This window comes from Hevea brasiliensis, unplaced genomic scaffold (assembly GCF_030052815.1).
Source record: "Hevea brasiliensis isolate MT/VB/25A 57/8 unplaced genomic scaffold, ASM3005281v1 Scaf114, whole genome shotgun sequence".
Lineage (NCBI taxonomy): Eukaryota > Viridiplantae > Streptophyta > Magnoliopsida > Malpighiales > Euphorbiaceae > Hevea > Hevea brasiliensis.
Window position 1 is genome coordinate 69,370 of NW_026614602.1, and position 72,089 is coordinate 141,458.

Below are 72,089 nucleotides of genomic sequence, written 5' to 3' on the forward strand. Positions count from 1 at the left end.
CATAAATAAATTTTTAATTTAATATTTAGTTATTATTTTGATTAATAATTATTATTAGCAATTTATTTTTATATTAATTTTGCAGTACTTATTTTTCATTAATAAATTATTATTTTAATAATTTTTAGAATAATTTTTCATTAAGAAATTATTATTTTTGTAAATTTTAAAATAATTTATTTATGAGAATTTTTATTTATTATTAATTTTTTTTAATTAGCAATCAACAATCGATTACAAATAGCAACTAATTTATAAGGCAGTTGCAAATTGCTACACTAAAGGCAATAATTTTTTTTACAATCGATTATGCATTGATTACTATTAGCAATTAATAATTTTAATAAAATATTTTATTTTTTAAAATTTGAATATTTTAACAATTAATTAAGTTTCGATTACTTTTTACAAATGATTTATCAATCGGTTGCTAATTTTTTTTTAGTGAAAATTATATATATATATATAATCTATCATAATTTTAATTAATATGATATTTATAAATTATTACTTATATACATTTGAACATAGAAAGTTTGACTCTCGTCATTGGTTAATTTTATTTATTTTTAAATTCTAGCTATAGTGAAAATCGTAAAATTAAGGCAAGCAACTTTTAGGATTGTGAGCTAAAACCATGCCATTAGAAGCTCAATCAAAATTTTAAGAAAAAAAAATGAAGAGAATAAGGGTCATATATAATTAAAATACAATTATGTATTTGCATTTTGATATTTTTATAATTTCCTTTAAATAATTATTTGAGTTAGTTAAGAACTAATACTATTTAAAAGCAATTTATATATCTATATTTAAATCAATAAGAATTATTGGAATACTAACCCAATGCCCCTTTTCCTCCATGACTCCACCACTCCACTCTTAAACACCAATTTTTTTAGGTTTTATTTTTAAATTTGTTTAAAATCTTTTAAGTTTAACAGTATTCAAGGAATTTACTTACACTTTTTTTTTTTTTTACTTTTTCGTCAAAAAATTATTTATCCTTTTTACATAAAAATATCAATCCACTCTTTAACCCATCGAATTTGAGAGATTAAATTAAAATAATTCCATTATTTTTTTCATAAAATTTCAATCCATCGTCAATTGATTTGATTTAAGAGATTAAGAATAAGTGATATGTTAATTTGTTTTTTCTTTAATTATTTCAACAAAAGATAAATATACTGTGTATAATTCAAACTCTAACACATTAATTTTAGTATTTTTTTGTCCTGAAATCATCCTACAAATATGCATTTTTTTTATTGTTTTAAACCATTATTTATACTTTTATTTTTTAATTTTAGTTATTTTATATTTAATAAAAATATTATTTAAATATTTTAATAACAAAATTTAAATAATATAAAAGAGATAATCAATTTTCGCATAAAACACATTTTATCAATTCTTTCAGAAAATGACATTCAAGTAATAAAAAAAATTAAAAATGAAAATATATATAAATTCCAACAAAATTAAAAATAAAAACATTATTTCATTTTTATTGTGCACTGCTTTTGCTGACTTTGTTATGACTTTGTGCACAATTTATTTACATATAGTGCACTCATAATCTTTTATCATTTTTCTAAATTAAAAAAGTATTAAGACATGATAATAAATACTTATTTTTTTATGTACCAAGAAAATGTATATATGCTTACCCTTTAAATATGGAAAACAATATAATAGATACATATTACAATTAATAATTATATAAATATTATATTGAGACTTATATAAATATGTTTTACTAATAATTTATATATGATTTTAGTGATGTGAAAAAAAATCAATAATATACATTTGCTTGTATATATAATCAAATATGAGATGGATTAAAATTAGAAAAATAATATTCATATCGAGTTTGAATTTTATGTTTTGAAAATATAAATAAATTAATAATTATAATTTTATAATAATAATATTTATAAATTTTAAAATATTATATTTGAAATAATTAAATTTTAAATATTTTATAAGATCTTTGAATTTTCTAAAATATAAATGATCAATAAAAATCTTTTATTTAAGTTATTAATTAATATATATAAATTAAATAGATTTAAATAACATTTGAATAATCTATATGACATATAAAAGTGAAAAGGGGAACATTAGGATAGATAAAAATACTCTTCATTATTTATATTAATTACAAAATACCACTAAAAACCTTTTTGGCGACAGACATGTTCGCCGCTAATAATACTGTTTTGCGACAATTTGTCACTAATCCATACTTATATGTCACTAATAGCAATAGTCACGAAAGAGCCATCGCTAATATATTTAGCGAGAGATGATTCGTAGCTAATAATTCTCTTTGGCGACAACCAGTCTTATATTATTCAATTTCAACTAGTCTAATTTTGTTTGCTAGGTTTTAGTGATGAGAGTTTTAGCGACAAAATAAGTCTGCAAAGAAACTCAAATTATAATATTATTATTACTAATATAAATTAAAATTTTAATAGTAATTTTACTTATATTAGAAATCCTATTGTAAATTATAAATTATGATTTAAAGTATATTAATTTTATAATCTAAATCTTATAATTATTATTAATTCATTAATTATTATTTAATTTATTATAAATAAAAATTAATAAGAAAACTTTAAACACCAAATCTATTTTCACATATTTATTTTTTAATTATTTTAAATATTTATAAACTCAAGATATTAACTTAAAAACCACAATTTTAATAAAATAATCATATTTTTAGATATAATATTAGGAACTTAATATAATTCTCGAGTATTAGTATTTACTTGAGACTATATATATATATATATATTGTCGGGTTTATACGAGAATTTGACTAATAAAATTATATAAATATGATGAACTAAAATTAAAAATAGCGTAACATTCTATTTATCAATGTTACCTTATTTGACAAAAAAAAAAATAATTCCAAAAGCCAAAGGAAATATCTTCATATGAGCAAATCCACAATACAAATGATGAGCACAGTGCACATTGCCACATTCAAAGAATAATAATAAGGCAGAATCTAGGGCATGTTGTTAAAACAAATTAATAATAATTACATAAATATTAAATTGATAGAGATATATAATTGAAAACTAATATATATATATATATATATATATATATATATATATATATATATTAGAACCAAAGAGAAATATTATACTTAAAAATATACATATAACTTTATTTAAAATCAACAAACTAAATGTATAAAAATAATAAAAAAATACATTACAAACTATATTATACTTAAAAATATACATATAACTTTATTTAAAATCAACAAACTAAATGTATAAAAATAATAAAAAAATACATTACAAACTATATTATACTTAAAAAAATACATATAACTTTATTTAAAATCAACAAACTAAATGTATAAAAATAATAAAAAAAATACATTACAAACTATATTATACTTAAAAAAAAATAAATATAATTTTATTTAAAATCAACAAACTAAATGTATAAAAATAATAAAAAAATACATTACAAACTAACTTCAATTATGATTAAAATACAGTTATAGTATTATATTAATTATTAAAAATTAATATATTATGATAATATTATATTATATAAAAAAAGTTTTTTAATAAAAAAAATTAAATTACAATTATGAGTTTTAATTATAATAACAATTATCCTATTACAACTAAAATTCTAAATTTTAATAAATATGGATGATAAGACAAATTATATAAAAAATTTTAAAATGCTATTGTTTGTGAGCCACTTAAGCGGTGCTACTCCCGAGCGCGCATCTTCGGCATTGTTTCCGTGAAGCCAACAAGGCAGCAGATTGTCTCGCTAATCTTTGCTTTCCAGTCCTCCCAGTGAAGTGGCTTCGCATCTTGCCTGGGACATGCAAGGATCTTTTGCCCGAGGGTGGTTCTTGTTGCTCATGGTATTACATTTAATAAAAATAAAAAATTTGTTCTCTTGTTGCAACTCTAAAAATTTTGAAGAGAAAGAAACTTCTATATTATAAGTTACTTTAATTTAGTGAGATCGGTTTTATTGGATTCACCTTCAAAGTTATGAAATTGAATTATATCAAATTAGGCTAATTTGTTACTTAGACATTTGCATGTTATTTCTTATTTTCCTTTGAACACAGATATGGAAAGGGAGCTTGATCATTTGGTATGCTCATTCATGTAACTCCTAAATTGGGTTGGCGTATGCAATTAAATATCTTGCAATTGTTTAGTGATTGTTAGTCCTAGAGTTTATAATATGAATCATTTGCTCTTCCTATCAATTTATGCAATTGGGTCATACCACAGATAAAGTTTCTGGAAGCTGCTGTTACTTAAAAGAAGAAGATTGGATTCAAAGGTATAATTATGCTTGTTTCATAAAACTAGCGTTATTCTTGAGTAGTGTGAATTTGAGTAATTTATTTTTCAACTTTCTTCTTTCTTTCTTAATTAATGGAAACTTTTTTTTTTTTCATTTCGCTAAAATTCTAAAAGAAATTGAAGCTATTTCCTTCCGATTTGGGAATTAATATTTCATTTTTTGGTTAAATAAGAAAGCGTTGATAAATAGAATGTGACACTATTTTCAATTTTAGTTCATTAAAATTGTATGATTTTATTAGTGAAAATCTTGTACAAACCCAACATCAAATACATTAGCTCGTGTAAATATTATTACTTGGAGTGAAGTAAGGAATTTGTGTCAGTGAAATGAAAGAAAATTATTTTACTTAATTTAAAAAAAATTGTATAATAATAAACTATCTATTAAGAGAAAAAAAAATAATGTTTGTAATTTTTTAATATATTACAATAATTTTAATAAAAAAATAATTTTATGAAATAATAAATTTTCATTACAAATCTTAAATTTATAATTGTAATTGATGAGTTTTCATTTTCTGCAAGGAGTCACATAATCTCTTAATCATCAATATTATCAAAAGCATCTTTTCTATATATATAATCAACAATTGATCTCCCATTCAATTCCACAATTGAATTTTCACTATTTTCATTTCACTATTTTCATTGTATAAAATCCTTGTAAGTTGTAATATAAGAGATGGAAGGGGTAAATGATGATTCTGTAAATATGAAATAGAGACGAGATGACAGTTAAATAGAAAAGGAAGAGTTAGAGAGAAAAAGAGATGATTGTGTTTTTTAGAGTTTTAAAAGATAGGTTTTATTATTTATTTTTAAAAAATAAAATATTTATAGTAAAGTGTCAAATAAGTTTAAATTTATTAAATATAATAATAATTCAAAGATTTTAAAGGGATCAAAAAATTGTTTTAGTGGTGCCATATAAATAATTTAATATATACTCTTATAATAATATTAGACTATAAGAGTATTTTTATCATTAATTAAGCAAAATCTGTGCAGGAAATTAATTTCTCTGCGAAGAATTGATAATGCCACCCATCGAATGATCAAAGCCAAACTCCCCTTCAGCATTTCGATACCAAAGTAGGAAATTGAAGTTACTATGTATGGAATTCAAACTTTGATGTAAATAAGAACATAAAAATGTTGGAATTCTTGAAATCAATCATAACTTATGTTCACATAAAGATTATGGAGTTCAATTGAATTTTAAGTTCGAAGTGCATTGAAAGCATATTACACGCCTACTGAAGGCATTGAGTTATGATGAATCAGAATTTGCAATTGTTGTGTTGTGCAAAATCCACTAAATAGAAAATCATAATGTGAGGTCTCCACTAAATAGAATGGTTCAATTCCATTTTTGTAGTGGGTAGAAACAGGTAATATAGAGTTAAAAAAATTAATGTATGTCTACACATACATTAACATAAGAGAAATAGAAGTAAAGAATGAGAATAAAGATCACAGATAAGATAGATGTAGTTATTTATAGAAGATTCCAATTACATAGTTGAAATTCAAATTTAGAAGAAAATACTATTTCCCCTTCCATCAAAGGGAAATATTGTCGATATTATTCTTACTTCTTATTTTTGAGATAATTGTCGATATTATTCTTTATTTTTTAAATAGTAGTTACCCAGCTAAGCAGTAGAGCCTCAATAGGGCACAATTCGCTTGAATTCCTCGACCTTCACATAAATAATAGTTTCATAAACTTCGATAAGACCGTCGTTACTCACTTCCAAAGTAAGACGGTAGTTGGTTCCATCCACCACCTGCTTTTCTGCTTTCAGGACTTTCAGAAGCGCCAGATGCATTCCCTATTCAAAGTTAATACCATGTATTTTCAAAGAACAAAAAATTGAAAGCTAAAAAATTAAATTAAAAAGATACTAAATTTCATTTTTTTCAAAATAAATATGTAAGCAAATCAAAATTCCGAGAAACAAAAATATTTAAAAAAAAATGAAGAAATGAAATGCGCAATTAAAAGAAAATATTTTAAACTGGAAATCCATCATCCTCATCCTCAAAGTCAAATTGAATGAAATTTAGATCTTAAACTGGATTTAGAACCTTTTCATCGTTGTAATCATAGACAACGAAGTGAGCGAGGCTTTGGATCTTAGGGCTGTTGGGATCCACGGGTTCATATTCTCCAAATCCTGCCATTTCCTTGGAAAATTTAATTGTAGAAGATAAGCTGCAGTTATTGTTATATGGAACGCCAAGAAATATATGTAGATACTTATAGATGGAACCAAATCGCACTTTTTCAATTTCGCCGTCTCGAGATATGGAGATTGGAGACGTCCTGCGTGAACTCCACGCCTTGTCTGGGGAAGACAAACGTGGACCAAACCAAAACGGTTGAGTATGAGAAATTTTACTATTTTTTAAGAAAAAGGTTTTAAATCCTTTTGCAATTTTCCGATACCCAATTCAATTAAATTATAGTATAACATAGTAACAGGTTTACCACACTAAAATGGGAGTTAATTGACTTTTTTTTCTTAAATTATTCATATATATTAATATATTTATTTAAATTAATCTTCATAAATTCATATATTAAATTATCTTTTTAAATGGATGATGTATTTTTACTAATAAGAAATAAATTAATCCTGAATTTTTTTTACATCTGTCGTTTGCATAACGATTTTGGGTAATATTATAATCTATACTATAAATAACATAGGAAGGAGAAAAATACACATAATGATTTATATTATTTATGAAAATATCAATGGAATGTATCTATATCGACAGAAGTATGTATTTGTCACTAAGTAATATACATAGCGACAAAACTCCATTGCCAATTAAATTAATTTGTCGCTAATTACTTTCAGTGACAATGTATCGGTCACTAGTATTTTTATCGATTAAAAGCTATTCTACACAAATTCATCACTAATAATTTTTAATGACGACTTATTCATTATTAAATCTAAAAATACTTTTGATTTCTAATATTATTATAATTAATATAAATTAAAATTTTTGTATTATTTTAATAATAAATCTACTTGCATAAAAAAATTTATTATAATTCTATATTCTTAATTCTATAAATATTATTAATTTATTAAAATTTGCTTATTTTATTATAGTAAAATTAATAAACAACCTTAAACACCGAAATTTACTTCCACTCATTTATTTTTTTAATTGTTCTAAATATTTATAATATTAAATTATAAAATTATAATTAAAAAATTAAAATTTTAATTAACATAATTGTAAAATTATTATTAAAAATTAACTATTAAATTAAATAAAATATTTATGTTTATATCACTAGATATGAAATAGTAATTTTATTTAATGACAAATATTTTATTTATTATAAATAGATTTAAAAAAAATCCTAATAACAAATAAACTTTTAGATTATAAACTTTTACATTTAAACATTCTATTTTTGTGTAATAAGACCTAAGTCTAATTAACTTTGACGTGTAATATGATTTTTTTCTTTTTTTTCTATATTTTTGTATGTCTTTTTTTTCTTTATTGAGCAAAATCTATTTATAAATCTTTAAATGTTTTGAGTTTTTTGTATGCTACAAGTATTATTCTTACGAGAAAATTTTATGAGAAATTTTACTATTTTTTCAGCAAAAAATTTTAAATACTTTTTCAATTTTTATTTTCCTTTCTTGCCATGGGCTCTTTCCTTACTAGAATAAATTTCATTAATTATTCCTAAACTTTAAGAGTTATAATAGAATCGTTTCTAAACTTAAAAATGTAATATAAAACTTTTTAAAATTTGAAATTTTACACAGTAAATTCTTTTGAACTCTCAATAGTCGATTTATACAATTTAGAGTAGTAGATTGTCTATATCAACATGTTTCTTTATACTTATAAATAGACTATGAGGGTTAGAACACTTTTACTGTGAAAAATTTTAAAATTTATAGGTTTTATGTTATATTTTTAAACTCATAAACATATTTGTTACAACTCTTGAAATTTATCCCTCTAAGTAGAAAAGGTATCGATTCAGATACTTTCAATACTCAATTCAATTCAATTATAATATAACACAATGGCTGGTTTGCCACACTAAAAAGGGGTTAATATATATATATATATATATATATATATATATATATATATATATATATATATATATATTGACCCTCATAAATTTTAAATGGATCAATAGGAAGTAAATTGATCCCATTTTTTTTTAAACCGCCATTGGTATAATGGTTTTGGGTAATATTATAATCTATACTATATATAAATATAAGAATGGAAGGCTTTGTTAAAAATGCCCTTTATGATTTATATTAATTATGAAAATACCAATAAAAATATATCTATAGTGACATATGTATGTATTTATCACTAACAATATATATTAGTGACGAAACTCCGTCGTTGATTCAAATTAATTCATTGCTAATTACTTTCAATGACAATGTATTCGTCGCTAATACTTTCATTAATTTAGAGCTATTCTATGCAAAATTGTCACTAATAATTTTTAGTGACGACATGTTTGTCACTAAATTTGTAAATAATTTTAATTCTAATATTGCAATAATTAATATAAATTAAAATTTGATATTATTTTAATAGTAATTATATTTATACAAAAAATTCTATTATAATTCGATATTCCTAATTTTATAAATATTATTAATTTATTAAAATTATTTATTTTATTATAATAAAATTAATAAACAATCTTAACACCAAATCTCACTTCTACTCATTTATTTTTTTAATTGGTCTAAATATTTATGAATTCATAAAATTAAATCATAAAATTATAATTAAAAATTAAATATTTAATTAACATAATTATAGAATTATTATTAAAAATTAACTATTAAATTAAATAAAAAAATTGTATTTATATCATTGTATATGAAATACTAATTCTATTTAATGATAAATATTTTATTTATTTTAAATTTATAAGTTTTTTAAGAAATACTAATAATTATAAACTTTTACATTTATACACTTTATTTTTATGTAATAAAACCAAAGCCTAATCGACTACATATAATATGATTTTTTTTTTCTTTCGTCATTACATTTTTGTGTCTTTTTTAATGAGTAAAATCTATTTATTAGTCTTTAAATTTTTTAAGTTTTTATATGTCACAAGTATTATTCTGATGAGAGTAGTTATAAGTGAATTTAATTATTAGAATTTTGTTATTATTACCAATATCAAATGAAATTAGGGATGAGAGTATACTCGTGAAAAGCACCTTATTCAAATTCAATTCCAAATCCAATAATATTCTCGATACCTGATCTTCTCCCAATTAACTCAATTGAAATTTATCCTTAACTATTTGAAGCCATCTCAAACCTGATTAATTATTAATACCTGAAAAATATCCGAAATCGTTTAATTTTATAAAATTTTAATTAATAATTTATAGAAAATTTTTTATTAATAATTAATATTTTAAAATTTTAATAATTTTATATAATATTTAAATTATATTTATTTAAAATATAATACATAAAAATTTATAAATATTATTATAAGAAATATGTTTTATATTTAATTAATTATTTATATAAACGAGTTAGTAATTGATATTCAATATGCAAAACTTGAATCCAACCTGATCCCGACATGGGTATTATTTCTCAAACCAAATCCATCCCAAATCCTATTATATATTACTCAAACCCATCATATCAGGGTTCAGTCTGTAACGCCCTAAATTTTTAAATAACTATTTTATGTATAATTATATAATTTTTGCCTATTTTGGAGAGACCAGGAGGGGCCATATGATGTTGAGGAGATATTGATTGAGGTGTATGATTTAGAAGTGTTATTTGAGCTTTTTTGCAGGTTGGGTAAGTCCTAAGTACAGGAAAAATTCTACCAAAATTTTGGCAAGACCTAGATTGTCTCTGACTCTTTCAAAGTTTTGTTTTAAGTACATATTAATTAGTTTATAATGTAATTGTTTTAGTGAGCTGGGCTAGCCTTCCTCCTCCGCCCAATCGCCGTAGTGACCTTTAGTTAAGTTGTGAGTAGATTTTGATTTTATTTATAATTTTAATATTATTATATTCAAAGCATGTTCATACATCACTTATACATATATGTATATAATAAATATTAGGCACGCTTTATATTGCATTTGTTCTTGATGATATTGCTATGATTGTTGTTTTATAGCGATCTAGAACTGCGTGTGTGAGTAAGTATGTATGTGGTGTGTATATGGATATGGGTAGGACGGGTAGACGCGGTTGGAGCTTGACTCGCTGGGACCCGATCCTTATTATGGATAAGTCAGGGTAGGCACGGCTTTGAGTTGATCTTGCTGGCCCCCACATCCGGATTTTAAGAGAAAGTCCAGCTTTAAGTTGATATCGATGGCAGAGGTTAGAACTAAAAGAGCTGTATAGGGGATTAGCTCCCATATATATATGTGTGTAAGTATAGATGTGACACACGGATGTGTGAGTGCTCCAAATTGCCTTTGATGTGATTATAACTTGATTTGTTTGAAATATGTAAAGATGATGCATTTCACTCTTATGATACACTAGACATAGATAGTTATAAAAATTGTAAGTTAAATCAATATCTTACTCTATGAGTCAGATGCTCACTCCTGTTCACTCATTTTTTCAGGTTATAGGAGAGCTTACTCTTGTGTTTAACCTGCTTCCTACCTCGCAGGTCTATTAGTTGTTATTTCCATACTTTGCATTATTAAATTTGAATTCTAGATCTCTGTATGTGTAGAATAATTTTATTTAGCTTGGGACTGTATGATTAATTATTTTGAGGTTGTAAACTTATTAATCTATGTATGTGTAAATGTGTGAATGGATGGCTTGTTAGATGAGGGGGTTGGACTCCTATTGATTTCATATTGATTTATTAATGATTGTGAGGGTGAGTTGAGCTCCCCATACATATGTATATTGTGATCACAAGTCGGGTGAGCTAAAAACTCCTTGTTGGATAGTCTAGTTTATGATCGAACTCTGTCCGGTTAATTTCTTGAAAATGGGCTTGTATATGGGCTTCAAGGTTGGGCTAATGAATAGTTAGGCTTACTAAGGGTTTTGGGGGTCTTATGCTGACCCAAGTCCTAGTGCCAATTAGGCCTATGGGTTCGGGTCGTGACAATAATAGTATCAGAGCTTAGGCTCTAGATTCACGGAAAGAGTATAATTGGGAGTGTAAAAGGAGTCTTGTTAGAAGGTCACATGCGGAGTATAAGATCCTGTTTCATCTTCTTCTATAACTCCTTGTTTCTAGCTTCTGCGTTATACCTCGAGTAATATAAGAGTGCTCCGATTAGTGTCTTGATTTTCATGGAGTACATAGAGATGTGAAATAGAGTTTGTAGATGTGTTGAGGTCTGCCATGGGAATACGTACTCTAAAAAAATACTATGTTTTTATCAGTATACTCTAAAAAAATCTAGTATGTGGGACATATTATAGTAACTATGCAATGTTCTTGATATTTATGTTATAAGCTGCAGATTACAATATTGACATGAGATTATTATATAGAGCTTCATGCTTTCCCGTGGTGCACCTGGGTAAGGGTGTTTGCAGACTATCTCTGTTTTAGTATAGTTATGCCAGAATAGAGTTCTATTTCTGCAGAAGAGTTTAGAACTCTTAGTTAGAAGTTTAAAACCCTTGAGCTAGAACATCGAAGGTCACAGTTGGATGGTAACTAGAGTCAATGACTCATTTATTCTAACTTGAGCGCAGAATTATGGCATAAGTGGTACGAGACTAGAGGTTTTTAGTATGGTTATAGTGTAATGATGACACCTACTTAGTGGGATCCTTTAGTCTTCGATATGAGATCGTTGGCAGTATTGGTGTGTACTGTAGACGTATTGCCTAAAGTTTAATGAAGATAGCACCTCTTTTGTGTGACAGTGGAGCAAAAGTACGATTCTACTCCCTAAAAGAGACTGGAGGTTATGAATAATATTCGTAGCCTACAAAGTGGTATTCTAGGAAAGTTTACAATATAAAAAGAGAGCAAATAGCCTTGTATGGTTATGGTAATGCGATTGAGGTAATACCTCTCTTACAGTCAGTTATGCTATAGAGAATGGTAATGTCTTCTCAGCAGAGACAGAAGAGTACCATTAGTATATTGATCTATGGAATGATGTCCTAAATGGGACTATAGTATGATAGAAAATTATGATTCAAGTACCCCCCTTAGGGAGAGTATAATTTTCATTGTAAGAATCATAAGAGATTAGATCATGATAGATGCAAGGCTTTGGAGTAGTAAGGGAAAAAGGGGATCCTGTAGATTCACTCCTTGAGGTATTAGGGGTAGTTTGTAGCTAAGCAGAAGAAAGGACAATGACTGCAAGTCAACGAGAATAAGTCATAGAATGTGAGTACATAAAAGGAATTATAGAAATAAAAATTTGGATAGTTGATTTCAGATGTAATGGGAGAGAAATTCGAATGGCAGTGAAAGTGCTAATCAGAGTAGTCGAAAGACCAATTTTGCATAGTACAAAGGTGAAGATGACCTAGCTGAGACACTGAAAGTACTGTTATCTAGCATAGTTATTAAGTCAAGAAGAAGAATGGAACTAGGAAATAAAGTAATTAAGGTTCTATTTTGGGTAAGATAAAAGAGATGAATTAAAGAGCTAATCGAATAGCCATGAAAATGATAAGATTAGGAAGATCAAAGTGAGATATAAAATACATAAAGTGCTATCCTAAGCAAGGTAAATAGGATGAACTAAAATCAATATCAGAAAGCCCAGAACGAGATTACATGAGTGAGGATAGTTGTCAAGATATAGATCTAGAAATGTAGGATTTAGAGCCGGTCATAGTTGGGGCAGTGTTAGAAGCCAAAATATGGAGTTTAGAGTTGCAGGATATGGATCAAACTTTATCTATTCCTATTCCCAAGATGGAGTAGGTAGCACTAGAATAAGATCCATTTAAACTTCTAATAGTGTGAGGAAAGTTAGTTAAGGGATGCAACCAGAGCAAGTAAAAGATATAGAATGTCCAATGGTGTCTTAAATGATCCCATCAGGCAAAGGAGTGAACTAATAAGTAGTAAGTTAAATAAAAGTAAACCTAATGGTTCAAATTGGCATGACGAAAAAAAAAGATGGTGGAAAATGGCACATAGGCTTAGGTCTTGAGAAGAGATAGTGAGATAGCATTTATGGGTTCTACGATCAAGGGTTAGGTAAGCATTTTTAGTATGACCAATAGGTTCACCTTATGAGGAAACATCAATGAAAATAAGTGATAGAACGATAGTAGGAGATAGAGCCAGAAGAGATACGTATGAGTGATAGTCACAAGTTACTGAGAAGTACTAGGATAAGAGTTATGGCAGTAAGTATGATTGGAATCAATTCTGGAAGAGTCTGTTAGTGAGAGTTATCTTCTAAAATGTAGTAAGATGTAAGGATGCAAAAGAACAAGGGTAGGCATAAAAGATAGAAATGGAGTAGAAGTAAAGATAGTAAATCTTAAGACGATAAAATTAAAAAAAAAAAGAGACATGGATTAAACATTATTATACAAAATCATATGTAGTTGACTGTAGGAGGATATTTCTCCTTCTCTTCAAGTTTAGCTTATGCTTTTGGCTCTAGAGAGTTATGTAAAGAATGGATACTAGGTTAAGATGACCTAGTTATTTGAGATTTTAATAGGCACCAGTTCATACACAATCTTCTGATATAAGAATGACGCTAAGTGCATACCTCATGTCAAGGATGGATGGACGATTAGGGTAATGACAATAGTTAGATCAAGTTAGTTACCAGGGCTTATAGTCCTTCTGAACTATAAGCTGGAGGGAGTTTTCTCACTGCTATGACAGTTTAGGTGTAACTTATAGGTTCAAAGATACCTATCTAACCATGAAGGGCAATTCCTTGCAAAGGATAGTAGAGGACAATAATGTTTTGATGGTCATGTTAGGAAGGAGGAACAGGAAGAATCATCCATGGTGAATGGTCTGTGTTTCATAAAATGAGTAGTAAGTTAGTACTATAGTATGATACTATACGATCGATGTGTTCGTGAAAACAAATCACAAAGTTAAGATTAAGAAATAATAAAAAGGTGTATTTTTATATTCCTAGAGTAGAAGAGTTTAGCTTTGATGGTGACAGAGTATAGTTCCATACAACTTAGTGTCAGCCATTAGCGCCAGAAAAATGTTGAGGCGTGGATGTTAGGGGTATTTGGCACTAGTGAGGGATACATTTGTTGAAGGTAATGATGTGGAGAATGTACTTATTGTCAAAGAATTTGTAAATGTGTTTCCTGAGCAGCTTCCAGGATTACCATTAGATAGGGAGAGAGTTTTGCATAGATATTATGCCAGGTACAAATTCCATTTCTATGCCACCTTACAGGATGACACTAGCAAAGCTAAAGGAACTGAAGGAGCAATAACAAGAGCTGCAGGATAAGGGTTTCATCCAGCCAAGCACTTCACCTTGGGGTGCTCCTGTTCTGTTTGTAAGGAAGAAGGATGGAACTTTAAGATTGTGTATTGATTATAGACAATTGAACAAAGTGACTATTAGGAGCAAATATCTACTTCTTAGAATTGATGACCTGTTTGATCAGCTACAAGGAGCAAGGTACTTTTCAAAAATAGACTTGCGATCAAGTTATCACCTGTTAAGGATCATAAGTGAGGATGTACCAATGACAACATTCAGGACTAGGTATGTTTATTATGAGTTCTTGGTGATGTCTTTTGGATTCACTAATGCACTAGCGGCCTTTATAAACTTAATGAATATGGTGTTTAGGCCATTCCCGAAAAGCTTTGTCATTATATTCATAGATGACATTTTTGTGTATTCTCGAATTGAGGAAGAGCATGTATGGCATTCGAGGATGGTGTTACAGACATTGAGGGAGCATTAACTGTATGCAAAATTTTAAAAGTGTGAGTTCTGGCTGGAGAGCATCTTATTCTTGGGATATGTTGTAACGATCGGGCTCCAACCACTAGAGGAATTGTCCGCTTTGGCCATAAGCCCCACGGTTTTGTCCCATAGGTGGAATGGAGAACTTCCCAGGAGGTCACCCATCCTAGGATTTCTCTCAAGCCAGCACGCTTAACCCTGGAGTTCTTCCAACTCTCCCGGCCATTCCACCAAAAGACGCCTCTAGTGATTAGTTCCCCCATTTTATATATCATTACTTTTTGAACCCAAGACCAACTCCGTGCTTTGCCGATGTGGGATTTGCCTAAGGGACCTTTCTTCCCCCCTTTCGGGACTCAGCATCCTCGCTGAGGTTTGCCCCACCATCGCTCAAGAGGACACGCGAGCGGCTCTGATACCAATTGTACATGTCACACCTTACCCCTCTGTAAGGCATAACATGATCCCGTAGAATACTTAATGAACTACCGAACTTCATCTACCGATAACTCATTAAGCACCCTACAAGGGATTTTAAAATAATTTATTACTTTTGGTAAGTGGTGAGCATTTCTAATAAGTATTTAAAACATGTAATTAAGTAAAAAGCTAGTTGGAAATTTTGGCCCATTTTAAATTTTATAAAAATTTTGACAGAGTTTCCTCTGTATTTTGAGAAAACCGTTCTTCAAATACCTGTAAAAACCACTTCTAAAAATTTTTCTCAACCACAACTTCAATTTCACAATCAAACTCTATCAATTTCAACAATTCCACAATCATTTCATTTGAGACAAAACAATTTATATACATCCTTACAAAATTCACATCAAAAGAAATACAAACTAAATTTTATTACAAACTTCATACAAATTTTGTACAAGCTTTTCAAGACCCATTTACATGTCCATACCTTTATATGCAATACATACATCAAAATAAATATTTACAGTCAGGGTATAAATTATACCCGAAGACTTCAAGATGATAGCTCCTCACACCTCAAGACTCGATCATTTGCTCTTCTAGTCTCTGTATCATGATGAATAGAAGCTATCGCTGAGTACTAGGACTCAATGGTACACAACATACTAAAATAATCTTTATGCAAAAATAAAATCACATTTATTCAAAAATTTGACTAAACATGAGCATTAAACACAAAACATGAATTATGAGATTTTAATGCAAACCAAGTTCATTTCCAAGTATCAAAACACATTTTATAAAACCCACAGTTAGATCATGCCATTCGAAACAAATAGAATCTCAATAGCCAGAGGCTAAAGAGAAATCATATCACAAGGCTAGCTAGCTCAAATATATGGATATCCATTCACATCCTCTTCTACTGGCACACCTCAACACTTCTCCAGAGAAGGAATCAAAATTCGAAACTAATTACCCCCACTAGTCGTGCTAGTGAGGTGTTCAATATATATGGTCATGACATTGTGGTTTCAAAACTTATCTTAACAATTTGTTAAACATTGTCATTTCACAATAACTTCCAACAATTTAAGTCAAAACATTATAACTAATGTCACAAATAAATTCTCAATAATTTAAAGCAAATGTAAAATACATATTTCATTCACTTTATCAATACATTTTAAAGCATAATGATGTTGTGCACAAACCTCAAATGAGTCGCCTTTTGGCCTTAACTCGACTCCTCGGGTTCTGTCCTGGTATTCTTTTCCACTGAAATACACAATTTTATAGTGTTTCAGTATCATAATTTAACATAAATCCAAAAATAAATTTAACTTCACTTATGCCTAGCTCTAACGTGCTAATTTCGACGTTCTTGAAATTTTGTGTTTCGGGTTACTATTCACTGCACTATTCAAGTCAAATAGTTGACTTTCTAAGGCTTAATAGGTATGGGAACTCCAACTTCACTCACATACCACATTTTGGTCATTAAACTTGTTGGTTTTGGTCGTTTTCTCAAAGCTTAGGTCATTTTGGCAAAATTGCCAATTTTCGGTTTTGGAGTTTTAAGTTGCACTATTCCATTGGTCAATCTACTGTTGGAATTTGACAAAACTTCCTCCATAGAAAATGTTCCTTATTGTCTTAAGTGTATTCTCATTTTTGGATCACCTCAATCGGAGTTTTGTAGAGAGAGTTATAACCCTTCAAACATTACTGCTCAATAGAAATTCTGCAGAGTTGCAGGTTTGGTAACTCAACTTTGCTCAATAATTTGAATGGGTTAATGGCATAATTTGGGGTGGTGTTCTTCATAACAGTTTTAGATATATACCTTATCTAATTGCTGGTAAAATTTCAGGTCAATTTGACCTTCCTAGCTCGAGTTATGACCAAATGAACAGTTACTGTTCATTTGGTCAGTTTGGTGCAGTGGCAGCCTGCTCTCATTTCACTTTGGTCAATTTGTTCACTCAGTTTTGGTCAGTTTTTGGGCATAGTTCCTTAATGAAAATTGTGCTCTTTTATGTCTATTTTCATCCCCAATTTGTGGCATATCAATTGGACTTGTAAAATTTGAGTTTTGGTCCTTCAAAGTGGGTTTGGTCATGCTGCCAGCAGCATGACCATTGGACCTACGAATTTGGTTTTCATTCCAACAATTCCCACACATCTCTTTTGGTCATTATTGACCATTTTTCAGTCCACAATTGGTCAAAGATATCATTTATGCATTTCTCCAAAATTTTCCTGAAACCCTAGGCCTCCAAACCCTAATTCACTTAATTATTGTAATTAATCACACTTAATGGTTTTAATGCTAATCATTCAACACCAATAAGCTCACATACACCTTTAAATTCACCAAGTTCATGCATACACATCCTCAAACCCTAGTTGACTAAAATTTAGGTTTGGTCCTTCAACAATTTATTTCATTTCATTTTTCCACAATTTCTAGTGTAATTCAACTATTTAATTATGAATTTAAACATAATATTAAAAACTAACCACTAACCTCTTTTGTTGAATTTCTCCCTCTTCAAATCTTCTTTCTTTCCTCCTCTTTTTGTTGTCAAGATGCTTGTCAAAGTCCAAGAACAAGACTTACTTAAAGGAGTTAGGGAGTTTATAAAATAAAAGATTTTGAAAGCTTGAGATGGGTGTTAATGGTGGAAAGGGAAATGAGAGAAATGAGGGAGAAGGAGTGACGGGAATGAAGTAATCAAAATTTTTTTTTTCTTTTCTTTTATCTATTTTGCTTATGGAAGACCACAAAAACTTAATTTAATAAATATTTAATTAATTCCTTTTATGGCATCATGCATGATGTCATGCATGATGTTATCACCTTTTTGCTTTTTGATTTTCCACTCTCTCTTTTTTTTTTCTATTTTTTTATTAGTTCTTTAATTTAATTCTCGACTCTGAAATTTTCTTTTCTTCGATTTTATTTGACAGTTAGGTCAGGAGTCAACTCTCGGGGTCAATTGACCAAATTGCCCATCGCCGGTTCATCCAGGTTTGCAAATAATTCTATATTTCTTCCGGCTCTCTGACCTAATTATTTGACTGGCTTAACAGTTCTTTTTCGTGATTTTCTCTTTTCCACTGTGTCCATAAGGGTCTTAAGGACCGCAGCGTCACTTTTTACGGTTGGAAATTTGAGTTTAAAATGACTTCGCAGTCATTCCCGAGGAGGTCACTCATCGCTGTGACTCTCGGCTCGTTTAACTTCTTATGTTCTGTTTTTCTTATTTATAGTTAACTAATTAAACATTACTAATTATTTGTGTTTATGGCTTCTTAAGTTGTCTTAAGTGTGGCTCTAATCTCCTTAATTGTCCGGACCGACACCGGTCACCGGAACAGTGAAATCTACCAGGCTATGCAAACGGGGGTGTTACATATGTGGTCTTTAGTAAAGGTATTTGGGTGGACCCTAAGAAAATCGAAGTAGTAACTGATTGGCTTAGGCCTACTATAGTCACTGAGGTGTGAAGTTTTCTGGGCCTAGCAGGTTACTATAGGCATTTTATGTAGAATTTCTCCATAATAGTAGCTCCTCTAACACGGTTGACTCGAAAGAATGTCCCATTCTTCTGGTCAAATGAATGTGAGGCAAGCTTCCAGAAACTTAAGGACTGTTTAACTACAGTTCCTGTGTTCACCTTGCTGGTGAGTGGAGAAAGGTATAAGTGTACTGTGATGTTTTTAAAGTTGGGTTGGGGTGCGTCTTGATGCATCATGGTAAAGTAGTGGCTTATGCTTTAAGACAATTAAAGAAGCATGAGCAGAATTATCCCACCCATGATATGGAAATGGCAACTGTAGTCTTTACACTAAAAATCTAGAGGTATTACCTATATGGTTAAATGTACAAAATATACACCGACCATAAAAGCTTAAAATATATTTTTTAATATAGGGGTTTAAATTTGAGGCAGAGGAGATGGCTAGAGTTTTACACAGCTAGTTACATAAGATAGGCAGGAGTTGGTACAATGACTTTATGGCAAAAAGTATACTATCATATAAGACAGCTTCGATTAAAGTAGATCCCTAAGGTTAAAGTCCTATGGAGGAGTTAATTTATGGAGAAATACGCTTGAGAGTCAGAGCGGGTTATGCACAACAAGTATCCATATTTATTTAATATGCAACTCTGTGTCATTATTTTGCCTTGTGTACGAATTTTACACAAGAGGAGAAGAATGTAACACCTCTAATTTTTAAATAATTACTTTATATATAATTATATGATTTTTGCCTGTTTTGGAGAGCCCAGGAGGGGCGATATGATATTGAGGAGATATGGATTGAGGTGTATAATTTAGAAGTGTTATTTGAGCCTTTTTGCAGGATGGGTACCTAAGTACAGAGAAAATTCTGTCAAATTTTTAACAAAATCTAGATTATCTCTGACTCTTTCAAAGTATTGTTTTAAGTAAATATTAATCAGTTTGTAATGTAATTATTTAGGTGAGTGGGGTCAGCCTTTCTCCTCCGCCCAAACGCCCCAGTGACCTTTGGTTAAGTTGTGGGTAGATATTAATTTTATTTATAATTTTAATATTATTATATTCAAAGCATGTTCATGCATTACTTATACATATATGTATGTAGTAAATATTAAGCACGCTTTATATTGCATTTGTTCTTGATGATATTACTGTGATTGTTATTTTATGACAATCTGGAGTTGTGTGTGTGAGTGGGTGTGTATGTGGTGTATACATGGATATGGTAGGATGGGTTAACACGGTTGGAGCTTGACTTGCTGGGACCCAATCCTTATTATGGATAAGTCGATGTAGGCACAGCTTTGAGTTGATCTCGTTGACCCCCGCATTTGGATATTAAGAGAAAGTCCGGCCTTGAGTTAATCTCGCTGGCAGAGGTTAGAACTAAGAGAGCTATATAGGGGACCAACTCCCATATATATATATATATATGTGTGTGCGAGTATGGATGTGACACATGTTAGTAGTATGCCCTAAAGCATATCATTTAGGATGTATCTTGTACATCTTTTATTAATAAAAGGCATTTTTACTTTTTCATTTACATAATATATTTATGTGTAATAGAAAAGGTCCATTGATATTTTGTTAAAAATTCTATTCTTAAGTTATTAAGAATATGAGTGACAGTATTTCTAGCACAAAGTATCATAAATAGGTTCACAATCTAGGATACTTCACAATAAAGACATGACTTATCCAGAAAGATTATAATTATGTTTGTTCTCAAGTTATTTATATGAGATGTAAATAAGATGGAATGGTGAGTCTCATGCCATATAACAAACATGATAGGCACTTATACATGATAAGTAGGCCGAACCAATGACATTTATGACAAGCACATGGATTTACTCTTATCAATGCATTGTCATAAATCATATCAGTGCATATAATCTTTAGACCTGAGATAGCACAGTTATCTTGTATATAGTTTGTTTGAGTTTGATACTGCTTTCATACTTGTACTGTGTATGGGTATATGGGCATGTGTTGGCTCCTACTAGTTATATATGGAGGTAGGTGTTGATCAAGATGGAATCTATTCCTCTAAGTAAATAGGGATAAAATCCTATGTTCATTTAATTGTTCTTGATGTTTCAAGTTTCTGGCCAAGACAGATTTATTCAGAAAAGAGTTTCTGATAAGAAAATCTTTTAATCAAGAACTAGAAAATTTATTCAGAAAAGAGTTTCTGATGAGAAAAATCTTTTAATCAAGAACTGGAAATTAAAAGAGAACATAATATTCATAGCAAATGGGGTTTGACGTAAACCATGACTCCAGCTCGAATTGGGATTTTGTAACAGAGAGATTCTAGTGCATGGTAACATATGATTATAGATTCATTTAAGATAAACCTTATTATTAATTGGGTGGCCATGGCATGCTATGGTAGGTGTTAACCATGGTCTATGAGGTGCATAAAATGATTTAGAGAAATTATTTATGGTAAGAAAGAGTTCTGATAATATTAAGAGTTGATATCATGTCTCATAGCCAATTAGTGATGAGCCTAGTAAGTCACACACACACACAAGTAATCACCAAATTAAATATGATTTAATTAATTAAAGAGTTTAATTGATTAATTAAATTGGTTTGGTTTGCAATTAGATTGCAAAGTCCCTAGCATGGCTTGAAACCAAATCTAGGTTATTGGATGTATAGTATAAGTTAAATTTATATTTAAAGTGTTTAAATATGAATTTAATTAATGAGAAATTAATAGAGATTAATTAATTAATTTATATTTGATATAAATTGATTAGAAGAAGAGAAATAATTATTTTGGATTGAGAACTCAAAATTAAGACATAGGGGTATTTTGGTCATTTCACAGGGTGACATTTGGCACCATGAGATGGTGACACATGGCACTACACATAAGCTTGCCAAATGTCTTTTAATCATGTAAGATGATTAAAGTCAAGATTAAATATAGGTTTGACACTTGGCACAATGTGATTGGGTCAATTAAACCTAGAGCTAATCAAAAGATGACATGTGGCAAGGTTTTAAGTGGTGACCTAGCTATATAAGTGTAAGGATGAAAGAACAAAAATATAAGTTGCCATTCTCACTTTGTGCCGCCACCCTTGGCTGCCCTCTCCCCTCTTCTTCTTCATCTCTCATCAATTCAAAGAGATTAGCAAATAATCTCTTGAATTAAAAATATTAGAAATTGTTTCTAGTGTTCTGTTTACATCTCTAATCTCTCAAAGGCAAAACTTGATTTTCTAATTCATAGAAAAAGCTTTAGAAGTTGTTCTAGGGCTAACATAGGTGATCTTGGTGTAGACAAGCTAGAGGGACAACATCTGGTGTCCTAAAGGTGCATCCCAAAGGTGCCAAACACACTATAGTGCATCAAGAGGTTAGTGCACTTGTTCTTGATCTAATCTAGGGTTCTAAAATTAATCTGATTAATTATAAAATCTTAAATGGCAAATATAGATCCAAAAACATATTAAAAGAGTTTTAATATGCTATTTATCATTGTAATCAAATAAATAAAAATGAATCTTGTATGATGCATGTGATCCTAGATGAAAATTTTTTTATTTCAATGATCTAAACTTATGTTTTTCTTCAACACACGGGTGTGTGAGTGCTCCAGATGGCCTTTGATATGATTATGACTTGATTTATTTGAAATATGTGAAGATGATGCATTTCACTCTTATGATGCACTAGACATAGATAGTTATAGAAATTGTAAGTAAAATCAATATCTTACGCTATAAGTCGAATGCTCACTCTTGTTCACCCATTTTTTCAAGTTACAGGAGAGCTTATTCTTGTGTTTAACTTGCCTCCTACCTTGTAGGTCTACTAGTTATTATTTCTGTACTTTATATTATTAAATTTGAATTCTAAATCTCCGCATGTGTAGAACTATTTTATTTAGCTTGGGATTGTAAGATTAATTATTTTGAGTTTATAAACTTATTAATCTATATATGTGTAAATGTGTGGATGGATGGCTTGTTAGATGAGGGGGTTGGACTCCCATTGATTTCATATTAATTTATTAATGATTGTGAGGGTGAGTTGAGCTCTCCATACATATGTATGTTGTGATCATAGGTCGGATGAGCTAAAAACTCCTCGTTGGATGATCCAATTTATGGCCAGACTCTGTCTAATTGATTTTTTGAAAATGGGCTTGTATATGGGCTTCAAGGTTGGGCTAATGAATAGTTAGGCTTACTATGGGTTTTGGGGGCCTTATGCTAATCTAAGTCCTAATGCCGATCCGACTCGTGGGTTCGGGTTGTGACACAGTCAATCGGGCACCTGCAAATATCCAGCCCATTACCATCTCTAAACGAAACCAATATCATTGCAAATTCAATGATATTTATATAGTTAAGATAAATCAATTTTTCTATTTTTTTCTCAGACTTAATATCGATGCATCCGATAATATTTAGGGTGGTTAATATCATTTTTATATAAAAAGCATATTTTAGATGTGATTGTATAAGATTTTAATTTTCTTGGGTGTATTTAATTTAAATGTATATTAATTATAATTTGTTAATATCTTTATGCGTATGAATATATTTTTTATTTTTAATTTATTAGTCAATTTTAGTTAGACTGTTTATTTTAACTATAAAGTTATAAAAAAGCCTAATTATATTTTGCATATATTTTTGGTGAAATTATGCTCCTTCCAATATTAATTTTAAGTTATTATTTTAAAGATTTTAAAATAATAAAAATAAGAGGAAAATATGAAAAGAAAAAAAAAATAATTTGACTACATGAATGTATTAATTATATAATTATTATGAAATAATTAAAAGTGCATAATTAAATTTATATTTATATTTTAATCTATAATGTTTTTATAACATATATGATATAATATATAATTTATAAAAATAAAATTTATTAAATATATTAAATAGTTAATATATTAAATATGTTTTAATATATTATTTGTATTAAACAAATATAACAATATAAAATTTTAAGAAAAATATAATGATAATAAAAATTTCATAATGGTAATACATTAAATTATAAAATACATTTTAAAATTATTTTATTTTTTAATTTTATAAATAATTTTCTTTCACACGCTAATTTTGCTATGCAACCTAATTGTGTGGGTTAACATTATTTTAAGTTGTGAGAAAAAAAAAACAATATGAAAATCAATTTTTTTTTTCAAATTAAAATAAAATAATTTGAATAAATTTAATTCAATAAGCTAGTTAATTTTTCAATAGTTATTCTAATTTTTAAATGTTTTCGTACATTTACATTTTGAAAATGTATTTTTTTATTATATTACATTTAAATTTACAATTAAGTTTATAATATAGGTTAATAATTACATAAATTTCACTAAAATATGATTCAATAAAAAAATAATAAGTCTTAAATAGACAAGTATCTTTATTTATATAATTAATTAAAATGATATTAAAAATATTTATGTAACACCCCTAATTTTTAAATAATTATTTTATATGTAAATATAAATATTTTAGTCTAACTCCTGATGTTGTGGGCTTTGCATAGCTACTTTCGTTTTGTGGCAATTCGACCGTCGCCCTGATTTATAATTTCGGGCCGAGCAGATAATTTATCGGAATCACTTCAGAACCGGGTCAAAGTTATAAGCTACCCCACCATTTTGAGACGCTCCGGACGCGTTTCAAGTGTCAGAATTAGCATAGGTAAACCCAAACTCTGAGTTTCTTCAATTTTATAGTGCTGCGTTTAGAATAAAATTTCATAAAATATTTGTGGGTAGCTAGAAAATTATAATTCCTCTTAAATTAGCTCTATAATATTTCTATGGACCGCAGGATAAAATTTTAGAATTTTTAGAGCTAGCTAGAATAACTTTTGCAAAATATCCGTTTTAATCCTTATAATTGAATTGTTAGGTTATGTGAGATTTGCTTGAGTTGGAGGGCTTAGGAGGGGCCATATGTTGTTGTTGAGATGGTGTGTGGCTTTAGAAGTGTGATTTGAACTACTTTGTAAGTTGGGTAGGTCTTAGGTATAGGGGAGGCTCTGCCGGATTTCTGGCCTAAATTAGGATGTCCTTATTTCTTTAAAATGTTGATTTGGGTTAGCATTAATAAATTTATAACATAATTATTTAGGTGATTAAGGTCATAAATCCTTCTCTCCTCAGCCACGGCAGCAGTTTCTGGTCGATCAGTGAGTAGATATTTATTTTATTTATAATTTTAATATTGTTATATTTCTAGCATGCTCATGCATCACTTATACTTATATTTATGTAGTTAAATATTAGGCATGCCTTGTTTTGCATTTATACATGATGATATTACTTTGGTTGCTATGTTTTGATAATTTGGAGCTGTGTATGTGGAGTATATGGATATGGATAGGATAGGTAGACGCAGCTGGAGCTTGACTCGCTGCGACCCAATCCTTATTATGGATAAGTCGGGATAGGCACGACTTTGAGTTGATCTCGCTTGCCCTCGTATATGGATTATTAAGCAAAAGTCTGGCTCGAGTTGATCTCACTAGCAGTTCTTGGATTAAGAGAGCTGGGTAGGGGTATCAGCTCCCCATATATGTACGCGTGAGTATCGACTTGACACGAATGCGTGAGTGCTTCAGATTATCCTTGATGTGACTTAATATGATTTGTTTGACTTGTATGAAAATGATGCATTTCATTTCCAAGGATGCATTAGAATTAGATAGTTATAGAAATTGTATGTAAAATAAATATTTACTCTCTGAGTCGAACACTCACTCATGTTCACTATTTTTCTAGGTTACAAGAGAGCTTTTTCCTTGAGTTTAACTTGCTTTCATTCTTCGTAGGTCCCCTTGCTATTAATTTTATGTTTTGTACTGTTAAGTATAAATTCTAGTCCTCTGCATATATGGAAATATATCATTTAGTTTGAAACTATAATATTTATCAATTTGGGATTATAATCTATAAACTTTAGGTATGTGTAAATGTGTGGTTGAATACTTATGATGGATGAGGGAGCTGAGCTCCCATTGATTTTATTTTGAATTATGGATTATAGATGGGTGAATTGAGCTCACCAAATGTACTTTTATTGAGAGTACAAGTCGAGTGAGTTAATAACTCCCCATTGGATAGTCCCTTTTATGGTCGAACTCTGTCCGGTTGATTTCTTGAAATTGGGCTTAATATGGGCTTACTGATATATTAGGGTTTAGTTGGGCTTACTACGGGCTTTGGGGGCCTTACGCTGACCCAAGTCCTAGTGCCGGTCTGGCTTATGGGATCGGGTCGTGACAATATTGGTATTAGAGCTTAGGCTCCAGATTCATGGGAAGTATCTAAGGCTTAAAAAAAGTCTGGTTAGGGGTTCACATGCGGAGTATGGGATCGTATTTCATCTTCTTCTATGACTCCTTATTTTTAGCTTCTGCGTTATACCTCGGGTAATATAAGAGTGCTTCAATTAGTGTCTTGATTTTTGTAGAGTATATAAAAATGTGAAATAGAGTTAGTAGACATATTGAGGTCTGCCATGAGGATACGTACTCCAAGAAATGCTATGTTTTTATCAGTATGGGTTTAAGTGGGAGTGAAAGTACCATTGCTGGCAGTCATCGGTGGATAACCAATTCATAGTAAGTTCATGCTACCAGTGGATTCAAGAGAGATAAGAGATCAAGAGATCTAGTATGTCGGGACGTACAGTAGTAACTATACAATATTCTCGATATTTGTGCTGTAAGCTGCAGATTACAATACTGATATGAGATTATTGTGTAGAGCTACGAGCTTCCCCGTGGTGCAGCATGATTAGGGTGTTTCTAAATAACCTCTATTTTGGTACAGTTATGTCAAGACAGAGTTTTATTTCTGCAGAGGAGTTAGGAAAACTTCTAGTTAGGGTTTAAGACCCTAGAGATTGAATACCAAAGGTCGCAGTTGGGTGACAAATAGAGTCAGTGACTCATTTATCCTATTTTGAGCACAGAGTTAGAGCATAAGTGGTACATGACTAGAGGTTTTTAGTATGATTGCAGTGTAATGGTGACACCTACTTGGTGGGATCATCTGGTCTCCAGTATGAGATCATTGGCAGTGTTGGCATCATAGTGGATGCATTGCCTAAAGTTTAATGAAGATAGCACCTCCTACGTGTGACATTAGAGCATAAGTACGACTCTACTCCCTAAAGGAGATTGGAGGTAATGAATAATATTCGTAGCCTGTGAAATGACATTCTAGGAAGGTTGACAATAGAAAAAGAGAGCAGACAGCTTTATATAGTTGTGGTAATGGGGTTGAGGTAGTACCTCTCTTGTAGTCAGTTATACTATAGAGTATGGTAATGTTTTTTGAGGAGAGACAGAAGAGTACCACTAATATAACGATCTGTGAAATGATGTCCTAAATGAGACTGTAGTGTGATAGGAAATAGTGGCTTAGGTATCCCCTTAGGGAGAGTACAATTTTCGTTGTAAGGATCATAAGAGATCAGATCATGATGGATGCAGAGCTTTGGAGTAGTAAGGGAAAAAAAAGATCCTGTAGATTCCCTCCTTGAGGTATTAGAGGGTAATTTAGAGTTAAACAGAGGAAAGGACAATGACTGCAAGTCAGCGAAAATAAGTCATAAAATATCAGTAGATAAAAGGAAATATAGAAATGAAAATTTGGATAGTTGGTTTTAGATGCAACAGGAGAGAAATTCGAATGACACTAAAAGTACCAGCCATAGTGGTTAGAGCACCAATTTTAAGTAACATCAAGGTGTTGATAACTTGATAGAGACAGCGAAGGGATATAAGTTCCTGACATGATAGTCAGATCAAGAAAGAGAGTAGCACTAAAGAATAAAAGTTCTACTTTGGGTAAGATAAAAAAAGATGAATTAAAGAGCAAACCGAATAGCCAAAAATAGGACAAGGTCAGGAAGATCAAAGTGTGATATAAGGTATATAAAGTGCCATCCTGAGCAAGGTAAATGGGATGAACTGAAAGGTAATATTAGAAAACCTAGAACGAGGGTACATGAGTGAGGATAGCTTCCCAGATATAGAATCCAAAAGTGTAGGACTTAGAGTAGGTCATGTTTCAGGCAGTATCAGGAGCCAAACATGGGGTTCAGGGTTATGGGATATGGATCAAACTCTGTCCATTCCTGTTTCCAAGATGGAGTAGGTAGCAATAGGATAAGTCCATTTAGACTTCTAACAGTATGAGGAAAGTTAGTTAAGGAATGCAACCAGAGCAAGTCAAAGTTATAAGATATGTAATGGTGTCTAGAACTGTCCTATCAGGCAAAAGAGTGAATTAATAAGTAGTAAGTTAAATAAAAGTAAACCTAATGGTTCAAATCGGCATGACAAACAAAAAGGATGGTGGAAAATGGCACATAGGCTCAGGACCTAAGTAGAGGTGGTGAGATAGCAATTATGGGGTCTGCGATCAAAGATTAGGTAAGCATTTTTAGTATGACCAATAGGGTCACTTTCTAAGGAAACATGAATTAAAATGAGTGACAGAATGACAGAAAGAGGTAAAGCAGAAAGAGATATGTATGAGTGACAGTCACAAGTCACTGAGAAGTACAAGGATAGGAGTTATGACAGGAAGCATGATTGGAATCCATTTTGGAAGAGTTTATTAGTAAGAGGTATCTTCTTGAATACAATAAAATATAAGGATGCAAAAGAGTTAAGGTAGGCATAAAAAGATAGAAATGGAGTACAAGTGGTGATAGAAAATCTTAAGATGATATATCAGGTAAATCGGTGGTACAATAAAAGGATTGTTGTAGTTGATGTCTTATATAGAGATGATGAAATTTCAGGGAGAAAACCAAGAGACATGAATGGTGTGTTGATGTCAATAGGAGGAGATTTCTCATTCTCTTCAAGTTTAGATCATACCTTTGGCTCTAAAAGTCTACATAAGCAAGGGAAATAAAGTTATGATGACCTAGTATTTAAGAATCTGATGGGCACCAGTCTGTACACATTCTTCTTAAAAAGAAAATGACGGTAAGCATGTACCTTATGTTATGTATAAAAGGACGATCAGAGTAGTGACCAAAATTAAGTCGAGTTAGTCACCAGGGCTCACAACCCTTCTGAACTATGAGCTAGAGGAAGAACTAGTTGTGAATAAGTTTTAGTTGATGAAATTGTTGCTGATGGGTAACTTTAAGGTTGAAGTTTAGAAAGCAGTGGGCAGTATATATGGTTATATTAAGGAGAATGAACACATGAAGTTTCTTAACTGGAATTAAGGCATAGCACACATTTCCCATAACCATATTAGTTCATATGGAACTTATAGTTTTTGGGGCTCCTATCTAACCAGGATGAGCGAGTTCCTACTAAAGGTGATAAGGAATGGTAATGTTCTAATGGTAAAGTTGGGAAGGAGATACAAGAAGAATTTTTTAAGGTCAATTACAAATGTTACATAATGTGAAAGATGTGCTGATAGGAGCCAATCGTAAGGTTAGAATTTCAGAAGTAATGGAACTAGTAATCAAGATAGGACTAAGAAATAAAAAGAAGGTTAAAGTTGATGATGGGATAGACATCCTTGAAGGAAAAGGTATAACGGTGAGAGAGAACAAACGTTAAAAAATAAGTACAGTAGGTTGGAAAGATGTTAACAATAGCAAAATAGAAAAAGGAAGTGGATAAGATTCAAATGACAAGAGAAAAGCTTGGTAAAGTTGGTTACAATGATGAGAATAAGAAGAATAAGTATGCTAGGGACACACTAAGGCATGTTTAAAACAAGTTATGGTGAGATAATAGATTCAAGGAGTAGTGAAATCACAATTTAAGTGTTAATATGTCAGGAAGTACATCACATAATAAGAAGTTTTAGGAAGAAGTCAAGATATTTCCATTCCAGAGGAGGAGTGGAAAATGATAAAGTCACATGAACTGGGTTGTCAGGGAATACAAACACTTTTGTCATATAAGAGAAGAGACCCAGTTCACTTTCCAATGTTGATAGATGGTATAGGGTACATTTGGCACTTGGATAGAGCTCTATAGGACTAGATGCATAAGATGGACAGGAGTTGGTCTGAGGACCTTACTAATGACACAAGATAGATTGGAAATTTAAAGTGTCATGGGAGTAAGAAGATGCACAGGTGTTGACCATTGAGGTCATGAGATAAGTAAAGATGTCGAACAAGATACCTATAATAGGTGCCACAGGAAAGCATCTCATAGGATACTATAGAATAAGAAACATAAGTCATGTCTATAGGAAGCAAAGATTGTTGAAACAAAGGTATGGGGACTGAAGTCACTAAGAGATACGTTAGGGTACAGTGAAGGAGAATTAAGCATCAAAGCTGATGGAAGTTATGAGATATCAAGTCAAACACAGTGGAGGTATAGTGAGTACTGAAGATGTTAGAAAAAGATTAAGAAGTGGTTTGAGGTATGAGTTTTGCTGTGAAATGACAATGATAGCTAGGATACTACAGCAAGCAAAAGAGCTATGCGGATCCTAGGAGAAAGGATGTAGAGTTTGGAGTGGGTGATTATGTATTCCAAAAGGTCTCTCCAATGAAAGGAGTCATGAGGTTTGGGAAGAAAAAGGCAAGTTGCCACCTAGATACATAGGACCTTTTGAGGTCATTGATAGAGTTGGAATAGTTGCTGACTAATTGGAGTTACCACCAAGCCTCTCTCACGTCCACCCAGTGTTTCACATTTCCATGCTTAGGAAGTACACACCTGATCCTTCCCATGTGTTACAACCCGATACAATGAAGTTGAAGGAAAACCTAATCTTAGAGGAGCAACCAATAACCATAGTAGACTTTCAGATGAGGTAGCTATGATCAAAATAGATCCCTATGGTTAAGGTTTTATGGAGGAGCCAATCAGTAAAAGAGTGTATCGAGAGTCAGAGCAGGACATGCACAATAAGTACCTGTACTTGTCCACCGTGTAATCTTGTAATTCTTTATTCTGTCTTGTATAAAATTTGATGACGAATTTTCTGGGGGGGGGGGGGGGGGAGAATGTAACACCCCTAATTTTTAAATAATTATTTTATATGTAAATATAAATATTTTAGTCTAACCCCTGGTGTTATGGGCTTTGCGTAGGTACTTTCTTTTCATGGCAATTTGACTCTCACCCTGATCTACAATTTTGAGCCGAGCAGATAAGCTGTCAGAATCACTTCAGAACTGGGTCAAAGTTATTGGCTACCCCACCATTTTCAGATGCCCCGGACGCATTCCAACTGTCAGAATTGGCATAGGTAAACCCGAACTCCAAGTTTCTTTAATTTTATAGTGTTGGATTTAGAATAAAATTTCATAAAATATTCATGGGTAGCTAGAAAGTTATAATTCCTTTTGTGTTAACTCTATAATATTGCTAAGGACCGCGAGATAAAATTTTAGAATTTTTAGAGCTAGCTAGAATGACTTTTGCAAAATATCCGTTTTAAGCCTTATAATTAAATTGTTAGATTATGTGAGATTTGCTTGAGTTGGAGGGCCCAAGAGGGGCCATATGTTGTTGTTGAGATGGTATGTGGCTTTAGAAGTGTGATTTGAACTAATTTGCAGGTTGGGTAGGTCTTAGGTATAAGGGAGGCTCTGTCAAATTTCTAGCATAAATTAAGGTGTCCTTATTTCTTTAAAATTTTGATTTAGGTTAACATTAATAAATTTATAACATAATTATTTAGGTGATCAAGGTCATCTATCCTTCTCTCCTCAGCCACCGTAGCAGTTTCTGGTTAATCAGTGAGTAGATATTTATTTTATTTACAATTTCAATATTATTATATTTCTGGCATGTTCATGCATCACTTATACTTATATTTATGTAGTTAAATATTAGGCATGCCTTGTTTTGCATTTATACATGATGATGTTACTTTGGTTGCTTTGTTTTGATAATCTAGAGCTATGTGTGTGAGTTGGTGTGTATGTGGAGTATATGGATATGGGTAGGACGGGTAAACGCAGCTGGAGCTTGACTCGCTGGGACCCGATCCTTATTATGGATAAGTCAGGGTAGGCACAGCTTTGAGTTGATCTCACTAGCCTCGCATATGGATTATTAAGCGAAAGTCCGACTCGAGTTGATCTCGCTGGCAGGTCTTGGATTAAGAGAGCTGGGTAGGGGGATCAGCTCCCCATATATGTATATGTGAGTATGGACTTGACACGGATGCGTGAGTGCTCCAGATTATTCTTGATGTGACTTAATATGATTTGTTTGACTTATATGAAAATGATGCATTTCATTTCCAAGGATGCATTAGAATTAAATAGTTATATAAATTGTATGTAAAATAAATATTTACTCTCTGAGTCAAATGCTCACTCTTGTTCACTATTTTTTCAGGTTACAGGAGAGCTTTTTCCTTGAGTTTAACCTGCTTTCATTTCTCGTAGGTCCCCTTGCTATTAATTTTATGTTTTATACTCTTAAGTATAAATTCTAGTCTTCCGCATGTGTATAAACATATCATTTAGTTTGGGACTATAATATTTATCAATTTTGGATTGTAATATATAAACTTTAGGTATGTGTAATTGTATGGTTGAATACTTATGATGGATGAGGGAGCTGAGCTCCCATTGATTTTATTTTGAATTATGGATTATTGATGGGTGAGTTAAGCTCTCCAAAAGTCTACGTATTCTTAAGCCACCCAGTCAATGCAACTTATCATATCCTGCTCCTTTTCTGAGAATAAAGTTCCTTGACTTCTGCTTGAAATTTCTACTATTTGACGTGCTTCTTGACACATTGATACTTAAATCGAGGCTCTACTATTTCTTTAATCTACCATCTCACCATAAATTGTTTTAAACATCCCTTAGTGTGTCCCTAGCATACTTATTCCTTCTTATTGTCATCATTGTAACCAAATCTATTGAGCTCTTCTCCTGTCCTTTGGATCTTATCCACTTCGTCTTCCTATTTTCTACTATTGTTAATATCTTCCCAATCTATGGTACTTATTCTTTAATCTTTGTCCTCTCTCACCCGCATACCTTTTCCTTTAAGGATGTCCATCCTATCATCCACTTTAACCTTCTTTTTATTTCTTAGTCCTATCTTGACTACTAGTTCCATTACTCCTAGAATTCTAACCTTACAATTGGCTCCTACCAGCACATCCTTCACATCCTGCAACATTCGTAATTGACCATAGAAAATTCAACTTGTATCTCTTTCCCAACTTGACCATTAGAACATTACCATTCCCTACTATCCTTAGTAGGAAATTGCTCATCCTGATTAGATAGGAGCCCCATAAACTATAAGTTCCATCTGAACTAACATGGTTATGGGAAATGTGTGCTATGCCTTAATTCCAAATAAGATACTTCACGTGTTCATTCTCCTTAATATGACCACATTTACTGCCCATAACTTTCCAAACTTCAGCCTCAAATTTATCCACTAGCAATGATTTCATCTACTGAAACTCATCCATAAATAGTACTTCTTCCAGCTTATAGTTCAGAAGGATTGCAAGCCCTAGTAACTAACTCAATTTAACTCCTGTCACTGATTTGATCATTCTTTCATACTTAACATTAAGTACACACTTAACATCATTTCCTTTTAAGGAGAATGTGTACATACTGGTGCCTATCAAATTCTTAAATACTGGGTCACCTCAACATAATTTCCTTTGCTTATTTAGTCTTCTTCTTGAAATTTCATCATCTCTTTTTATAAGATATCAGCCGCGACCATCCTTCTATTGTACCACCGATTGGCTGACATATCATCTCAAGATTTACTATCTCTACTTATACTCCATTTTTACCCTTTTTTGTCTACCCTCGCTCTTTTGCATCCCTATATTTTACGGTATTCTATAAGATACCTCTCAGTAATAGACTCTTCCAAAATTGATTCCAATCATACTTACTGTTATAACTATTATCCTTGTATTTCTCAGTGACTTGTGACTATCACTCATACATATCTCTTCCTACTCTATCTCCTACTATCGTTCATTCACTTATTTTCATTCATGTTTTCTTATAAAGTGACCCTATTAATCATATTGAAAATGCTTACCTAACCTTTGATCGCAGATCTCATAACTGCTATCTCACCATCTCTACTTAGGTCAAGTCTATGTGCCATTTTCCACCATCCTTTTTGTTCGTAATGCCTATTTGAACCATTAGGTTTACTTTTGTTTAACTTACTACTTATTAATTCACTTATTTGCCTGATAGAATAGTTTAAGACACCATTGCACATCCTATTAACTTTTGCTTGCTCTGGTTGCATTCCTCCTAACTTTTCTCATATTGTTAGAAGTCTAAATAGACTTATCCCCTTACTACCTACTCCATCTTAGGAACAGGAATAGACAGAGTTTGATCCATATCCTGTAACTTCGAACTCCATGTTTAGGTTCCTGACACTGCCTGAACTATGACCTACTCTAAGTCCTATACTTTTGGATTCTATATCTTGACAATTATCCTCACTCATGTACTCTCGTTCTAGGTTTTCTAATATTGCTCTTCAGTTCATCCTATTTACCTTGCTTAGGATGGCACTTTATGTACTTTGTATCTCAATTTGATTTTTATAATCTTGTCATATTCTTGGCTATTCAGTTTGCTCTTTAATTTATCTCTTTTATCTTATCCAAAATAGAACCTTGATTACTTTATTCCTTAGCTCCATTCATCTTATTGACCTGACAGCTATGCCTAATAACTGTACTTTTCAGTGTCTCTGCTAGGTCATCTTCATCTTTTTACTACTCAGGTTTGGTCTTTTAACCACTCTAATTAGCACTTCCACTAGCATTCATGTTATTTCCCTGCTACATCTAAATCAACTATTTAATTTTTCATTTTTTTATTTTTTTTATCTACTGATATTCTATAACTTATTTTCATTGACTTGCAGTCATTGTCCTTTCCTCTGCTTAACTATAAACTACCCTTTAATACCTCAAGGAGGGAATCTCCAGGATCCCCTATTTCCTTGCTACTCAAAAGCTTTGAGTCTATCATGATCTAATCTTTTATGATCCTTACAATGAAAATCGTACTCTCCCTAAGGGAAGGGGGGAGGGGGGGTACCTGAGCCAACTATTCTCTATCACACTATGATCCCATTTAGGACTTCATTCCATAGATTATTATATTAATGGTACTCTTCTTTCTCTCTTGAGAAGACATCTCTATACTCTGTAGCATAACTGACTGTAAGAGAGGTACTACATCTACTGTATTACCACAACTATATATAAGGCTATCAACTCTCTTTTTATATTGTAAACTTTCCTATAATTCCATTTTGCAGGCTACGAATATTATTCATAACCTTCAGTCTCCTTTAGGGAGTAAAACCATACCTACGCTCCGCTGTTACACAAAGGAGGTGTTACCTTCATTAAACCTTAGGCAATATGTCCACCGTAACACCAATACTACCAATGATCTCATTTCGAAGACCAGATGATCCCACTAAGTAGGTGTCATCATTACACTGCAACTATACTAAAAACCTCTAGTCTCGTGCCACTTATGCTTTAATTCTATGCTCAAGTTAGGATAATTGAGTCACTGACTTTAGTTATTGCTCAACTGTGGCCTTTGATATTCTAGCTCAAGAGTTTTAAACTGCTAACTAAGAGTTCCAAACTCTTCTGCAGAAATAGAACTCTGTTCTGGCATAACTATATCAAAACAGAGACAGTCTGTAAACACCCTCATCATGGTGCACCACGAGGAAGCACGTAGCTCTATATAATAATTTCATGTCGGTATTGTAATCTGCAGCTTAGAGCACAAACATCGAGAACATTGCATAGTTACTATGTTATGTCCCAAAAGACCAATTTCCCAATCTTTTATCTCTCTCGGATTTACTGATACTATAACTTTCACGGATTGGGCTATCCATTGGTGACTGCCAATAGTGATATCCTCACTCCCATCAAGGGCAGTTATGCTGTTATAACTCACCTTTAAATACTAGCACCTTACACTAGATAGGCACATCATTAGCCTTATACTGACAAAAACACAACATTCTTTGGAGTATGTATTCCCGTGGCAGATCCCAACACGTCTGCTAATTCTATTTTACATCTCTATGTATTCCACAAAAATCAAGACACTAATTAAAGCATTCTTATATTACCTGAGGTATAACGCAGAAGCTAGGAATAAGGAGTTACAGAAGAAGATAAAACAAGATCCTATACTCCACATGTGACCTCCTAAAAAGACCCCTTTTACACTCCCAATTATACTCTTTCCCATGAATCTTGAGCCTAAGCTGTGATACCATTATTGTCATGACCCGAACCCATGGGCCTGACTAGCACTAGGACCTAGGCTGGCATAAAGCTCTCAAGGCCTATAATAAGCCTTAATGTTCCCAAATCCATAACCAATGCCTAAAAACTGAGGCCCAACATGTAAATAAAATAAAAATAAAATATTCATTTTAATTCGAATTAGCCTAATCCGATGATTATCAGCTACTAAAATGAGGAGAGCCCAGCTCAATCCTATTACTACCATTTACAAGTTATTTATATATCATAAAAATTTTTGTTCAGTAAAAACCAATAACTCAATTTAACAATGTCTCTAATAAGATCCATAATATTGCAATTACATACGGAGTTCTAAATTTACAAATTTAGAAAATATATTACAAATAAATAACTATTAATAAACCTGCAGGAAAAAGAGTAGGTTACTATGAAAAAGAACTTCTCCTGTATCCTAGAAAAATAGGATGAACAGGAGTGAGCATTTGACTCATACAATAAGATATTGATTTTCATATAATTCCTATAACTATCTAATTCTAATGCATCTTTAAAAATGAAATGCACCATCTTCATTCCAGCCATACAAATCAAATCATATCACATCAAAGTCAATCTAGAGCACTCACACACCCGTGTCAAATCCATACTCACACATACATATATGGGGAACTGATCCCCCTATACAGCTCTTGATGTGGCCCAACCGCAAGTGCACGGGCCGTACAAGTAATATAGAAAAGATATCGTTCCCACGAGGAGTTGTGTTAATGATTGAATTTTTGATATAAAAGTTCTAACTAATTTGGACTATTTTTGAAATTAAATTAATAAATTGATGGCTATTGAGATGTGAATTCTATGTGTGTGAGATTTATAATCCATCCAACAATGTATTAATTAAACTAAAATTTCATCAAATTGAAATAAGCAAGTTGAAATATGGCAAAATTTAAAATGGCAAGCAATTAAATTCGATTAGAAATTAACAATGATAAAAAGGCGATTCTGGAGTTCGGGAGTTCATATTTAAGTCATTTTGGGATTTTCCCTAGCTAGCCCAATCCATGAAATTTATGGGTTTAAAGGAAATTAATTCTAAAATTCTTTGAAAACTCTTTCGAGTGAGACAAAAAGTGCCTTAATTAACTTAATCCTACTTTCGTGGAGTTAAAATTAACTAAGACCCATTAGGTTCTTTAATCAATCTATTAAAACCCTCTTAACCCTTAGTCTATTTCTAGATCTAAGTTAATTAAGTCCAATTTCTTGATTAACTATCACTTGGTTTTCTCCTTTCGATGCTTCAACCAAGGATTAAGAACATAACTTAATGGGGCTGTTCATTAAGCATGTGAATAAGCACACAAGAAATGGATTAAACCTCATAAATTCATTAAATTGGGACTAACCCAGTTCAAATCCACAAAAATAACTAAAATATTACATCCCTTACTCCAGAATCAAAGAAAACTACTCACAATCCATGTTTAACACAAGAAATTCTAAGTTAATATGGAAATAAAGCTTTAATCTAAGCTAAGAAACAAGAAGCCCAACACTAGAAATGTAGGAAAAATGCAAGAAAAGAAAGAAATCTCCAAATCTGGTTAGAAATGGTGTGGGAGACGATTGTGACTCTTCAGCTGCTGCTGCCCTCTCCTTTCCCTTTTCTTCCTCTCTTCCTTCCAAAATGAGATAAGGGCCTATTTATATCTTTTTTCTGACAAAGAGCCCTAAAATGGTGTGTTTGAGGTGTGATTTTCTGAGGGAATCTTCTGCCAGCTCATTATGAAGTCTTTATGGGACTGCATAAGTGGACTGCATAAGTTATGCAGTCCCTTATGCAATTTTCCATGAGCAAGGTGTAAGACTGCATAAGTTATGCACAATTTTGTGAGGCTGCATAAGGAAGGCACAAATCTGTATAAGTTATGCGGCAACTTATGCAGATTTCGGCAGGTATTGGAATATTGTTTCTTCTCCTTATGCAGATCTACATAACTTATGCGGCAAGTTATGCGCAATTTGGCCAATGCATACTTCAACTTTGAAACTTGTTTTTGACATATTTGGCTGCAGAAATCACTCCTCAATGGTAAAATTTCTTTTTAGTCCCTCAAAAACACCATTTTACCTACAAAACAAAGTAAAATTACAAATTAATCCAAAAAGTGGCAATTATGAAAAACTATCTAAATAACTAATGAATTTAGCTAAAAGTGACTAATAATCAAATAAAATAGCTATGAAATTAAACCTAAATGACTATGTAAAATGCATATATCAAATACCCCCAAACTCAAGCTTTTGCTTGTCCTCAAGCAAACTTTAAAATAAAATGCAATTTTTAGGGGTGCCTTGTCCAAAGAGCTATGAAAATCACCTATTAAAGTAACTTAACATACCTTTAGCCATACCAACAATCCATATACCCATCCTTCAAAAATGCAAAGAATTTAATGCTTATCCAAGCTTTCACCGCTTAGCCATCAAGTCAATTATCATTCAAAATTTCCAAACCAACCAATCAAAAGAGAGAGTCATGCTCAAAAGGAATTCTAGAACAATTAATAGTCAAAGTGTTTCTATATAGAATGATGGAATTGAATGAATGAATGAATAATTTTCCAATCCCATAGGCAAATTCCCTACTCCTATCTCCACTAATGTAGCAAGTACTATCAAGAGATCAAAGGTCTTTTTAGGGATGTAATGGGGCCATGGGGTTCAAAATGAGGCTAAGAAGAAAAAGGGGAAAAAAGATTCAAAGCATGAGAATATTTTCAATCTTGAAAACATAAGGTACACTTCTTATTTTATTTTTTTTTCTTTTTCTTTCTCCTATATATATATATATATATATATATGGAGGAGAGAAATACACAATGAGAATTGTCAAGTGCTAGCATATTTTACAAAACACATGAAAAAAAATGGAGGGACATTTTGATACTTTAAACTTGTATCTTTCATTTTCTTTTGATGATTGTCCCTAAAATTGCCACCCCCAAACTCATTTCTTTTAATACTTTGGGTGGATTTCTTTCATTTTGAATGACAATAGTGAAAAGCACATATACTAGCACTTTTACAAGATGACAAGCATTTCTTCTCCCTTTTATTGTATATATTTCTTTTCTCTTTTTTTTTTTTTAATATCATAGTATAAAGTGTACCTAATATTCAATTATCCTCATGAAAAGGGTTGGAGTGTTTGGTTCATTGGCTAGGTAGCAATAAGGGTTTCAAGAAAAATTAGGAATAAAAAGGCTCAAAGGGGTTTGCAAGGGTTAATTTTAATTAGGAAAAAGGCCAAAGGTTTAAAATGAGAAGGTTTAAATCAAAGAATGCCTAATCATCTCTCTTTTCAAGTACAAGCTGGTATTTCGCCTCGAAAAGTTTAGAAAATTTGTTCTAGGATTGGTGAGACATCATTTGACTACCTTATATCCAATAACTCCCTCTAAACACTTCCATCTCCAAATGACTAGTTGGGTGGCTTTTTGGCTAAGAAGATATAGGCAAGGGATAACACTTCAAAACTTTGCACCTCTTAGGAAACTTTCAATCCACAAACCCAACTAAAGGTAAGTCAAATCACTCTCATAGGCAACTTTTCAATACTCAAGGGATTTGGCAAAAGATTTTATTTCATGATGCATGATTCCTAAAAAATGAGCAATGCCTTAACTAAATGGAGAAAATCTATTTGTGTGCAATGTGTACAATTTCTAAGTGGTGTATAATGTGTGTGTAAATGTGTTATTTATATGTATGTATGGATGTATATGTAAAATATTTACAATATAGATGTAAATGGAATGGGATGAGATGTTCATATACTCAAAATGTGAAAAATGTAGCAAAAATCAAAATGCACACCCCCAAACTCAAAATTGGACATTGTCCTCAATGTCTAAAGCAGTGCATTATCAAAACTCAAAGCAAAAGGAATGACCAGGAATAGTTAAATTTAAGAGCAAAAAGAAAGAGTTACCTGGTATAGAGCAGATGTGAATTCAAGAGATGATGGTGATGCATAAGAAGCTGCACAAGTTATGCAGAATAAAATGTTGTACAGAATAGGTGCATAAGGAGAGTGCATAAGCTGTGCAGTTCTGCATGAGTTGCATAAGGGACTGCACAGGCTATGCAGAATTTTTGCATAAGGAGTTTGGAGGAGGAAAGAAGAGAGTGAAAGAGGTAAAGGGAAGTTAGGGCATCGGGCGGTGAAAAGAGGTGTGGGGAGGAAGAGTAATGCCGAGAAAAATGAACTTGGGAGGAGGCGTGAACAGGAACGACGGGAAGTGGGGGTGGGAAAGTGGATGCCGAAAAAATTTTTGATTTGAACAGGACATGTGTAAAACTGCATAAGGGGAGAATGGGTGTGCATAACTTATGCACTCTCTTATGCAGGTTTCGGTGGAAGATAAAGAGTGTGAAAAATTGATTATGCAAGAGTGCATAGCTTATGCGCTGACTTATGCAAGTTTCGGCTAAAAATGGAAGTGTAGGAATTGTGGTCATGCAAAAGTGCATAAGCCGTGCACTCTCCTTATGCAAGTCTCGGCAGGTTTTGGAATTCAGAAAAATTGGTCATGCGGTTGTGCATAAGCTATGCACTCTCCTTATGCAAGTCTCGGCAAGTTTTTGATTTCAGAGAGTGTGGTCATGCAAAAGTGCATAAGCTATGCGCTCTCCTTATGCAAGTCTCGGCAAGTTTTTGATTTCAGAGAGTGTGGTCATGCAAAAGTGCATAAGCTATGCACTTTCCTTATGCAGGTTTCGGTGGAAAGAGAAAATGCAGGATTTGAAGTCATGTAGAAGTGCATAAGTCATGCACACACTTATGCAAGTTTCGGCAGATATGAAATTTGACAAGAATGTGGCTATGCAGAATTGCATAAGCTATGCACATCCTTATGCAGTTTGCAACAGAGATGAAAAATAGCAAGAATTGTGGTTATGCAGGATTGCTAAGCTATGCACATTCTTATGCAGTTTTTTGGCAAGATGAGAAAATGGCAAAATTTGTGATCTAAAAGCTGCATAAGCTATGCAGTTACTTATGCACAATTCAACAAGATTGAGATTACAATTGAAAATGAATTGCAAGTTTGAAAAATACCCTAGAATAAAGAAATATAATTCCATGAAGCATAAATCATGAGAAATTGTTATAAAAAACATATCAATATATACAAAATTCATCAAAATTGCATCATGCAAGCTTGTAGAAGTGAATCCTGCATAAGAGGCATTTGTGAATCATGCCATTTCAATTCAAATTCTGCAAATCAACATTTAGCACATCAAAACTCAATAAAATCTGCATAAAGTTGCATCTATCCACAAATGAGAATGGACTCTCCAAGTTATGCCAAGAAAATGCGGTATGTCCACCTTGAATCTCACAACCCAAATAAGCTCAAAACTACAAAAATGACCCACTTACCATCATATTAACATGATAAGCACAAATACTTAAAAGTTACACACCCAACCTCACAAAGAAACATAAGCCATGTGCTGCAGACCCTTCCTTGCTGAACACCGCATTTTTCTGCATAAACCAAGAAGCAAACCTGCACAAGTTATGCAGTAAAAATCAATCAATTTTGGGAGAGTTGAAGGACAAAATTTCAGATTAAGAGTCACTCCCCAGCAGTTCACCAACCTTCCTCCATTGAAATACATCTACAAGGGACAAGATTCAACAATGTCAAAAATTGAATTTGGGGAGATTTAAGATAAAAACAAAAGCAATGTAAATAAAAGTAAATCAGCAAAAGCAAAATAAAAGAACTTGGGATGCCTCCCAAGAGGGCTAATTTATAGTCCTTAGCTGGACTTTTCATGCATTTCATGGTGGCTGAAATTGGAATTTATTGCTTCTGTTTCCAATAGGTGCTTCAATGAATCTATACTTCATTTTCTTTCCATCACATGAGAAGATCCTTATTGCTTTGTCTAAAAATCCGACCATTTCTTTGTTGACAACCTTTGGTGCATCTTTCTCTTTGAGAGATGATTGCTTTATTTCACTTTTCTCCACTTGCTCAACTTGAAAGATTGGTGCCATAGGACAAGGTGGATTACTATTCAAATGTTGTGCAAATGTAGCCTCTTTTGGATTTTCATCATTGATACTCCCTTCATGGATAAGACAACTTTCAAGAGAAGGCTTCGGATAGCTCTTTCTAAAGTGCTCTTTTACTAACTCATCAACTATATCAATTCTCAAACAAGAGTCTACATCTTCATGTTGCTTCTTCTTATCATTGCCAATGTTGAAGACTAAATGATCCTCTCCGACTCTGAGAGTAAACTTTTCACCTTTCACGTCAATCAAAGCACCAGCAGTAGCTAGGAAAGGCCTCCCCAAAATGATTGGGATACTAGAATCCTCTTCCATGTCCAAGATGACAAAGTCAACAGGTATGTAGAATTTCCCAACCTTCGTAGGCACATTCTCCAAAATTCCTTCAGGATACTTAATTGATCTGTCAACTAACTGAAGAGAAATGTGGGTTGGCTTAAGATCTCCCATGTTGAGCTTCTCATAGATGGAGAGGGGCATAAGGCTTACACTAGCCCCTAAATCACATAAAGCTTTTATAGAACATGATTCCCCAATGTGGCATGGAATTGAAAAACTCCCTGGATCCTTGAGCTTTGGAGGAAGTTTCCTTTGGAGGATAGCACTGCATTCCTCAGTTAAGGCTACAGTCTCATAATCTTCAAGTCTTCTTTTGTTTGAGAGAATTTCTTTCAAAAACTTAGCATAAGAAGGCATTTGGGAAAGAGCATCAATAAAAGGCACATCTATATATAGCTTCTTTAAAACCTCTAAGAACTTCCCAAATTGCTTATCAAGCTTGGCTTTTTGAAATCTCTGTGGAAAGGGAAGCTGTGGCTTGTAAGGCTCTAGAGGTATATATTTCTCTTCTTTCTCTCCAACCTCCTCTTTACCTTTTCTTGCACTCCCTTTTTCACTCTTTTGTTTTTCATCTCTCTCAACATCTTTCTCATTTTCTCTCTTCTCAACTTTTTCACTCTTCTCAGTATGCACTATTTTACCACTCCTCAGTGTGATGGCGTGACATTGCTCCCTTAGATTTTTTGTTTGACTAGGAAGTTTCCCCATAGATTTGGTACTTGATGAGCGTGCTTGTTGTGCAATCTGATTTTCCAGCATCCTATTGTGTGTTTGCATTTGTTCCAGCCTTGCTTTCATCTCTCTCATCTCTTCATCACGCTTAGTTTGATTAGCAAGAATTTGTTGTAATAAAGCCTCTATGGTGAAACTTTGTTCTTGCTGTTTTGGTAAAGGTGCAAGATTTGGATTCTTTTGCTGAAAACTAGGTGGTAGTTGCCTAGGTTGTTGGTATTGATACCCTTGTTGTTGTGGTGGAAAGTTCTGAGTTGAAGCTTGATTTTGCTGATTCCCCCATGAAAAATTGGGATGATTCCTCCAAGCATATGAAGGATAATCTATTCCACAACTCATTGTTCCTTCTGCATAAGTAACTTTTTGAGAACTTCCAGAGCATGATGATGAACTGACTAGAATACTTAAATCCTCCATTTTCTTAGCAAGGACATTGTGAGTGCATCAAATTTGGCATTGATCATGTTGAATGGATCAAGCTCATACATTCCAGTAACTTGCCTTTTTTGAGTTTGAGTTGACCCTCTTGGACTACTCCATAGATGACTGTTCTTTGCTATTTTCTCTAACAACTCATAAGCTTCATCTTCATGCTTAATGATGAATTCCCCTCCAGTTTGAGCATCAATGATTCCTCTGATAGCAGGAGTGACATTTGTGTAAAAATTCTGGTTTATCATCCATTTAGGAATGGCATGATGTGGACATTGTCTCTCCAATTCCTTCCATCTCATCCATGACTCATAAAGAGTCTCATCTTCTCTTGGTCTAAAAGCAATCATTTGATTCCTCAACTCTTGAGTTTTTCTAGGTGGAAAGTATTGGGCAAGAAATGTATCAGTGAGCTGCTCCCAATTTGTAATTGAGTTGTGAGGTAAAGAATCAAGCCAATCCAATGCTCTATCTTTCAAAGAGAATGGAAACAATTTTAGCCTTGCTGCATCATCAGACACTCCTGGTTGCTTTTGCATGTCACATATCATAACAAACTTCTTAAGATGAGTATGAGGATTTTCTGAAGGATGACCTCCAAATTGAGAATTCTGAATCATTTGTAGTACTCCAAAATCCATCTTATAAATATTTGCATCAATTCTTGGTCTTGCTATACTCTCTCTTAAGTCATCAAAATGAGGAAATGCATGATCCATCATACTTCCCTTAGGCACATTAGCATTTACAACTTCTTCACCATGAGCTGCATTTTCATTGTTTCGATCATTTCCAGCATTACCACTACCAATTCCAACTCTTTCTTCAGCCATTTCTTGTTCAATTTCAGCTGCTATCAAAGCTTCTTTTCTTCTTCTGGTTTCTTTCTTGTTGGCTCTACAAAATTTCTCAATTTCAAGATTGAACAATAAGGATGTGTCACTTGTGCTTCTAGCTCTTCTCATAAAAGATTAAGAGTACCTAAAAAAGAACAAACAAATACAAAATGAAAAGATAACAAAGATAAAACTATAAACAACTAAAATAATCAAGAATTCAATCTTAAACAAACACTCCCCGGCAACGGCGCTAAAAACTTGATGTGGCCCAACCGCAAGTGCACGGGTCGTATAAGTAATATAGAAAAGATATCGTTCCCACGAGGAGTTGTGTTAATGATTGAATTTTTGATATAAAAGTTCTAACTAATTTGGACTATTTTTGAAATTAAATTAATAAATTGATGGCTATTGAGATGTGAATTCTATGTGTGTGAGATTTATAATCTATCCAACAATGTATTAATTAAACTAAAATTGTATCAAATTGAAATAAGCAAGTTGAAATATGGCAAAATTTAAAATGGCAAGTAATTATATTCGATTAGAAATTAACAATGATAAAAAGGCGATTCCGGAGTTCGGGAGTTCATATTTAAGTCATTTTGGGATTTTCCCTAGCTAGCCCAATCCATGAAATTTATGGGTTTAAAGGAGATTAATTCTAAAATTCTTTGAAAACTCTTTCGAGTGAGACAATGAGTGCCTTAATTAACTTAATCCTACTTTCGCGGAGTTAAAATTAACCATGACCCATTAGGTTCTTTAATCAATCTATTAAAACCCTCTTAACCCTTAGTCCATTTCTAGATCTAAGTTAATTAAGTCCAATTTCTTGATTAACTATCACTTGGTTTTCTTGTAATACCCCGTTTGCATAGCCTGGTAGATTTCACTGTTCCGGTGACCGGTGTCGGTCCGGATAATTAAGGGGATTAGAACCATACTTAAGACAACTAGAGAAGCCATAAACACAAATAATTAGTAATGTTTAATTAGTTAACTATAAATAAGAAAAACAGAACATAAGAGGTTAAACGAGCGAGAGTCATAGCGATGGGTGACCTCCTCGGGAACGACTGCGAAGTCATTTTAAACTCAAATTTTGAACCGTAAAAAGTGACGCTGCGGTCCTTAGGACCCTTATGAACACAGTGGAAAAGAGAAAATCATGAAAAAGAACTGTTAAGCCAGTCAAATAATTAGGTCAGGGAGCCAGAAGAAATATTGGATTATTTACAAACAGGGATGAACCGGCGAGGGGCAATTTGGTCAATTGACCCCGAGAGCTGACTCCTGACCTAACTGTCTAATAAAATCGAAGAAAAGAAAATTTCGGAATCGAGAATTAAATTAAAGAACTAATAGAAAAAAATAAATAAAAAAAAGAAAAAGATGAAAAAGTCAAAGTTGATGACATCATGAATGATGTCATAAACAAATTAATTAAGTGAATTATTAAATTGGAATTTTTGGTCTTCTAAAAGGGATAAAGGTGAAAGAAAATAAAGAAAAAAAAAAAACAAAAAATTCCTTTCTTCTTCTTCTCTCTTTGCCGCCCAATTTCTTCCTCTCATCTCCATGAAAGCTTCTTCCATTTAAGCTTACTTTTAAGCTTGAATTTCTTCACCCAATCCACATAACTCCCCTAAAAACTTCATTAGACCTTGCAATCTCAACCTAAGAACAAGAAAGAAGGAGGAAAGGAAAAGAGAAAGTGAAGAATTGGCATTTAAGTTAAGGTTAGTATGTTAAACTTCTTATTTCTTCACTTAAATGCATGATTAATGGTTGAAATGAACTTAGGATTAAGGAAATGAAATAAAAATATGGGGGAAGGACACACTGAATTTTTGGCCAGCATTGTGAAGAGTGTAATTTGCATGGCTTGATTGGCTTGGATAGGAATATGAACCTTAATGAGTTAAGTGATGTTAGTTAAAGGCATTGAAATGGTTAAATGCAAGAGTTAATGAGATTAGGGTTTCAATGCTAGGGTTTATGAACCAAAATTTGGAGAAATGCATAAATGGAATGTTTGACCGATTGTGAAATGAAATAATGGTCAATTATGACCAAATAAGTTGTGTGGGAATTGTTGGAATAAAAACCAAATTCGTAGGTCCAATGGTCATGCTACTGGCAGCATGACCAAACCCACTTTGAAGGACCAAAACTCAAATTTTACAAGTCCAATTGATATGACACCAATTGGAGATGAAAATAGACATAAAATAGCACAATTTTCATTAAGGAACCATGGCCAAAAACTGACTAAAACTTGGTGAAACAATTGACCACAGTGAAATGAGAGCAAGCTGCCACTGCACCAAACTGACCAAATGAACAGTAACTGTTCATTTGGTCATAACTCGAGTTAGGAGGGTCAAAATGACCTGAAATTTTACCAGAAATTAGATAAGACATAGATCTAAAACTGTCATGAAGAACACCACCCCAAATTATGCCATTAACCCATTCAAATTATTGAGCAAAGTTAAGTTACCAAACCTGCAACTTTGCAAAAATTTCATTGAGCAGCAATGTTTGAAGGGTTATAACTCTCTCTACAAAACTCAGATTTAGACGATTCTTGAACCAATGGAAACATAAGACATAGTAGAAAATTTCATATGAAGAAAGTTAGACCAAATTATGAACTTAACTTGATCAAATTACTGACCAAAGTTTGATCAAAATCTGCCAGAACCCAAGATACCAGTATGAGCGATTGCGTAAGCGATAAACTTATTTTGGCCATAACTTGAGCTACAAAACTCCGATTGAGGTGATCCAAAAATTAGAATACACTTAAGACAATAAGGAACATTTTCTATGAAGGAAGTTTTGTCAAATTCCAACAGTAGATTGACCAATGGAACAGTGCAACTTCAGAGCACCAAAACCGAAAATTGGCAATTTTGCCAAAATGACCTAAGCTTTGAGAAAATGACCAAAACCAACAAGTTTGGTGACCAAAATATGGTATGTGGGTGAAGTTGGAGTTCCCGTACCTATTAATCCTTAAAAAGTCAATAATTTTACTTGAATATTATAGTGAATAGTAACCCGAAACACAAAAACTTTGAGAACGTCGAATTTAAAGCAATAGAGCTAGTTAAAGTGAAGTTAAATTTATTTTTGGACTTATGTTAAGTTATGGTACTGAAACACTATGAAATTGTGTGTTTTAGCTGAAAAAGACTTGGAAGCTCGGAGAGACTGAGTCAAGGCCTAGAGGCGACTCCAGTCAGGTTTGTGCACAATAAATTTATGTAATTGTTTTCCAATTGAAAATTTGAGTTGCTATACTTTATGAAATCGCTGTGTTATTTATGAATTGTGTTGCCACTTTGTGAATACAAAAATGACTTTGAAAATTGTTTGGGATCTCTCATAAATTATTGAAAATAATTGTTTTAAATTGATTTTGGATTCACACTTAGCATGACAGTATCACATTTCCTCCTTCATTTATGGGGTTGAGATCGTTTATTTTCCTCCCTCTCTGGCTTGCCAGTTGAGGTTGTAGATCGGATGAGTACTCATTAGCTAGCTAGCCACCTCCCTCATTGATTTCGATTAATGGGGTTGAGATTGCTTTGTCGTGGTGTACAACGCGGCATTGATCGGAAATTTTGTGTCATGGCTTAAGTTGTGTATGATTTTGGCAACACTGTGTTTATGAAATTGTTTGACTAAACTGTGTTTAATATATTATTTGACAAAATGAGTTGTTGTGAGCTTTGATATTTGTGAAATGTGATTGTGAAGTATTCAAATTATGTTTCATCAATAAATGATTTATGTATCGTATTTTAAATTTTTATTGTGCACCACTGAGTATGTTTATACTCAGCGATAGTTTAATTCTTTATCGCGAGATAAGAGCAAGGAGAAAGCGAGAGTGAGCTGCGGGATTGACAAGAACTTCTTGATCCCTTTTGTACGGGTATTGTTTTATACCCTTATGGTTATTTTGATGTAAATACTGTAATGTCATAAGTATCAATGTAAATTGAGCAGTTGTAAATAAATTGTAATAATATTATTTTGGGTTGCTTATGTAAATTTAATATTTGTAAATATGAATTTTCTGCTTTATGCCTTGTTAATGAAGTATTAAAAATTTTGTGATGACCAAATTTGATTAAATTGTGGAAATTGCTTTGAAGTGATTTGAATTGGGTTGATTTGAGTTTTATTGGAGATTGGGAGTTGTGGAAAACTTTTGGAAGTGCTTTTTACAGGTCTTTGAAGAACTGGTTTCTCAAAATACAGAGGGAACTCTGTCAAAATTTTTATAAAATTTGTGGCAAAATTTAAAATGGACAAAATTTTTTACTAGTATTTAAACTTGAATAAATGGTTTTTAATTCCCACTAAAATGCTCACCACTTCCAAAATGTAAGAAAATTGTTTTAAAATCCCTTGTAGAGTACTTAATGAGTTATCGGTAGGTGAAGTTCGGTAGTTCATTAAGTATTCTACGGGATCATGTTATGCCTTACGGAGGGGTAAGGTGTGACATGTTTTAGTGGTGCTTCAACCAAGGATTAAGAACATAACTTAATGGGGCCCTTCATTAAGCATGTGAATAAGCACACAAGAAATGGATTAAACCTCATAAATTCATTAAATTGGAACTAACCCAGTTCAAATCCACAAAAATAACTAAAATATTACATCCCTTACTCCAGAATCAAAGAAAACTACTCACAATCCATGTTTAACACAAGAAATTCTAAGTTAATATGGAAATAAAGCTTTAATCTAAGCTAAGAAACAAGAAGCCCAACACTAGAAAGGTAGGAAAAATGCAAGAAAAGAAAGAAATATCCAAATCTGGTTGGAAATGGTGTGGGAGACGATTGTGACTCTTCAGCTGCTGCTGCCCTCTCCTTTCCCTTTTCTTCCTCTCTTCCTTCCAAAATGAGATAAGGGCCTATTTATATCTTTTTTCTGACAAGGAGCCCTAAAATGGTGTGTTTGAGGTGTGATTTTCTGAGGGAATCTTCTGCCAGCTCATTATGAAGTCTTTATGGGACTGCATAAGTGGACTCATCAGTTATACAGTCCCTTATGCAATTTTCGGCTGGTTTCTGGCTCTCTGTGCGAAACTGCATGAGCAAGGTGTAAGACTGCATAAGTTATGCACAATTCTGTGAGGCTGCATAAGGGAGGCACGAATCTGCATAAGTTATGCGGCAACTTATGCAGATTTCGGCAGGTATTGGAACATTATTTCTTCTCCTTATGCAAATCTGCATAACTTATGCGGCAAGTTATGCGCAATTTGGCCAATGTATACTTCAACTTTGAAACTTATTTTTGACATATTTGGCTGCAGAAATCACTCTTCAATGGTAAAATTTCTTTTTACTCCCTCAAAAACACCATTTTACCTACAAAACAAAGTAAAATTACAAATTAATCCAAAAAGTGGCAATTATGAAAAACTATCTAAATAAGTAATGAATTTAGCTAAAAGTGACTAATAATCAAATAAATGGCTATGAAATTAAACCTAGATGACTATGCAAAATGCATATATCACCTCTCTTAGTTCTAACCTTTGCCAGTGAGATCAACTCAAAGCCGACCTTTCTTTTATTATCCAAGTGTGGGAGCCAGCGAGATCAACTCAAAGTCGTGCCTATCCCGAATTATTCATAATAAGAATCGGGTCCCAGCGAGTCAAGCTCCAGCCGTGTCTACCCGTCCTACTCATATCTATATATACCACATACACATCAACTCACACACACAGCTCCAGATTGTCATAACACAACAATCAAAGCAATATCATCAGGTATAAATGCAAAATAGGGTGTGCCTAATATTTAACTACATACATATATGTATAAGTGATGCATAGTCATGCCTGAAATATAATAATATTGAAATTATAAATAAAATCAATATCTACTCATAGATTGATCAGAAACTGCTGTGGTGGCTGAGGGGAGAAGGATGGATGACCCTGATCACGTAGATAATTATGTTATAAATTTATTAGTGCTAACCCAAATCAAGAATTTTAAAGAAATAAGGGCAGCTTAATTTATACCGGAAATCCAGCAGAGTCTCCTCTATATCAAGAACTTACCCAACTTGCAAAGTTGTTCAAATAACACTTCTAAAATCACAAATCTCACATTCACATCCCATCAATATCACATGACCCCTCCTACACCCTTCAATCCAAGCAAATCTCATAAAATAAAAAATTATGTTTTTGTCCCTAAAACTGATACAGTGTAAAAATTACTCAAACGAGCTATAAAAATTCTAAAATTTTACCTTGCAGCCCTTAATAAAATTATAAGACTATTGTAAAAAGATTTATAATTTTCTAATCACCCACGAATATTTTTATGAAGTTTTATTCTAAACCGGTATTAGGTGAAATTGAGCAACTTGGAGTTCGAGTTTACCTATGTCAAATCTGACACCTGAAACGCATCTAGAACATCTGAAAATGCTAGGATTGATTATAATATCGATCACGTTCCAAGACAGGCCGCTAGGCAACTGGATCTGGCTGAAAATGCAGTCCCGGCGCAGGTGAGCTATCATCGATCTGATTGCACCTAAATTAAGTCCAAAATTTGTTAACAATTATCATAAAATTATTTTTAATTTTTGAGACCGTCCGATGATAGCTTTTTTTAAACGGTGTCCAATCGGAGCAGGGCCAGTCCCATCTCAAAGATTTCATCACTCTAAGTTTATCGGTAGTCTCGAATTTTTGATCCGAAAGTTGGATTGTCGAAAAAGTATTTGGAAAGGTGATGCCACCATTTTCTCTCTCCTCTTTCTCTCTCTTTGAAAACTTCCGAAAACCTCCATGGACGGGACATCGCTGGTCGGGATGGGAAGTCCATGGTCCCAAGAGTCGAGCCCCACCTTTCCCATGCCGATGGGTCACCAGAGTTGGCTGGAAACGGCTTGGAAAACTCTCTCTCTCTCTCTCTCTCTCTCTCTCTCTCTCTCTCTCTCTCTCTCTCTCTCCGATCTCCTTGCCGGTGAGCCACTATTCCCCGTCCGCCATCGTCTAGCCAAGGGGAAGTCACTGGGAGCCTCACTGGTCGTGGGGATGAGGGGCCGTTGGAGAAAATAAGGGAAGAGGAAGGGGAAGAGTGATGGGGAAGAGAAGAGAGGGGGGGGGGGGGACAGCTAAAAAATTTTTTTTCTAAACTTTTAATTACAAATAAGTCCCCCAACTTTTTATGTGTTTACAATTAGGCCCAAAATTCTTTTATTATGTTAAAATTTAATAAAACTTTAGTAAAGATAAAAATAAATATACTCTAGGGAAATTTAATTATTTTATTCTCATTTAATAAATTAACATTAATTTATGTTTAATAAAAACAAAATTACGAATAACAATTTAAAATAATAATAATAATAATAATAATAATAATAATAATAATAATAATAATAATAATAATAATAATACATGTAGAAAATGACATTGATAAGGTAAAATATCATTATTTTAAAAATACTAATTTAGGACCTTGAATAAGATAGTAATAAATTACAATCACAATTTTAAAATATTTTCTCTCTCTCTCTCTCTATATATATATATATATAATTGGGTTGTTACGATTTTCTCCATTATCTTTTTCTTTCTCATCTATTTTCTTTTTCAATATTTTTTTCTTTCTCATTTATTTTCTTTTCCAACATTTTTTTTCTTTCTCATTTTTCTTTTTCATGAACTTTTTATTTCTCATTTATTTTATTTTTTATCATTTCTTTTTATCATTTTTCTTCTTCATATTCTTTTTTTTTCTCATCTAATTTCTTCTTCATCTTCTTTTTCTTTCTTATCTTTTTTATTTAATTTATTTTTTATTATAATTTATTTTTGTTCATATATTTTTTGTTAGTAAATTATTTCTAATATTATTTTTTAGTATTTTTTCTTAATTTTTGTTATAATATATATGTCAACTTTTTTACTAATTTATTTTATAAATATATTTTTATATTTAATTTTTTAGTTATTATTTTGATTAATAATTATTATTAGCCATTTGTATTTATATTAATTTTGTGGTACTTATTTTTCATTAATAAAATATTATTTTAGTAGTTTTTAGAATAATTTCCAATTCAGAAATTATTTTGTAATTTTTAGAATAATTTTTTAAGATATTTTTTATTTGTTATTTTAAATTTTATTTAACTGATTATATATTAGTTGCTATTAGTAACTAATAATTTTTAATTAAAAATTTTATTTTTAGAATTTGATCATTTTAGCAATTGATTCAATGTTTAATTGCTATTTACTATTGATTTATCAATTAGTTGTGAATCAATTTAACAAATAGTCTCATTACAATTGATTGAATCAGTTGCTAATCGATTTTAATGAATTAATAACCAATTTGATCGGTTGCCAATATTTTTTTTATGAAAATAATATATATATATATATATATATATATATATATATATATATATAATTTATCATAATTTTAATTAATATAATATTTATAAATTGATTAGTTGTATACATTAGAATACGGGAAGTCTGACTCTTCGTCATGGCTAATTTTATTTATTTAATTTTTTAAAAAATTCTAGCTATAGTGAAAACCGTAAAATTAAGGTAAACAATTTTTAGGATTGTGAGCTAAAACCATGCCATTAGAAGCTAAAATCAAAATTTTAAGAAAAAAAATAATAGAATAAGGGTCATATATAATTAAAATCCAATTATATATTTGCATTTTGATATTTTTATAATTTCCGTTAAATAATTATTTGAGTTAGTTAAGAACTAAAACTATTTAAAAGTAATTTATATATCTTTATTTAAATCAATTAGAATTATTGGAATACTAACCCAATGCCCCTTTTCCTCCATGACTCCACCACTCCACTCTTGAACACCAATTTTTTTAGATTTTATTTTTAAATTTGTTTAAAATCTTCTAAGTTTAACAGTATTCAAGACATTTGCTTACATTTTTTTCTTTACTTTTTTGTAAAAAAATTATTTACCTTTTTTACATAAAAATAACAATCCACTCATTAACCCATTGAATTTGAGAGATTAAATTAAAATAATTTTATTATTTTTTAATTAATTTTTTAAGTTATCATTTTTTTTATAAAATTTCAATCCATCATTAATTGATTTGATTTTAGAGATTAAGAATATGTGACATCTTAGTTTGTTTTTTCTTCAATTAGATGATAAACACTCATTAACATTTTTCTTGTGATATTTACAATTTTTAATAACTTGAGAGCAAATCCCAAAACCCAAATAACTTGTGATATTTACCTTATTTTGACAAAAAAAAATGAAATATTAATTCCAAAACCCAAAGGAAATATCTTCATATGAGCAAATCCACAATACAAATGATGAGCACAGTGCACATTGCCACATTCAAAGAATAATAATAAGGCAGAATTTGGGGCATGTTGTTAAAACAAATTAATAATAATTACATAAATATTAAATTGATAGAGATATATAATTGAAAACTAATATATATATATATATATATATTAGAACCAAAGAGAAATATTATACTTAAAAAAAATAAATATAATTTTATTTAAAATCAACAAACTAAATGTATAAAAATAATAAAAAAAGTACATTACAAACTAACTTCAATTATGATTAAAATACGGTTATAGTATTATATTAATTATTAAAAATTAATATATTATGATAATATTATATTATATAAAAAAGTTTTTTAATAAAAAAAATTAAATTACAATTATGAGTTTTAATTATAATAACAATTATCCTATTACAACTAAAATTCTAAATTTTAATAAATATGGATGATAAGACAAACTATATAAAAAATTTTAAAATGCTATTGTTTGTGAGCCACTTAAGCGGTGCTACTCCCGAGCGCGCATCTTCGGCATTGTTTCCGTGAAGCCAACAAGGCAGCAGATTGTCTCGCTAATCTTTGCTTTCCAGTCCTCCCAGTGAAGTGGCTTCGCATCTTGCCTGGGACATGCAAGGATCTTTTGCCCGAGGGTGGTTCTTGTTGCTCATGGTATTACATTTAATAAAAATAAAAAATTTGTTCTCTTGTTGCAACTCTAAAAATTTTGAAGAGAAAGAAACTTCTATATTATAAGTTACTTTAATTTAGTGAGATCGGTTTTATTGGATTCACCTTCAAAGTTATGAAATTGAATTATATCAAATTAGGCTAATTTGTTACTTAGACATTTGCATGTTATTTCTTATTTTCCTTTGAACACAGATATGGAAAGGGAGCTTGATCATTTGGTATGCTCATTCATGTAACTCCTAAATTGGGTTGGCGTATGCAATTAAATATCTTGCAATTGTTTAGTGATTGTTAGTCCTAGAGTTTATAATATGAATCATTTGCTCTTCCTATCAATTTATGCAATTGGGTCATACCACAGATAAAGTTTCTGGAAGCTGCTGTTACTTAAAAGAAGAAGATTGGATTTAAAGGTATAATTATGCTTGTTTCATAAAACTAGCATTATTCTTGAGTAGTGTGAATTTGAGTAATTTATTTTTCAACTTTCTTCTTTCTTTCTTAATTAATGAAAACTTTTTCTTTTTTTCATTTCGCTAAAATTCTAAAAGAAATTGAAACTATTTCCTTCCGATTTGGGAATTAATATTTCATTTTTTTGGTTAAATAAAGAAGCGTTGATAAATAGAATGTGACACTATTTTCAATTTTAGTTTATTAAAATTGTATGGTTTTATTAGTGAAAATCTTGTACAAACCCAACATCAAATGCATTAGCTCGTGTAAATATTATTACTTGGAGTGAAGTAAGGAATTTGTGTCAGTGAAATGAAAGAAAATTATTTTACTTAATTTAAAAAAAATTGTATAATAATAAACTATCTATTAAGAGAAAAAAAAATAATGTTTGTAATTTTTTAATATATTACAATAATTTTAATAAAAAAATAATTTTATGAAATAATAAATTTTCATTACAAATCTTAAATTTATAATTGTAATTGATGAGTTTTCATTTTCTGCAAGAGTCACATAATCTCTTAATCATCAATATTATCAAAAGCATCTTTTCTATATATATAATCAACAATTGATCTCCCATTCAATTCCACAATTGAATTTTCACTATTTTCATTTCACTATTTTCATTGTATAAAATCCTTGTAAGTTGTAATATAAGAGATGGAAGGGGTAAATGATGATTCTGTAAATATGAAATAGAGACGAGATGACAGTTAAATAGAAAAGGAAGAGTTAGAGAGAAAAAGAGATGATTGTGTTTTTTAGAGTTTTAAAAGATAGGTTTTATTATTTATTTTAAAAAAATAAAATATTTATAGTAAAGTGTCAAATAAGTTTAAATTTATTAAATATAATAATAATTCAAAGATTTTAAAGGGATCAAAAAATTGTTTTAGTGGTGCCATATAAATAATTTAATATATACTCTTATAATAATATTAGACTATAAGAGTATTTTTATCATTAATTAAGCAAAATCTGTGCAGGAAATTAATTTCTCTGCGAAGAATTGATAATGCCACCCATCGAATGATCAAAGCCAAACTCCCCTTCAGCATTTCGATACCAAAGTAGGAAATTGAAGTTACTATGTATGGAATTCAAACTTTGATGTAAATAAGAACATAAAAATGTTGGAATTCTTGAAATCAATCATAACTTATGTTCACATAAAGATTATGGAGTTCAATTGAATTTTAAGTTCGAAGTGCATTGAAAGCATATTACACGCCTACTGAAGGCATTGAGTTATGATGAATCAGAATTTGCAATTGTTGTGTTGTGCAAAATCCACTAAATAGAAAATCATAATGTGAGGTCTCCACTAATTCCAAAATCCGCTGTGCTAGTCCTCATTCTGGAGGTAGATTTATAAGAATGGTTCAATTCCATTCTTGTAGTAGGTAGAAACAGATAATACATAGTTAAAAAAATTAACGCATGTTTACACATGTATTAACGTATTCCAATACATAAAGGAAAACAGAAGTAAAGAAGGAGAATAAAGATCACATATAAGATTGATGTAATTATTTATAGAAGATTCCAATTACATAGTTGGAATTCAAATTTAAAAGAAAATACTATTTTCCCTTGCGTCAAAGGGAAATATTGTCGACATTATTCTATACTTTTTTATTTTTTAGATGATTGTCGATATTATTCTATACTTTTTTAATAGCAGTTACCCAGCTAAGCGGTAGAGCCTCAATGGGGCACAATTGGCTCGAATTCCTTGACCTTCACATAGATAATAGTTTCATAAACTTCAATGAGACTGCCATTACTTACTTCCAAAGTAAGACGATAGTTGGTCCCATCCACCACCTGCTTTTCTGCTTTCAGGACTTTCAAAAGCGCCAAATGCGTTCGCTGTTCATAGTTCATACCATGTATTTTCAGAGAACAAGAAATTGAAAGCTAAAAAATTAAACTGAAAAGATATTAAATTCCATTTTTTTGAAAATAAATACGTAAGCAAATCAAAATTGCGAAAAAAGAAAATATTAAAAAAAAAAAAGAAGAAATGAAGCGCAATTAAAAGAAAATATTTTAAACTGGAAATCCATCATCCTCATCCTCAAAGTCAAATTGAATGAAATTTAGATCTTAAACTGGATTGAGAACCTTTGCATCGTTGTAATCATAGACAACGAAGTGAGCGAGGCTTTGGATCTTAGGGCTCTTGGGATCCACGGGTTCATATTCTCCAGATCCTGCCATTTCCTTGGAAAATTTAATTGTAGAAGATAAGCTGCAGTTATTGTTATATGGAACGCCAAGAAATATATGTAGATATTTATAGATGGAACCAAATCGCACTTTTTCAATTTCGCCGTCTTGAGATATGGAGATTGGAGACATCCTGCATGAACTCCATGCCTTGTGTCAGCCTCAATGGGACAGAGGTAGACAAGGGTTTCCAAACCAAACTGTTGAGCATGAGAAATTTTACTATTTTTTAAGAAAAAGGTTTTAAATCCCTTTGCAATTTTTCGATGCCCAATTCAATTAAATTATAGTATAACATAGTAGCAGGTTTACCACACTAAAATGGGAGTTAATTGACTTTTTTTTCTTAAATTATTCATATATATTAATATATTTATTTAAATTAATCTTCATAAATTCATATATTAAATTATCTTTTTAAATGGATGATGTATTTTTACTAATAAGAAATAAATTAATCCTGAATTTTTTTTACATCTGTCGTTGGTAAAACGATTTTGGGCAATATTATAATCTATACTATAAATAAACATAGGAAGGAGAAAAATGCACATAATGATTTATATTATTTATGAAAATATCAATAAAATGTATCTATATCAACAGAAGTATGTATTTGTCACTAAGTAATATACATAGTGACAAAACTCCATTGCCAATTAAAATTAATTTGTCGCTAATTACTTTCAGTGACAATGTATCGGTCACTACTATTTTTATCAATTAAAAGCTATTCTACACAAATTCATCACTAATAATTTTTAGTGGCGACTTATTCATTATTAAATCTAAAAATACTTTCGATTTCTAATATTATTATAATTAATATAAATTAAAATTTTTGTATTATTTTAATAATAAATCTACTTGCATAAAAAATTTTATTATAATTCTATATTCTTAATTCTATAAATATTATTTATTTATTAAAAATTGCTTATTTTATTATAGTAAAATTAATAAACAACCTTAAACACCGTAATTTACTTCCACTCATTTATTTTTTTAATTGTTCTAAATATTTATAATATTAAATTATAAAATTATAATTAAAAAATTAAAATTTTAATTAACATAATTGTAAAATTATTATTAAAAATTAACTATTAAATTAAATAAAATATTTATGTTTATATCACTAGATATGAAATAGTAATTTTATTTAATGACAAATATTTTATTTATTATAAATAGATTTTAAAAAAAATCCTAATAACAAATAAACTTTTAGATTATAAACTTTTACATTTAAACATTCTATTTTTGTGTAATAAGACCTAAGTCTAATTAACTTTGACGTGTAATATGATTTTTTTCTTTTTTCACTATATTTTTGTATGTCTTTTTTTTCTTCATTGAGCAAAATCTATTTATAAATCTTTAAATGTTTTGAGTTTTTTGTATGCTACAAGTATTATTCTTACGAGAGTAGTTGTTGAATAGGAGAAAAAAAAAACGTGGACCAAACCAAATTGTTGAGTATGAGAAATTTTACTATTTTTTTAGCAAAAAATTTTAAATACTTTTTCAATTTTTATTTTCCTTTCTTGCCATGGGCTCTTTCCTTACTAGAATAAATTTCATTAGTTATTCCTAAACTTTAAGAGTTATAATATAGTCGTTTCTAAACTTAAAAATGTAATATAAAATTTTTTAAATTTTGAAATTTTACACAGTAAATTTTTTTGAACTCTCAATAGTTGATTTATACAATTTAGAGTAGTAGATTATCTATATCAACATGTTTCTTTATACTTATAAATAGACTATGAGGGTTAGAACACTTTTACTGTGAAAAATTTTAAAATTTATAGGTTTTATGTTATATTTTTAAACTGATAAACATATTTGTTACAACTCTTGAAATTTATCCATCTAAGTAGAGATGGTATCGATACTTTCAATACTCAATTCAATTCAATTATAATATAACACAATGGCTGGTTTGCCACACTAAAAAGGAGTTAATTAATATATATATATATATATATATATATTTTGACCCTCATAAATTTTTAAATGGATCAATAGGAAGTAAATTGATCCCATTTTTTTTTAAACCGCCATTGGTATAATGGTTTTGGGTAATATTATAATCTATACTATATATAAATATAAGAATGGAAGGCTTTGTTAAAAATGCACTTTATGATTTATATTAATTATGAAAATACCAATAAAAATATATCTATAGTGACATATGTATGTATTTATCACTAACAATATATATTAGTGACGAAACTCCGTCGTTGATTCAAATTAATTCATTGCTAATTACTTTCGATGACAATGTATTCGTCGCTAAAACTTTCATTAATTTAGAGCTATTCTATGCAAAATTGTCACTATTAACTTTTAGTGACGACTTGTTTGTCACTAAATTTGTAAATAATTTTAATTCTAATATTGCAATAATTAATATAAATTAAAATTTGATATTGTTTTAATAGTAATTATATTTACACCAAAAATTCTATTATAATTCGATATTCCTAATTTTATAAATATTATTAATTTATTAAAATTATTTATTTTATTATAATAAAATTAGTAAACAATCTTAACACCGAATCTCACTTCTACTCATTTGTTTTTTTAATTAGTCTAAATATTTATGAATTCATAATATTAAATCATAAAATTATAATTAAAAATTAAATATTTAATTAACATAATTATAGAATTATTATTAAAAATTAACTATTAAATTAAATAAAAAAATTGTATTTATATCATTGTATATGAAATACTAATTCTATTTAATGATAAATGTCACGACCCAACCTATGGGCCGGACCGGCACTAGGACCTGGGCCAGCCTAAAGCCCCCGAGGCCCGTAGTAAGCCTAACTGTTCATTAACCCAACTCTAAGGCCCATTTGGGCCCAATATCATGAAAACAAATGCATGCAGTCTGGCCATAAAATGGACTTTCCAACGGGGAGTTTTCGACTCACCCGACCTGTAAACATAATAAATACTCAATTGGGGAGCTCAGCTCACCCTCCACATACTCATATCCTCATAAAAATAAATGGGAGCTCAGCTCCCTCATCCAATCCATCAAACATGCATATCATTATACGTTTACAGGTCCAACATGATAATAATATTACAGACCATAATCAAATAAATACTTCTAACACATGCGAAAATTCTAGGAGTAAATAAAATTACACAAATATTGATAAACAACCTGCGAAGGAGAAAAGCAGGTTAACCAAAATAAAATCCTCCTGTAGCCTGAAAAAATATTGAACAGGAGTGAGCGTTCGACTCAGAGAGTAAAATATCAATTTTAACCATAATCTCTATAACTATCTAAAACTAATGCACCCTGTAGAGTGAAATGCAACATCAACATCATTTTCACATCATAACATCAAAAAGGTAATTTGGAGCACTCACGCACCCTGTAGCATCAATCATAACATATGGGAGCTGATCCCCTATACAGCTCTCTTAAATCCAACCTGGTGCCAGCGAAGAACTCAAGCCGGACTTTCGCTTAATAAACCAAATCGAGGGTCCCAGCGAAGAACTCAAGCCGTGACTACCCCTCGAAGGATCGGGTCCCAGCGAAGAACTCAAGCCGTGACTACCCGTCCTATCCATAGTCCACACCACATCACACGGACGCCAACGCACGCACACTGCTCCAAATTACCGCAACAACATCATGGCACTTTAACAGTTATCAATGCATCATAAATCGTGCCTAGAGTTTAACTACATAAATATATGCATATAAGTGATGCATGGGCATGCTTGAACATATAATAATATCGAAATTATAATTAAAATTAATATTTTACTCACAGACTTGACGACAATCAATCACCGTGGGCGGGCGGAGGAAGAAGGTCAGCTCACCTGACAATTTTATTACAATCATTTAATAAATTTGACTCAATACAAATAAAGAAAAAGACCAATACGTCCTAAGTCGTGCCGAAAATCCCGCAGAGTCTCCCCTATACCTAGGACCTACCCAACCTGTAAAAAGGTTCAAATCACACTTCTATATTCGCAACTCATATATCTACAGTTCAATCACATCACACAGCCCCTCCTGGGCCCATCAAATCAGTCATTCATCATAGTATGTAAAATTGCAATTTAGTCCTTATAATTGATCATTTTTGCAAAAAATGCCCAAACAAGCTCTAAAAATTATAAAACTTTGCCCCGCGGTCCTTAGCAATATTACTAAGCTATTGCAAAAAGAATCGTAATTTTCTAAGCTACCACGAATATTTTACGGATTTTTAACCCTATTTAAGCACTAGAAAATTACGTAAAAACAAGGTTCGGGTTTACCTTTGCCGATTCCGACTTCGGGGACGCACTCGGGACATCTGACAATGGGGGGGTAGCCAAAACCTCGATCCAATTCGGAGACTTTTCCGGTAGCTGGTCTGTCTGGCCGGAAATTCACAGATCCGGACAACTGTCGAATTTTCGCGAATTGAGGATACCTACACGAAGCCCAATAATAATATATAAAAAATCAGGGGTGTTACATTATTCCCCCCTTACAGAAAATTCGTCCTCGAATTTTACACAAGGCAGAATAAAGTACATGATTACACATTGAACAGATAAGGGTACTTGCTACGCATGTCCCGTTCTGACTCCCAGGTGCATTCTTCCACTGACTGGCTCCTCTACAAAACCTTAACCATAGGGATCTGTTTTGATCTTAGCTGTCTCACTTGGTAGTCCACTATGGCTACAGGTTGCTCCTCAAATGTCAAGTTCTCCTTTAGTTCTATTACATCCGATTGTAGTACATGAGAAGGATCGGGAATATATTTCCTGAGCATGGAGATGTGAAACACGGGATGAACGTGAGAAATGTTGGGTGGTAGCTCTAGCCGGTAGGCAACTGCTCCAACTCTATCAGTAACCTCAAAAGGTCCAATATACCGAGGTGCCAACTTGCCCTTCTTTCCAAATCTCATGACTCCCTTCATTGGAGAAACCTTCAAGAATACATAGTCGCCTACTGCAAACTCCACATCCCTTCGTCTGGGGTCTGCATAACTCTTCTGCCTACTGAAAGCTGTTTTCAATCGTTCCCTGATTAAAGGAACTATCTCTGAAGTGTACTGCACTAGGTCTACATCATGCACCTTCGCTTCCCCTATTTCTGTCCAACACAGAGGAGACCTATACTTTCTTCCATATAGTGCCTCATAGGATGGCATCCCTATACTGGAGTGATGACTGTTGTTGTAGGCAAACTCCACCAAAGCTAGCTGCTCATCCCATTGACCTCCAAAATCCAAAACACTCATGCGAAGCATGTCTTCCAGTGTTTGGATTGTCCTTTCGGACTGTCCGTCTGTCTGAGGGTGGAAAGCCGTACTGAAGTTCAACTGTGTGCCAAGTGCCTCCTGCAACTTTCTCCAAAACCGAGAAGTGAACTGGGGCCCTCTGTCAGATATTATGGAAGCTGAAACTCCATGCAATCTGACTATTTCTCGAATCTGTGCCACAGAATATGTACTCTTCACAGGCAAGAAGTGAGCTGATTTGGTTAGGCGGTCTACAATTACCCATATCGAATCATATCCTCACGTGGTACGAGGCAACCCAGTCACAAAATCCATAGAAATCATTTCCCACTTCCATTCTGGGATAGGGAGCTCTTGCAACTTCCCTGACGGTCTCTGGTGTTCAAACTTCACCTTCTAACAAGTTAAGCACTTGGACACAAAGTCTGCTATGCCTCTCTTCATGCCATTCCACCAATAGCTATCTCTCACATCATGGTACATCTTGGTGGAACCTGGGTGGACACTGTACAGTGTATAGTGTGCCTCTCGCATGATTTCATTCCTGAGGTTGTCCACATTGGGCACACATATCCTAGAACCTTGCACTAGGGCGCCATCATTGGCAAATCCAAATACACCACCTTCACCCTGCTGTACTCTTTCTATGATCTTCATTAATTGTTGGTCTCTGTGTTGGGAAACTCTAACTCTATCTCGCAAGTCTGGCCTCACTGAAAAATGAGCCAACAAGACCCCCTCATCTGAAAGATCTAGGATTAAACCTTGATCCATCAACTCATGTACTTCCTGAATCAACGGTCTCTTCTCTGCTGAAATGTGCGCCAAACTGCCAGAAGATTTTCTGCTTAAAGCATCTGCTACTACATTGGCCTTCCCAGGGTGGTACTGGATGGTGCAATCATAGTTTTCCAGAAGCTCCATCCATCTCCTCTGTCTCAAGTTTAAATCCCTCTGTTGGAAGATGTACTTCAAACTCTTATGGTCGGTGTATATCTCGCACACTTCACCATACAGGTAGTGTCTCCAGATTTTTAGTGCAAAGACTACAGCCGCCATTTCCAAATCATGGGTGTGATAGTTCTGCTCATGCCTCTTCAGCTGCCTTGAAGCATAAGCCACTACATTTCCATTCCGCATCAAAACACACCCTAGGCCAACTCTGAAGGCGTCACAGTACACGGTGTATCCTTCACCGCTCATAGGTAGTGTTAACACAGGGGCAGTGGTTAGACACTCCTTATCCTCATCATTATAACTGACTCTATCGAGCTCTCTTCCTGTCCTTTGCATCTTATCCACTTCCCTTTTCCTATTTTTGGTATTGTTGGTATCTTTTCAACCTGCTGTACTTATTCCTTAATTTTAGTCCTATCTCATCCTTACACCTTTTCCTTCAAAGATGTCTATCCCATCATCAACTTTAACTTTCTTTTTATTTCTTAGTCTTATCTTGATTACTAGTTTCATTACTGAGAGAATTCTAACCCTATGATTTACTCCTACCAGCACATTCTTCACCTTATGTAACACTTATAATTACCCATAGAAAATTTTTCTTGTATCCCCTTTTTTTCCAACTTAACTATTAGAACATTATCATTCCCTACCAGCCTTAGTAGGAAATTGCTTATCCTGGATGAATATGAGCCCCATAAACTATAAGTTCCATCTGAACTAACACGGCTGTAGGAAATATGTGTCATGCCTTAATTCCAAACAAGATACTTCACGTGTTCATTCTCCTTAATATAATCATATATACTGCCCATAGCTTTCTAAACTTCAACCTCAGATTACCCATTAGCAACAATTTCATCTATTGAAACTCATCCATAAATAGTACTTCATCTAGCTCATAGTTTAAAACAGTCGCAAGCCTTAGTAGCTAACTCAATTTAACTCCTGTCATTACTCTGATCGTCCTTTCATACTTAACACTAGGTATGCACTTACTGTCATTCTCATATCAGGAAATTGTATATGAATTGGTGCCTATCAAAATCTCAAATAACTAGGTCTCCTTGCCTCAGTCTCTGCTCCTTATATAACGCTCTGGAATAAAAAAAAACACGAGCTAAACTTGAAAAGAAAGAAAAATATCCTCTATATTCAACTATGCCCGATTGTCCATATAATAATGTTTAACCTATGTTTCTTAGTTTTTCTCTTCAAATTTCATCATCTCCTAGCACAATTGTGCTCTACCTATAAGGTATCATCTGCATGAACCCTTTACTATACCATCATCCTTCCTGACATAATATTTTATAATTTATTAACTTTACTTATACTCGACCTATGATTCATATCTATCATCGTTTATATTGTGCCCTTAACCCTTGTTGAATCCTGAAAGATTTCTCTCGCTAATAGATTCTTTCAACACTAATTCCACCCTTATCTATGGTCATTAATTTGATCCTTAAACTTTCTAGTGATTTATTACCATCCATACTTGTTACTTTTTATTCTACCCCTACTGTTGCTTGTTGTTATTGCTTCACTGCAAAGTGATTCTGTTGATCACACTAAAAATGTTTGCTTGACATTCATAACGAACCTCTAACTACCTTCTCACTATCTCAAAAGTCTAACCTAAAACCTATGTGTCATTATCTATCATTCTTTTCCTCTCATCATACCTATTTGATCCCTTAGACTGACTTTTATTCAACTTACTGCTTACTAACTTCTCTTTCTCTACCTATTTAGGTAGTCCGCAATACCATCACACACCTTCTAACATTTACTCATTATTATTGTATTCCATACCTCCATCACTTTTCTCACTAATGTGGTCCCATTTTGGGTTTTCCATCCTTGTCATTCTCCTTGCCAAGAATAACACTTAGCCTATCCTATATCTTAACTTTGTTCCTTTTATTATGCGCTCTTTAGGTTGTCCTTTCATTTATTTCCTTTGTCTTACCCAAAATAGAACTTGACTATTCTATCCCTGGTTCCATTCTTCTTCCTAACATAACAGCTGTACTTGCTAACTATATCTTTCAGAGTCTCTATCGCGTTATCATATGTCTGTGCTACTCAGATTTGGTCCTTTGACCACTCTAGCTAGTACTCCCACTAGCACTTAGATTATATTGCATCTGTAATCAATTATCCCAATTTTCATTCTACACTTTCTCTGTCTACTGGCCTTCTGTGATTTATCTTCGCTAATTTATTACTCTTAACACTATTATAATTAGATTATACTACTGTTTGAACAATATGAAGTCAGAAAGGAACTCAGGAAATTGCAGTCATACCTTTATCGTATGATTTCTATTCTTATCCTTTAGCTTACATAATACCCTTACTACCTCGAGAACTGATTCTGCAGTAATTTTATTTATTATTATTTTTATTATTATTATTTTCCATGTTTACTCAATTCCAAAACTTAAGATTTCGGGCACCCAAACCCGTCATCCAATTCAAAGGATTTACATCCATCGTGATCTGATTATATATGATTCCTATAATGGAACTTGTATCCTCTCCAGGATACTCGAGCCAACTACTCTCTACCAAACTCTACAGTCCCATCTGGGGCACTATTTTGTGGGTCACCATTATTAGTAATAACTTTCGATCCCTTCTGAAAAGATAGGACTATACCCTAACTTGCTGCAACAAAGGTACTACATTTACCACCTTGCCCAAAACCATGTCAAACTAATGTCTCTCTTATCATATCATAGCTCTGTAAATCATATATTCATAGTTTCGACCTTCTCTAGGTAGTAGGGTTGTACTTTATTCCATACTGATACACACAAGGTATACTATTCTCACTAAGCTCTAAGCAAAATGTTTGTCATACAGCAAAAACCATCCAAAATTCCATACCGAAGACTAGATGGTCTCACTCTATAGGTGTCACCTTTACTTTGCAACTAGTCCGAAACCTCTGGTCTGATAGCAACTCTTACTGTAACTCTAGCTCATGCTAGGGTAACTGGGTCACTGACTCTAGTTACCACCCAACTGTGACCTTCGGTATTCTAGCTCTAGATCCCTAACCAAGAGTTCCCAACTCCTTTGCAGATATAGAACTCTGTTCTGGCATTACTGTACCAAAACAGAGACTGCCTGCAACATCCTCATCATAAGCACTACAGGGAAGTACGCAGCTCTACACAATAATCTCATGTCGGTACTGTAATCTGCAGCTTACAGAACAGACATCGAGAATATTGTATAGTTACTACGATACGTCCTGGTAGACTAGGTCTCTTAATCTCTTATCTCTCTTGAATCTTCTATTATCATAAACTTATTCTGTCTGGGTCATCCACTGATGACTGCCAGTAATGGTATCCTCATCCTTATCTAGGCAAATCAGCATTTCAAGACTCACTTTTATGTACTCGTGCCTTGCACGAAATGGGCACACCATTTAAACCCATACTGACGAAAATATAGTATTTATTGGAGTACGTGTTTCCAAGGTAGATCTCAATAAGTTTGCTAAATCTATTTCATGTTTCTATGTACTCCACGAAAATCAAGACACTAACTGAGGTAATCTTATATTTCCCGAGGTATAACGTAGAATCTAGAAACAAAGAATTACAGGAAAAGACGAAACAGAATCCTATACTCCGCATGTGACTCCTAGTAGACTCTTCCCAACACTTTAGATGAACATTCCCTAAGAATCTGGAGCCTAAGCTCTGATACCACATTTGTCACGACCCAACCTATGGGCCGGACCGGCACTAGGACCTGGGCCAGCCTAAAGCCCCCGAGGCCCGTAGTAAGCCTAACTGTTCATTAACCCAACTCTAAGGCCCATTTGGGCCCAATATCATGAAAACAAACGGACAGAGTCCGGCCATAAAATGGACTTTCCAACGGGGAGTTTTCGACTCACCCGACCTGTAAACATAATAAATACTCAATTGGGGAGCTCAGCTCACCCTCCACATACTCATATCCTCATAAAAATAAATGGGAGCTCAGCTCCCTCATCCAATCCATCAAACATGCATATCATTATACGTTTACAGGTCCAACATGATAACAATATTACAGACCATAATCAAATAAATACTTCTAACACATGCGGAAATTCTAGGAGTAAATAAAATTACACAAATATTGATAAACAACCTGCGAAGGAGAAAAGCAGGTTAACCAAAATAAAATCCTCCTGTAGCCTGAAAAAAATATTGAACAGGAGTGAGCGTTCGACGCAGAGAGTAAAATATCAATTTTAACCATAATCTCTATAACTATCTAAAACTAATGCACCCTGTAGAGTGAAATGCAACATCAACATCATTTTCACATCATAACATCAAAAAGGTAATTTGGAGCACTCACGCACCCTGTAGCATCAATCATAACATATGGGAGCTGATCCCCTATACAGCTCTCTTAAATCCAACCTGGTGCCAGCAAAGAACTCAAGCCGGACTTTCGCTTAATAAACCAAATCGAGGGTCCCAGCGAAGAACTCAAGCCGTGACTACCCCTCGAAGGATCGGGTCCCAGCGAAGAACTCAAGCCGTGACTACCCGTCCTATCCATAGTCCACACCACATCACACGGACGCCAACGCACGCACACTGCTCCAAATTACCGCAACAACATCATGGCACTTTAACAGTTATCAATGCATCATAAATCGTGCCTAGAGTTTAACTACATAAATATATGCATATAAGTGATGCATGGGCATGCTTGAGCATATAATAATATCGAAATTACAATTAAAATTAATATTTTACTCACAGACTTGACGACAATCACTGTGGCGGCTGGGCGGAGGAAGAAGGTTGTCCCGGCTCACCTGACAATTTTATTACAATCATTTAATAAATTTGACTCAATACAAACAAAGAAAAAGATCAATACGTCCTAAGTCGTGCCGAAAATCTGGCAGAGTCTCCCCTATACCTAGGACCTACCCAACCTGCAAAAAGGCTCAAATCACACTTCTATATTCGCAACTCATATATCCACAGTTCAATCACATCACACAGCCCCTCCTGGGCCCATCAAATCAGTCATTCATCACAGTATGTAAAATTGCAATTTAGTCCTTATAATTGATCATTTTCGCAAAAACTGCCCAAACAAGCTCTAAAAATTATAAAACTTTGCCCCGCGGTCCTTAGCAATATTACTAAGCTATTGCAAAAAGAATCGTAATTTTCTAAGCTACCACGAATATTTTACGGATTTTTAACCCTATTTAAGCACTAGAAAATTACGTAAAAACAAGGTTCGGGTTTACCTTTGCCGATTCCGACTTCGGGGACACACTCGGGACGTCTGACAATGGGGGGGTAGCCAAAACCTCGATCCAATTCGGAGACTTTTTCGGTAGCTGGTCTGTCTGGCCGGAAATTCACAGATCCGGACAACTGTCGAATTTCCGCGAATTGAGGATACCTACACGAAGCCCAATAATAATATATAAAAAATCAGGGGTGTTACAATAAATATTTTATTTATTTTAAATTTATAAGTTTTTAAAGAAATACTAATAATTATAAACTTTTACATTTATACACTTTATTTTTATGTAATAAAACCAAAGCCTAGTCAACTACGTATAATATGATTTTTTTTTTCTTTCGTCATTACATTTTTGTGTCTTTTTTTAATGAGTAAAATCTATTTATAAGTCTTTAAATTTTTTAAGTTTTTATAAGTCACAAGTATTATTCTTATGAAAGTAGTTATACGTGAATTTGATTATTAGAATTTTGTTATTATTACCAATATCAAATAAAATTAAGGATGAGAGTATACTTGTGAAAAGCACCTTATTCAAATTCAATTCCAAATCCATTAATATTCTCGATACCTGATCTTCTCCCAATTAACTCAATTGAAATTTATCCTTAACTATTTGAAGCCATCTCAAACCTAATTAATTATTAATACCTGAAAAATATCCGAAATCGTTTAATTTTATAAAATTTTAATTAATAATTTATAGAAATTTTTTTATTAATAATTAATATTTTAAAATTTTAATAATTTTATATAATATTTAAATTATATTTATTTAAAATATAATACATAAAAATTTATAAATATTATTATAAGAAATATGTTTTATATTTAATTAATTATTTATATAAATGAGTTAGTAATTGATATTCAATATGCAAAACTTGAATCCAACCCGATCCCGACATGGGTATTATTTCTCAAACCAAATCCATCCCAAATCCTATTATATATTACTCAAACCCATCATATCAGGGTTCAGTCTGTAATGCCCTAGATTTTTAAATAACTATTTTATGTATAATTATATAATTTTTGCCTGTTTTGGATAGACCAGGAGGGGCCATATGATGTTGAGGAAATATTGATTGAGGTGTATGATTTAGAAGTGTTATATGAGCTTTTTTGCAGGTTGAGTAAGTCCTAAGTATAGGAAAAATTCTACCAAATTTTTGGCAAAACCTAGATTGTCTCTGACTCTTTCAAAGTTTTGTTTTAAGTACATATTAATTAGTTTATAATGTAATTGTTTTGGTGAGCTGGGCTAGCCTTCCTTCTCCGCCCAATCGCGGTAGTGACCTTTGGTTAAGTTGTGAGTAGATTTTGATTTTATTTATAATTTTAATATTATTATATTCAAAGCATGTTCATACATCACTTATACATATATATATATATATAATAAATATTAGGCATGCTTTATATTGCATTTGTTCTTGATGATATTGCTATGATTGTTGTTTTATAGCGATCTAGAGCTGTGTGTGTGAGTAAGTATGTATGTGGTGTGTATATGGATATGGGTCGAACGGGTAGACGCAGTTGAAGCTTGACTCGCTGGGACCCGATCCTTATTATGGAAAAGTCAGGGTAGGCACGGCTTTGAGTTGATCTTGCTGGCCCCCGCATCTGGATTTTAAGAGAAAGTCCGGCTTTAAGTTGATATCATTGGAAGAGGTTAGAACTAAAAGAGTTGTATAGGGGATCAGCTCCCATATATATATATATGTGTGTAAGTATAGATGTGACACACGGGTGTATGAGTGCTCCAAATTACCTTTGATGTGATTATGACTTGATTTGTTTAAAATATGTGAAGATGATGCATTTCACTCTTATGATACACTAGACATAGATAGTTATAAAAATTGTAAGTTAAATCAATATCTTACTCTATGAGTCGAATGCTCACTCCTGTTCACCCATTTTTTTAGGTTATAGGAGAGCTTACTCTTATGTTTAACCTGCTTCCTATCTCGTAGGCCTATTAGTTGTTATTTCCATACTTTGTATTGTTAAATTTGAATTCTAGATCTCTGTATGTGTAGAACCATTTTATTTTGCTTGGGACTGTATGATTAATTATTTTGAGATTATAAACTTATTAATCTATGTATGTGTAAATGTGTGAATGGATGGCTTGTTAGATGAGGGGGTTGGACTCCCATTGATTTCATATTGATTTATTAATGATTATGAGGGCGAGTTGAGCTCCCCATACATATGTATATTGTGATCACAAGTCGAGTGAGCTAAAAACTCCTTGTTGGATGGTCCAGTTTATGATCGGACTCTGGCTGGTTAATTTATTAAAAATGGGCTTGTATATGAGCTTCAAGGTTGGGCTAATGAATAGTTAGGCTTAGTAAGGGTTTTGGGGGTCTTATACTGAGCCAAGTCCTAGTACCAGTTAGGCCTATGGGTTCGGGTCGTGACAATAATAGTATCAGAGCTTAGGCTCTAGATTCACGAAAAGAGTATAATTGAGAGTGTAAAAGGAGTCTTGTTAGAAGGTCACATGCAGAGTATAAGATCCTGTTTCGTCTTCTTCTGTAACTCCTTGTTTCTAGCTTCTGCGTTATACCTTGGGTAATATAAGAGTGCTTCGGTTAATGTCTTGATTTTCATGGAGTACATGGAGATGTGAAATAGAGTTTGTAGATGTGTTGAGGTCTGCCATGGGAATATGTACTCTAAAAAAATACTGTGTTTTTATTAGTATACTCTAAAAAAATCTAG

At 32.2% G+C, this 72,089-nt stretch overlaps 2 protein-coding genes and 1 non-coding gene across 3 annotated transcripts; 1 reads left to right on the plus strand and 2 right to left on the minus strand.

The window, feature by feature from the left end:
* Positions 1-5,858: 5,858 nt before the first annotated feature.
* Positions 5,859-6,634, minus strand: LOC110639590 (cysteine proteinase inhibitor 3-like). The gene is made up of 2 exons (XM_021790606.2): positions 6,477-6,634; positions 5,859-6,220 (listed from the first exon to the last, which is right to left on the minus strand). The coding sequence occupies exons 1-2, from the start codon at positions 6,570-6,572 to the stop codon at positions 6,056-6,058; spliced, it is 261 nt and encodes an 86-aa protein (XP_021646298.2). The 5' UTR covers positions 6,573-6,634; the 3' UTR covers positions 5,859-6,055.
* A 37,810-nt stretch (positions 6,635-44,444) lies between these two features.
* Positions 44,445-44,552, plus strand: LOC131176451 (small nucleolar RNA R71). The gene has a single exon (XR_009146519.1). It is a non-coding gene; the product is annotated as a small nucleolar RNA R71 (small nucleolar RNA).
* Positions 44,553-57,069: 12,517 nt separating this feature from the next.
* LOC131176449 (cysteine proteinase inhibitor 3-like) lies at positions 57,070-57,817 on the minus strand. The gene is made up of 2 exons (XM_058141506.1): positions 57,691-57,817; positions 57,070-57,435 (listed from the first exon to the last, which is right to left on the minus strand). Exons 1-2 carry the CDS (start codon positions 57,784-57,786, stop codon positions 57,271-57,273), a joined length of 261 nt encoding a protein of 86 aa, XP_057997489.1. The 5' UTR covers positions 57,787-57,817; the 3' UTR covers positions 57,070-57,270.
* Between the last annotated feature and the right edge of the window lie 14,272 nt (positions 57,818-72,089).

Excerpts from the sequence above, each read along its gene's own strand:
- LOC110639590 (XM_021790606.2), bottom strand. The coding sequence starts at position 6,572 with ATGGCAGGATTTGGAGAATATGAACCCGTGGATCCCAACAGCCCTAAG. Across the intron at positions 6,221-6,476 it reads ATGATTACAACGATGAAAAG|GGAATGCATCTGGCGCTTCT; the intron begins GTTCTAAATCCA and ends AACTTTGAATAG.
- LOC131176449 (XM_058141506.1), bottom strand. The coding sequence starts at position 57,786 with ATGGCAGGATCTGGAGAATATGAACCCGTGGATCCCAAGAGCCCTAAG. Across the intron at positions 57,436-57,690 it reads ATGATTACAACGATGCAAAG|CGAACGCATTTGGCGCTTTT; the intron begins GTTCTCAATCCA and ends AACTATGAACAG.